Raw genomic sequence first — 72089 nt, 5'->3', positions numbered from 1 at the left:
TCTTTGCACCTCCTCAGTGAATGCTGCAAGCTCTGGAGTGGCAGGGTAGAAAGATCCTTGGTTAGACCTGGTCTAGCAGTGCAAAGACAATCAGGTCTTTCTCTTAGTCAGCCTTGTTAATGACTGAGTGAAGGCAAGAGCAAGTAGCCTTCAGGCCTTCCTGCATTCTTAACCTCCAAATCCATATCCATGCAATACACATTGTGTCTCCAGTTCTATAAGGAGTCAACACGCACATAACCTGTAACACTATTTCTTTTACTCATGTTATATATACTATATGTGTTTGAGTTTCTGCTTTTGTTTGGGTTTTTAGTGGAGGAGGTTTAAGATTTCAAGTTAAAAATATTTTGGTCACAACAAGCACGTGCATCATTACAGGCTGAAGAAAGGATGGCTGGAAAGCAGTCCAGCAGAAAAGGACCTGGAGGTCCTCGTTGACACCTGGCTGAACATGACCCAGCAGTGTGCCCAGGTGGACAAGAAGGCAAATGGCATCCTGGCCTATATCAGGAATAGTGTGACCAGCAGGACCAGGGGAGTGGTTGTCCTTCTGCACTCAGCATTGGTGAGGCCACACCTCGAGTGCTGTGTCTAGTTCTGAGTCTCCCACTGAAAGAAAGACATTGAGGTCCTGGAGCACATCCAGAAAAGGGCAATGAAGATGGTGAAGAGTCTGGAGAGCGTCATATGAGGAGTGACTGAGCCTAATGAGTTGTTTAGCCTGAAAAAAGGAGGCTCGGGAGAGACCTTATTGCTCTCTACAACTCCCTGAAAGGAGGTTGCAGCCAGGTGGGGGTTGGCCTTTTCTCACAGGTAACAAGCAACAGGACAAGAGAAAATGGTCTCAAGGGGAAGTTCAGGTTGGACAGTAGGAGGAATTTCCTCATGGAAAGGGCAGTAAAGCATTGGAATGGGCTGCCCAGGGAGTGGAGTCATCACCCCTGGAGGTGTTCAAGAAACAACTGGACGCTGTACTTGCCATGGTGCCATGGTTTAGTTGACATGGTGGTGGTTGGTCAAAAGTTGAACTCAATTATCTTTGAGGTCTTTTCCAACCTTAATGATTCTATGATTCTATAAGCCAGCCTGAAAGCACTTTCACTTGGCCACTTTTTGTGTAACACACAGAACACCACAACCTGCATAGTGTTCCAAGTGGGTTGGTGGAAGAGTTATTTTCCTATTCAATTCTGTAAAACATTCGCTAAAATTAACGTTAGCATAAGACTTATTTGATTACTGCAAATGTTCAGTTGAAGTTCCAGAAAAAAAAAAGAAAAGAAAACTGGTCATTGTGAGATATTTGCACTTACAGAATATATATTCAAAACCAGTGACAGTCCCTATCTACTGTTCTCATGAGAGGCAGAAAGAAAAGCACAAGTGGTAGCTTTAGTATCTCTCACCTGTAGTCCCTCTTCCCTGGCTATGCAATTCAGAGAACTATTAAACTTCCACAGAAACCACCAAGACAAATGTTTGGATACTTAGTCATATAGGCATCTGTTTCCTGTGTGATGCAAAACTTCATTTCATTTTGATCCTATGCCAGCTAAAAAAGGGTAGATGAAATTAACCTTACAAAATTCAGAAAGTATTCTGCCCATCTGTAACAGCAACCTAAAATTTGAAACTAATCAAACAGCACTCTGAAGTAAGCCTCTGCATAAACACTGAACTACAGGATGCGAGGAAAAGAAATACAAAACCAAAGAAAAACCAACACAAAACCAATAACCTGTTGGATTCAGTAACTATTACACAGGTTTCCTAGTAAAGGACTGACCACGGACTTCTGTGGAGTAGCTATAAACCAGTGTGCCATGTTCACAAACAATTGGTTAATCAGGAGTCTGTATGCCTATTAACTCACAGAGAACTGTACTGCATTTGCTGGTTTTTATTATGGAGTTCTTGGGCAAAAAATTTTGCCTTTCTTCCCACCCAAAAACAAAGACTACTTGGTGCAAGTTGGAGCAATTATGTTTATTTCAGAAGTAATGCATCAATTTATATAAAGCATTAATCTCTTTCACAATTCTATTTTTACACTAACAGGAAGATACTGAAAAGATTAAAGATCAAGGACTATCCATTTAGTACAAAAGGATTTCCCCTTCAAAATCATTTTTACAAGGATTAGAAAAATATAAAAGCATTCCACACACTATTCCTGTTAAACTGAGTGACTCCTACAGCTCCTTAAGAAAGCAGAAAAGAAAGGCATACCTTTCATTGCAGGAAAAAATAATATATGAAGACCAAGCTCCAGCTTGACCTTTATCTTCATAAGTGATAACTCTCAAAAGTGACCAAAAGGTTAACTAAACTCTAAAAAGGTCATCTGTCTTTAATCTGGCTATATGGATCCTTTTCTGATGTTAAATAATACACTGCTACTGTTCATTAAATATCACCCGTCCATTCTGTGTTTTCACCTTCTGTTTTCAACAGCAGCTAGATTTTTGTTCTGTCATATTAAATAACTTGCAACTTCTTTCAGTCCAGCACGTTTTCTGGGATAGGAGGTGTTTTATGGTTACATAAAAAAATTCCCAACTGTTCTCCTTCTATAATACTTCTGCAATGCCAAATAGATACATATTTGTTCCAAGCACACTAGTGCCTTCTTTGCCCCACTGTGAGTCTTTCATACTTTTGAGGTATAGTAATCATCTCTTTTGTTCCTCACAAGTGATGCAGCTCAAATCATATTCAGCTAAAGCTTATTTCAAAACAATTATATAATTCAAACTTGTACCAGAAATGAAACACTGAACTTCAAATTTAATATACAAAGTAATAGTATGCAGGATCAGCTTCTTCAGATGTCTAGAGAGTTAAGAATAAACTGTGAATGAATATAAGACAACTTTTTTCTTAAAAAGCTGTACTGTTATCTGTGCAAATACACTCTGAAATCCACATTATCTTACTGAATGACACAGGATACTCCTGTCACTCTCTTCTCTTTCTGTTTTGCTATTTTGCTAGCACTGCTAGTTACAGTTTAGATTCAATATTGCAGGGAAGGAAGCTTACCACTTTTTTCCTCCTTTCAAGGAAAACACTATTCTTAAAGTTTAGTCCCTTCCATGTTAATCAAAATCCAGCTGACCAAATATAAAAAAAAGTGTTATCTTCTCATTTTTCATCCGGTATGTAATGAAACCCATGAAAAAGACTTTAATATTTATCTGGTTAGCTTTCATGTTTTCTGCAATTCTCCCTAAAGTCAGTCTGGAATAGTCACTGTGAAGAACTTCACTTTCAATATTTTATAAATTTTATCTTTGTAAACTGAGAGTTTTAAAAGATTATATATCATAGAAAAGCCTTTTAAAAACAAACTCTCCAAACTACCACCATTAACTTTTACAGAAACTATGCATCTAGTCACCCAAAGTCTTGCTGGTACTGATGGGCTTCTCAGGTCCTCCTTGCTCATGGAATTAAACAATGTAAGTGATCCACAGGCAGATGCTACTTGTTCACCTCACTAGTAGCAACAGAGGAAGAAACAGAATGTACTTCCCCATCTAGACTAACAATTTTCTTCCATCTGTCTCCTAGCTGTACAATAATTGCTAATCATATTTATTGCAAAACTCAGAAGTAATTCTTCACTGTCATGCCCAAATTTGCGCATGAAAAGTCAATTTGGTCATCAATTGAAACCCAGCTCACCCCAAGAAGCGCCGAAGAGCAATCACCACCCAGCCATGCACGAGTGTGAAATGCTGAGGGAAGACAGGCTTTCAAAGGAGTGACAGATCTTGAAGGCAATGCCATCCCAGACAGACATGTGAGAGATTCAAAAAGAGAGCAGGGGATGATTTAACCCCCAGCAGTCACAGAGTAGCAGGCAGGGCTGCCTATTTTAGGGACTGATGAAACAGACTCCTCTAAGCCCATAATTCTTGGATGAAAAGCATGTGGTTCCAAGAGAATCAAGGTTCAATGTGATGAGGAATGCTCCTAACAGCACCTGGAAGTCTGTCCTGTGCTGTTCTTAATGCTGTACAATTCATAGCACGTAACCTAATTTATTAAGTAGCATTTCAGTCCAATTTCTTCAGGGAACAGTTATGAGTGAAATATCCTAAATCACGTAACTCACGCGCAAACACATGTACGCTCTTTCAAATGCTTGTAGCCCAGGATCTCAATCACTAAGTACCACGGTTTACCGTGGTATCCTGAGATACCAAAATCAACAAAACTAGTGGATCCCAACCTACAAAAGGATGAAGTTAAGTAAGTCATAAGCATTTCACAACCTTGAATGCTTCTGGGTAAGTCTGCAGAGGGTACCTTGTTAACCTACACAGCTGTGTTTCAAAGGAATGTTGGTTTGTGGATCAGTGGAGGCATGAACCTGCCTCTTGCCTCTCACTAGAGAAACAGTTTTCATGTCAAAGATAATCTAGTCTTATGACTCAAAGTGGAAGGAAGGATGGTTTCTCAAAAGCAAATGAAGATAGGAGAGAGATGAGAGGAATTTAAGCAGAGGGAGTCAAGACCTCAGATTTAGATATGTTTATTGTTGCTAAAAAACAGTAAGAAAGGATCAGAATATAAGCTTGAGAGCTTACATATCTATTTCTTATGCCTAAAAAAAAAAAATCAGTCTAATATAAAATTACCATGGTGTCACTTCAGTCACCAAAATCCAACATTTGCTCATTTATTCTACTGCATCCATAAGAAACAGGAAGAGGTTCAAGGGATGAACAGCATCCCATGTGCTACAGGTCAGCATCTCAAGTCTCAGGTGCATTACGAAATTATTTGCCTGCAGGCCTTGGGACTGAGCCCATTGGAGACATCACTCCGCGAGGGGCACTTACCAGCCCACCTGCTAGTATTTTCTTGTAAGAAGGCAAGCAATGAAGAGCTTCAGTCTTGGCATTTGCCTTCATTTATACACAGACAGCTCTCAAGCACTGATTTTCAAAGAAATAAACCACTGAAGAGTGAGATGCAATACACCAGCCCACACAGTCATCAGTGTAGCATCCCCAAAATATAAATATAATCTTAACCATCAAAAGGGTGGATAAGGGCTGCAATCATTAAATAGCTTCTTGAACCGTCCAATGGCATGTTTGTTTACGCACATTTGCCTCACAAAAGTAGTGGGGAAGATACATATTAAGCAAGAAGAGAGCACTAGGGAAAATAATTTTCTCCCCAGCGTGATTAAAGGCATTTTCACAGAAAAAGACTTTTAAGCAGCAGTTTTATTGTATGCAACCACGATAACCAGGTGTTTTAAAAACAGCAGTATGAAATGCAATTTCTTTCAAATTAAGTGAGGTTATTTTGATCAGACAAGTTCAGAAACCTTACCCTCTATGAATGGAAAAGAAACCTGTAGGCAATTTAAAAGTAGCCTTTTTCTTAAATAAAGAAAAACAAGACTTTTATGCACCAGAAGACATAAGCTCCCTACATAACAAGAATTAAATGTCCAAGTATCTCTAACTTGAATTTCAAAGTATGCATCTTTGCTATTGAAAGAAATTATCTCACATCCCTCCATTCAAATTTCTTCTCCACTTTAAAGGAAAGAGACTAGGTTGAAACAAAATCCAGAACCATACTCAGACTTGAGCTCAACAAAACTTGGAGAGGGGGCTGCCTAAGCCTTTCATGCTTCTTCAAAGAGAACAGGCTCAGAGACTCAAACAGTATTGTATCAGAATGCACCAAGATAACATTTTACAAGAGAGCACAAAAGCAGGAAAAAAATTAAATCCAGTGAGTTATCAGATTAACAAAGTGCTGAGGTGCCAGGAACATTTCTCTCCCTCTACTCACATCCCTGAAATAAGGGAAGGGGTTCCTCACAGTCCTGATTACTAGCCCAATAGCTTTCAGCCCTTTCTCAAGTTGAGCAGACATCAGACAAACCTCTCTTAGGTCTTTAAAATCTGTCCCTGCTCCTTAAGTTGGGCATGGCCAGCAGCTCCCTCCTGAAAGCAGGATTTCCTCTTGCTGCCTATCTCACTAGCTGACCCCTTCACTCTGTTTACCAGAGCCTTCCCCAGTCTGAGCACATTAGGATAGGAGACATTTCTCCCTCTCTCTCTTGCCAGGGAAAGTAAAATATGTCCTAGAGTGCAGCAGCTTCCAGGACACCATACACAGTTTCCCTTCCCTGTGCAGCCACAACTTAATATTACATACACTTAATGTTGCATTCAGCTTGCCTCATCAGCACAACATTTGTCATACACCCTGACTGCCCTACTCCAAACACCAAGACTTAATCTCTTTTCTGAAATTTTACCTCTTACAATTTACACCATCTGAACTCAATGTCAGTTTGCATAATTGCCTAAATGAGAACCTTGTTTTCCAGATTTCCTATGTAATGAATAAATAAAAAATTGACACTGGCATTCTCTTTTCGGTCAGCATTCACTGTCAGTTAACTGCAGATGTCTGATGTTCATTCCATTCTGGAATCCAGTTTTTAACATGCTCTACATACTCCATAAAGACTCTGCAATGATTATTTAACTAAGCAGAACCTGTCAGGAGCCATACTGTGTGCAGACACCCATTTGTACATCTCAGTTGAAAATCTCAAACAGGTCAGCCCAGGGTACTGCCCTGCAAAGACACCAGCTCAGGTCCCAGAAATAAAACAGCATCTACGGCACAGGTTTACATCTATCCCGGGCGACGAGGAGGAAAGCTCATTTCTGAGGGCAGAATCTCACGCTGGAGACACCTGAGCTAGACTCAAGAAATCCCTGCACTGCATTAGAGTGGACAGGGGCTATTGCCCCTTTTGATTTTAGCCCGTTAAAGTACACACTGAACACAACAGCTGTTCTTCATGAGGTTATAGGACCAATGTGCTACTGAACATGGAAATATTCCTTCTTAATTACTCATCTTAAAGCATATCAGCTAAACTTCTCCTAAAGTTAGTTTCTTAGTGATTTGTCTGCAGCAGGTATTGTGCTTCATGGTAAATCTATTCTTTGCTACATTATTGTCTGCACAACAATGGCTAGAGTTGCTACACTTGCATATTAGGAGAAATTTCTTCACAGAGAGGGTTGTCAAGCACTGGAATGGGCTGCCCAGGGAGGTGGTGCTGTCACCATCTCTGGAAGTGTTTCAGAAAAGACTGGATGTGGCACTTAGTGCCATGGGATAGTCAATGTGGTGGTGCTCAGTCAAAGGTTGGACTCTATCTCAGAGGCCTTTTGCACCCTAATGGATTCTGTGATTCTGTGAACTTTCATTTGACCAGGTGAGCGAAGCTATGCATCTGCTGGGAGCAAGGATTCACTTTCAGAATGAAAACATACGATCCACTGCCTTCTCATTTCCATGAGGATTTTCATGCAATTTTCTGAAGTGGTAGGCCAACTTTTTTTATTTAATATAATTTCCTTGACTAAAAGCAAAAGACAAACCAAATAATTCTAAGATATGAGATCTTACCAGAAAAATCATATTTCTCACTAAGTTCTCTCTCTTTTTCTACTGCCAGAAATTTGTTGGTTACAGGGAAGAAAATGTATTGTTCACACTGGTGTTCTTGTCACTTTTTTTCATTGCAGAAGTACAGCTAGTAGCAGAGAAAAAAACTAGCACCTAAAAATGAAAGTGGAACATATGCCCAAACTTCAGTACTCAAACTTGTGTCCAGTGCCCCAGAAATTAACAGGTCTTGATCTCAAGACCCCTTCAAAAAACTTAAAATATCCAAGTTTTCAGCTATGACTGCAATCTAAGAACTTCATTAAAACTTTCCTTGCCTTCACAAAACTTGAACTCTAGAAGCAGTTGCAAGATAACAATCATAGCAAAGAGAATCAGTAAAGGGTATAACTAAGTTCATTAAGTATTTCCAAGCCAAATAATTCAGTTCTCACTGCCAGTGAATTTGAATTAAGATATTTGACCTCATGAAGCTGATAATCTAGTGAAGAATTTGAATACAGAGAAAGAGGGGAAGGAAATAGGATTGTTCCTTTTTTACCTTATCTTTTTTCATTTCTATTTGTGTGTGTTTTATAATGTCCATAATGTATTAGCTCAGTAGTGCACATGCATAATTTATAAATACATACTTATATGTTGGGTTTGCTTTTTTCTTTCACTGTTACAGACACAAAAGCAAAAAAGTTTGTGGACAGCTCTAAACAGTTTATCCATCCAAGAGTAACATTAATAATGTCTGTAAAGTATTTAAACCCATGTCAAACATCCAGAACTACCACAATTTTCTGTTCCATCTCCAAGCTATACCAAAGAACAAACAATCCAATAACAGTACCAGTTAAACACATCTAGCTATAGCACAACCAAATCCTAGTGTGTGTTCAGTCTTCTCTTTGTTCCTTTGTAGCCTCTGAAATGAGAGGTTCAAGTTCATTTTCAAGTACTGGAGGAAACTTGCCTATATATTAAGGTCTTCAAACTGGCTAGATCAAGGCAGAGGTTTTTCATGGAGGTTGAATGAAAAAGAAGGAGTGGATACTTCTAAAACTTGTATACAATCACCACCACTCTAACATGACAGAGCAAGTTTCTTAAGTTCTTAGATTTCAGCCTGTATTAGCCAAAGCAAACCTCCTACTGTTTCACCCTTTAAAAAAATAAAAAAGCTTTCATCAATATACACAGAGAATTTCAAGATTCTGAAAATATTACCTCCACAGTAGTTATTTTCTGCTCAGCTCTGTTTCATTATTCATTACGCCTCTATTTTTAGAGCCATACCAATAAGCAGAGCACAGAAGTTGGCTTCTGTCTATCAACCAAAAAAACACCCCAGTGCTGAGGTTCAATGCTTGATACTGCTTTGGAGGAAAACCCACCTGCAGTAACACTCCAGAATACCTCCCTGCAGTGCTCCAAGCCTACGACAGTCCCCTGATTATGGCATCCTGGTGTAGTTTTGGTGTCTTCTGGGGGTTTGGTTGGGTTTTTGAAGCCTCAGGTAAGGGCAAGGCACCTTTGCGGTGCACGGGCACATAGCGCCGGCCGCGCCCCGCTGCTGACCCAGCCTCCTCGGCAGGGAAGCTCTAGCCCAGATGCCACCCAGGAGCCCAGATTTCCTCTTGCCACTCTCTAAACTGTTTTTATTGCCTTTGAACACTGACACATCACAAAAGAGCTCAAGCTTTCAGCCACAGCGACTCGGCTATGCTGCCCAGCCCTGCAGCATCCGACAAGGCTCTGTTCTAGGGACCCACCATGTGCCTTGCCCCGACCCCAACACCATCTCGCCCTGCCCACCACCAACTCTGCTCAGCTCTGCCAGACCCACCTGACTGTGGCTTCAACTCCCCATCAGGCCTTTCCTTCTCCCCCATCTTTCCATCTCCCCTCACCAGCCCCTCCAGGGTGGCTCATCCCACACCTCCCCATTAAAGAGAGGGGTGGGCCTGAAGACTTTCCAGCAGTAATAGAAATAGAGTCACCTAGAGTGAAGTTTTTAAAAAGCCCCAAACAGAAAAATTCACTAGATCAAGTTGCTCTCAGACCCATCCAAGCTGGCCTTGAACACTTCCAGGCATGGGGCATCCGCAGCCTCTCTAGGCAACTTGTGCCAGTGCACACCAAATTCACTGCGAAGATTTTCTTCCTAATCTGATTTCCCTAAATTGTTACAGGGAAATCTTCCTAATCTAAGCCTGCCCTCTTTCAGTTCAAAGCCACTCCCCCTTTTCCTATCACTACATGCCCTTATAAAAAGTCTCTCTCCAGAACCCTTGTAGCCACTTTAGGTACTGGAAGGTGCTATAAGGTCTCCCCAGAGCCTTCTCTGCTCCAGGCTTAACAAACCCAACTCTCTCAGCCTATCATGAATAGGGGAAAAAAACCTCACCTAAACAATTCCATAGAGAATACATTTTAAACAAAAATGGAATGTATATGCTCATAATCTAGCATGCTGCATTAAAACATGCACATGAGGAAACAATTTACTTATGAAGGGACCTGGGGTATTTCCATTCATGGGAAGAATTTTCATGGCTATTCAATAATGGGGCAGGGAACTACTTTCACAACGTAATGCATTTATGCTGCTAAAATAGCAGGAATAGGGCATATAGGAGAAGAGGAAATGGCCTTAAGTTGCTCTAGGAGAGGTTTAGTTTGGGTATTAGGAAAAATTTCTTCACTGAAATGGTGATCAGGCATTGGAACAGGCTGCCCAGGGAAGTTGTGGAATCACTATCCCTGGAGGTGTTCAAAAAACATGTAGATGTGGCATTTGGGGACATGGTTTAGTGTTGGAAAATGTAAGTTGATAAGCTGCCTCCAGGCACTGTTCCTGTGTCACCCAAGACAGTCTCTATGGCTGAAAAGATCCTCCAATAACTTGTCAAGAGCTGGTGTTGCTGCACAAAGAGCTGTTCATCCTTATATCTCATTTTAGATGGACATACATGCTACTTTCATATCCTCCAGCTCAGCCTAACATTTGCCCTTTCATGTTCTCATTTAAGCCACTGGGAATTCAAAGCTATTTCAAAGCATAATTATAGCAATCTGCATATAAACGGCTGTATGTCCTGCAGAGGGTTCAGCTGCATTAAAAAAAAAGCAAACTCCTTCACAGAAGAAAATTAGGAGTAAATCCCACAACTAAGATTCGGTAAAGTTAATATGTTTTTCACCCGATGTGAACACTCTGTGGATTCGCAAAGCCACCAGAAAATTGTCTAAGCCACTGCTCTGAGTCAGTCTGTGTACATGAAATAATTGTAGCTGCTACAAGGGACCCATGGCTCTAAAGCTTGCTGCAGGCTGGGGTGCACAGCCAGGGTCCCTTGTAAAGCCCAATAAACATTTCTTATGCTGAACATGAAGAGTTAACCTCAGGAAACTTATAAAAATGCTAAAAATCATCGGAGTGTTTTTGATTTGCCTTACTCGGTTTATGGACTTGGCTTAAAATCTCTCTGACAGTTAAAAATATATATTATTTTAAATTTAAAGTTGAGTTACAAAGAGTCACAGAACTTGAGGAACATTACAGTAAATTAAAATTGGAATATTTGCAATATAACCACATAGTACTGATTTTCTGGGATTGTTTTCCAGAGGTGTTTTACCTACTACATGGCTTCTCCTTCTCCAAAACTCTAATTTTCCTGGGATTATGTTTTCTGGAAATTATGCTTCTGGAGTTTATGTTTCTGGGATTATGTTTCAGAGGTCATTTCCCTACCACATAGCTTTTCCTTCTCTCTAGTTTTCCAGTCTCCTTCCCCACGTCCCCCCTCCCAACTTCTCATCACACTCTCCTTTGTGCCGGTCACTTTTCAGTTCTCCTTAAGGTCAGCCTCCTTCATCAACATTTTTCTTCATAAATTTGGACAGTCTGTAGAGATTGTTTTCAAAGGAGCATAAAGGCACTGGGAAAGCCATTCCAGCAGAGTTACCTTTTGCTTCTCCCACTACCTTCTGCAAAAGCAGCCAGCCATTCCCATTCCACCCTCCCTCGGTGACATGCTGCAGACAAACCCATGCCTTTCTCTTTTTCTAGGAAGAGCCTTGTAATCATTGTTTGGCTGAGAAAAGCCTCTGAAAAAGTTAAAACTAATACTAATAGTGACAACAAAGATTCAAGAACTTACACCCTGGATATCTAGAAATGCAGAGATACATGACTTTTTTGTGAAGCTATGTTGTGAAGAGACTGGAACACAAGATTTCATTTTAATAATGGCAAGGGTACTGTAACAACTTAGGGAAATCAGTTAAAAAAACCCAGGAAATGTACAACTAACATTTCTGTATTTATAGTCCCTTAGTAATAAAAGGTATGATTGTTAACGTTTACTAACTTTGTTTTTTCTTTTCTTTGGGAAAGATATTGCATTAATTTCTGAACTGTAAGAAAGATTTTTCAATACAGGTTCAGCTCTGATAAATTTTTCTAGGCCAAACGACAGTATTAAAATTAATAACAATGCTACTTTAAAACATCCCTTTGACTATAGGCAATTGCAGTATGAGCATGTATAGGTGAACATGTATTACAAAAAATAAAAAGCTGGCAAAATGATTACAAGTAGAAAGAGGAGACTTCTCAGAAGTTTATGACAGGCAGCATTCAGTCCTGATCAAAAGTGTTTTCTTGCTTGTTATTTGCAAATGCCAGAATTTCCCTATATTTTAAAATCTCATATCTTTTAGAAAATGGATAACTTCAGGCTTTTAGCAAAGAGACATTGAAGCATATGGTAATCCCAGTCCCAAACACTAAAATGTGCCTGTCTGTGCCAGCTCTTAATTACCAGCTCATTAACACTCAGGTGTCAATTGCTGGTGGCAAAGGCAATACTCAGTTGGCCTGGTTTCTGTCATGCACAATGTAATTAAATTGACCTCCGCAAAAGGAGCCCTGTAGTTGCCTGATACCACTTGGACACCCATTGCCGCACTAATCACAATCGTGTAATTTACTGAATCACACAGTGTAATGAGGGAAAGACTCTGGAGAGTACCAAATTGTACTTGCATATGTAATAATGACTTTAAGGACAATTAGGGAAATAGTCGCTGCTCTGTTTTCTTCCAAGCTAATAATAAACTGCAGTAACTGCTTGAGTTTCTGTTGTTTTAAAACTTTGGCTGCTATTTTCTATTTTAAAATAATGGTCAGAAGCAATTGAGATGTTTAAAAAAATTAAATTTTCTGCTGGTTTTGGTTGGGGTAGAGCTAATTTTCTTCACAGTAGCTTGTATGGGGCTGTGTTTTTGGATTTGTGCTGTGAACGGTGTTGATAATTCGGGGATGTTTCCATTATAAGCAGCGCTTACACAGAGATGGATATGCCACACAGAGATATAGAGTTATGTCCTGGTTCCAGTCAGGAGAAGGTTAATTTTTGCAGTAGCCACGAGGGCATGGCCAGAACCCTGAGGTTATTCTATACCACCTCACATCATGTGCAGGGAGTGAGGAGGGATGGAAGGGGTCCCTTTCAGTCAGGCTGGTGGTGAAGCGAGAGGTCAGGGTAGCGCTGGGTTCCATGTGGGGAGCAATTGCCTGTGAATCATTCGCCTCTCTTGTGCACTCTGTTATTAATATTGCTGCTGTTACTGTTTGTTCTGCTTATTTCATTTGCCTTTTCCAGGAAAACTGTTCTTATCTCAACCCATTAACGCTACCTTTTGTACCTCCAACTCTCCTTTCTGTCCTACTGCATGGGGAAGGGAAGTGGGATTCCGGACTGAGTGAGCGGCGCATGGTTTGGAGTGTTTCAGTGGGAACACTGAATTAGGGAATACCATTGCTAAACCACTAGAAGCTATTAAAAAGCGTCCAAAGGGCTACGGAGATGGTGAAGGCTCTAGAAGGGAAGCCATATGGGGAACAGATGAGGTCACTTGGCTTATTCAGCCTGGAAAAGAGGAGACTGAGGAGACTGGAGAAGAAGTGACCTCAGAGCTGTTGACAGCTTTCTCACAAGAGGAAGTAGAGGGACAGGAACTGATCTCTTCTCTCTGGTGACCAGTGGCAGGACTGTTGTGACCCACCTCTAAGGCAGGGCAACCAGGTTGATTGCTAAAGGATCCCTTGTGGTGGATTAAAGCGAAATTATGTAAAATAACTGATATAACAACACATTTTATTAGAACAACTGCTTTGAAACCAAGAAAAAATGTAACAGATTGGAAAGGGGGTGTATAGACATCCTGCCATGTATGATCACCCTAAGAGAGGAAAATTGTAAAGGGAAAAACAGAGAAAGAGAGAGAGAAGAAGAAATAGAGAAATATTACCACCCATGGCTCCAGCAGTGTGTGGATGATTGTTCTCCATGGTTGCGATACACAGTCCTGGTCCATTGGGGATGGGGGCCAATGTATGTACCAAAAATTGGGTTTTTTATAACCCTGTTGCTTCAAGTAAACAGCCCAATACCTCCTCTGGAAGAGTTCTGGGCATACACAGTCTTCTTGGAAGGTTTTGGAAGTCTGGCAGCACTGGGGGGGTGAGAGGGAGGGAGGGTATGTGTGTCTGTGTGTCCGGGTGTGCCTGGACAAAGTTTCTGAACAAAGTTCCTGAGTAAACTTGTGAGTTTTGTGGCTGCCAGTGGTGGCTCATGGTTCAGGAAGGAGACTGGCATCAGGTCTGCTCCCTGCCTCTGCAGGGTCTAGTTCTTAATGGGGGTTTCTTGTTTAGTTCAAAAAGAGCTTGTTTAAGGCCACAAGGTCACGTTCAGCCACAAGGTCCAAGTGGACCCAAGGAAATGGTATGAAGCCATGTCAGAGAGGTTTAAGTTGTGTATTAGGAAAAGGTTCTTCACCCTAGAGTGCTTTGGCACTGGAGCAGGTGCCCCAGGAAAGTGGTCACAGCCCCAAGCCCAACAGAGTTCAAGAAGTGTTTTAGGCAATGCTCTCAGGCACATGGTGTGACTCCTGGGGTTGTCCTGTGGAAGGCCAGGATTTGGACTTTGATGGTCCTTTTAGGTCCCTTCCAACTCAGGATATTCTATGATTCTATGATCTGATCTATGTGTATGAACACACTACTCAGTTTCGCCAAGATTTAAAAAGTGCAGCTTTCTCTCACCAATGTACAGCCTCTGAACTCTTCAGAGAACTCTCTACCTTGGAACTTCAGAAGATGGGGCTCCCAAGATTGAGTTTATTGTATTGAAGTTTTGGTCCCTAAATTAAGTATCAACATTTGGAGTCTACATTATCTTGAGCTGCCTCTTGGCCAGGTAAGGAGCACCAGAAGTCATTTCAGTGCTGCCTCAATTTCAACTTTCCCTGATACAATTCTCTCGTTCCCTGTATTATTTATCAACTTACTGCCATATCTTAATGAGGTCACCTAATGTCGATGTCTAAACTTGGATGGGATCAGTCTAGGCTATGACATGCAACCACAATTCAAACCTGTGAAGTTCCAAAAGGTCGGACACACCTGAACTTGAACATTTTGTCTTCATTAGTTCTGAAGTCTGCGAGTCCCTGGACCGATCTCGGTTCTTACACAAGTACTGAAATTCCAGACTTAATACTTCTGTGGAGAAAAGCTCTAATCTTAAATTTTTTTCATCCCTGCTTACCGTCTGCCACCAAGCCATCTTTTCTACCCATCTTTTATGAAGTAACACTGAACTTCAGTACCGCACAGATGAGGCTCCCACTTGTCATTGTTGGGTATTTTCCCCTGTGGTCCTCTGGTTGTCTCAATCCTGCTATTGACTTTAATAATTAAACTGTAACAAGTGGGTGCCCTGTGTGCTAATTTTTTACTAATACTGATAAATAAAATCTGATGTCTGCACGCAAGCATGAGAAAGAAAGAATATTTTGTTTTTGTACTGATTCATTAAATTAATTCCATTAATCAGCAAATCACATACAATATGAAGCAGAATTTTTATGATACATGTAACTTTTTTATATATACTACAGAATGCCAAGTGTATTTTTATGGGGACATTGGATGGCAATATTTTGTAACTCACACTGAAATGTAAAAATTCAAGACTCTGCTGGAAGTATTTTGCATATAATAAAAATCTGGATCTTAGATTTTTCCTCTGCACTGATACCAGTGAGATATCTGAGCCCTGGGCTTGTGCATGATCAATTCAGTTGTCACGGTGAATGGTTAAAAAACCACCACCAAAGAGTGCAAGCCATCTGATGAATAGTTACTGAGCTGAGAGAAGAACAAAGGTGGGGTTTTTTTTAGAAAGTAAAAACTTTAGTTCTCTGAGAGCGAGGTAAACAGATTTGCTGACAGCTTTATGCAAAACATGTAGAAGGAGTAAAATAATTTCTAGAGATGTTAAAAACTCTAAAGAATAGATGAAAGCATTTTGTCGATGATGTGTTTATTAAAGATTGTGAATTCTGGAGAAGTGATCCATCTAACAAAGAGAAAGCAATGCTGTGCAAAGATTAGGAACAAAAGGGAAGGATCCTTCTTGCAGAGTGACAGGCCATCAAGGAAAGACACTTCCCAGTGAAGTGCTAACAGATGTATCAGATGAGACTCCATCAGTTGAAAGGTACCCAATCTACAAACAAGAGGAATTCAACGCTGTTTCATGCATAAGTTCCTACCTGCAAAACAGTGCTCAGCATGGATTGCATAAATATGCAGCTAAGGGAGGAAGAAAAATTCACTGTACCTTCCCAGCAGACATCTGTAAATGCGTCTTGTGTTTGTTGAACAAAGAAAGCTTAATGTTGAAGGAAAGATGATGGAAAAGCTGCATCTATAATTGTGGGAGAAAAGAATTGGGCTCTTATATAATGTAGTAACTTGCTTTGGAAAAACACTGAGTATCCCTGACACCCTCTGACCCCTGGTTGCTCATAAATTTTTAAAATCATTCTCCGGAGATATCGTCCTGGTTCTGGCCAGGACAGGGCTAATTTTGCAGTATCCAGAAGGGGGCATGGCCAGGACCTGGAGGTTATTCTGTACCACTTAAGTGTCATTTTCACAGGGGAAGGGCTCCCTTCCAGGTCAGGGGAGCGTGGCACAGTCGGGTACTGTCAGGCTCAGGTGGTATAGTGGTGAGCATTTGCAGGTGAATTGCTCACCTCTCTTCTACAGTTTTGTCATTAGTATTCTTGCCGTTGCTGTTCATTCTCTTAGCTCATTGGTGTTTCCAGTAAGTTGTTCTTATCTCAACCTGTGATCTTTACCTTTCGTGTCTCCAATTCTCCTCTCCAGCCTGCCACAGGGGGAAGGGGAGGGGGAGAGGGGAGCGAGATAGGGGCACATGGTTTGGAGTGGTTTCAGTGGTAACACTAAATTGGATAATACCATTCCTAAACAATGACAGCCAGGAAGTATTTTTAGATAAAAATTACATTCAACAGTTAATTTCTTTTTGGTTTCCTAGTTGTGAAGGAGCCATTCTTCAGCCTGAGTATGGACCAAAGGACAGTTCCACAGGAATGGTCTCTCCCCAGTTCATCCAAAGAAAGGTGACCAAACACTGGCTCCATGCTGAAGTCTCAGGGAAGTGAGCTCGCTGTGCTAAGAAGCAGATGGTGTTATCCCCCAAATAGGAGAGTTAACCTTCTGAAACTCCAAACTTCTGCTCATTGTTCATTGTAGTAGCTATTGTATGACATAAGCACACAAACCCAAACCTCATAAAAATGCCTAACATTTAAAAGCACTTTCTATTCAATTTTTGAGAAGCAATACACAACGCAAATGCAGACAGAAGCACCGAGATATGTACAGGATCTGTATAAAGCACTTGCTCCATATTCCTTGTACAATATTGTTAGTTATTCATTCACCACCTGTACTGTCCATACCGTTCCATTTCTATTTTGTTTTGCCTTCTTCCCTTAAGGAACCAGGCTCTCATTTTCGTCTACGTATGTTTATCCCCTCCAACACAGACTACCACTCTTTCTGATCATGGCAGCTGCTGGTGATTTAACATACAAATGGCAGCCAGAAATCAGCAGGCTACAGGGTGTAATTTTTTATGCCATTTTGTCTTTGATTCTGCCCACTCTAAGGGCAATAAAGAGAAAGATGGTACTGATATAATTCATGGTGATAAGCAGATTCTTCTAACTCGAATGGGCTTCTTGTGATCTTCCATATTATTTAAGGGTTCAAAGCCTACCGAGGTTTTGATCTTTTAAGAAAGCCATGTTCTCCCAATTTAGCCTCTATGTTGAATAAATGCAGGGGAAATACAACAGGGTGTTAAAATACAAGATCAGTCCACAGAGGTATTCTCACAAGCAGCAAGATAGAACAGTCTCTGTTCTTTATTCTTTGAAAGCCCTAAGGGAAAACAAATCAGACATCTGGGAGCAGAGAGAGATCTTCATGTCTAGCAGTATAGACTGGAAGCAGTGTAGTCTCGATCACTGCTGACAAACTGACAAACTTCTGGTACAATCAGCTTATCACAAGAATGCAGAGTGATTAATTCAGATACACTTTTATATAAGCTCATTTCTTCTCTAAATTGTGAGCTCTGTGCTATGACTTTGAGAGGGACAAACCCATACATCAGTTTTTAATTCAGTTTGCATTCATTGACTATTTATGTATATTCACTTGACTATAAAATTGTAGTTCTAGATAGATGTTTGGTATTTTGATTAATGGGTCAGTTTACCCTCTTTACAATGGCCCTGGCAGGACAAGATGTTCACCTGTAGTAGCCTAACTACATACCTTTATGCTCCTTGGTTTATTTAGACTAAACTGGAATTGAAGTTGGATTTTACCTGCACACCCACGAATGCTTAAAATTCTTCAAATTAATTTCTTTTCATACATGTCTCATTATCTTACTTGTTAAAGGTACTGTCAGGCCAATTTAAGTGTCTTGGAGGAAGATGAAATAGGAGAAAGAGGGAGAGACAGAACTGTTATAGGTGCAAGGTTTTTCTTTGTAAGAGCAAGCCAAGACCAAGGAGATAAAACAAGGACCTTGAGCAACATTAGTGACAACATACGCACAGGAAATGTTCTTGTTTGATTTATTTGAAACAGCTATTATTTTGCAATCTAAATACTCTAATATTTCACAATAACATAACATCAAAGAAATGAAATTATCAAAACAAAACTACATCTCAAAATGAAATATTCTTTTTCCATCCCCTTTGGAATCTCTCTTTTACAATGAAGGCATGTTGTGCCTGCATTAGTACAGTCTGTTAGGCAAACATGCATTGGTAATGGCATTCAAAGTGCTGATTCTGCAGCAAGGCAGGAGAATTGGGAACAATGACCTCCCTGACTGGTGTGAGGGGACGGGGGCTTCCCATGGGCATGAGGAGAGGGCCCATCCCACTGTCCCCAGCAGAGAGTAGATGGAGACAGCCCCAGCCCTGGGCATTGAGCACCTCCCTGGGGACAGGGCCAGGACAAAAGAGGGCTGGAACTTTGGCCCATGGGTAGAGATCAGCATCAGGCCTGGTGAGGGGAACCAAGAGAGATGCAGTCCCAGGATGTTTGAGGCCATGGGAATCTGTAGGGTGGACAAATCCTCTTTTTCTACCAGCAGTTCCATATGCCACATTCTTACTTTGTGTCTTCTCTTTGTCTTTGCAGTGTATAACTCTAGTGTGCAAGTACTTGCTCCAGGGAATGGTGAGGAAGTATTGTTTCCTGACTCAACTGGTATGGTAATTTTGTCATCAATAGGATGACTCAGGGAAGACTTGCCTTCCAGAAATTTATCCAATTGTCCAGAATCTCTGAACTTTTCAACATCTTTTGGGTAAATATCAGGTAAGTCCTTCCCAGCTGCATTCTGTTAGTGTATGATTTTCAGACTGCCCTTACCACCATTATATCCAAATATTTTCTGATAAGACAGTCATCTATGTGACCAACATGTCAGGGGTTTTTGCTCTCCTCATCTCTCCCTTTGGCAAGAGGGAGAACTCTCTAATGATTTTGTTCTATGCCTAGTGCCACTCTCTCTGTCTTATACAAATACCTCCTGAGGAAAATTTTTTATGCAATACTAAACATTCACTGGAGAGCTAGAAAATGAGTCTGTATTTAATCAGCGATAAGACAGGTAAGGTGTCATGTGGGCCCAGCTCCTGCACTAAGAGATGTTTAAATGCTTTTGTAGACTGGAAGAGCAGAAAAGGAGATAATCCTCCAACTTGCAACTGCAAGAAACTCTTCTAAGGTGGATGTGGATGCAGAAATCATCTGAGATGGAAAGAACTGAATACAGATTTCTCACATCCTGAAAAAATATTCTAAAAGTCATATCATCTGCTCAGGAAACCTTAGGTGTCTAGTCTTTGACATCTTAACAAACATCTTAACAAAACAAGATGGTATTTTTAGGTGTTTGCAGAAAACATGTATTAAACAGAAAACTGCCAAACAATGCAATGCTGATAGAGGCCCTTTTTTTTTTGTGCCATACTGATCATTGTATTTGCTAATAATGTTGGCCACTGAGGACAAATGCTTCTTTAATACGATGGGATCTAAACCCAATTTCCTTTTCCCAACCCTCTCTAATCATCAAATCCAAAAGGATTTAGGCTCTGAGTGGGAAGATGAAGAGCTCTTCATTTTTCTCTTTGAAGATGTCCCATTTTGCAAAGAATAATTATGTATTCTTTTGACAGAGAGACCAAGGGCACCAAATTGCATATTGCTCTCTAGACTACTAGTTAGCTCATTAACCTGCATGTGGGGAGAGCTCAGCAGTGTAGCACCCATGTGATTTTACATTATTTTATTTTATAATCACTATTGTGGTGCTTTTTCTCTTATTATTTTGATTTAGGAACTGTGTTCTGTTCCCACCTCTGCAATAAACTGCATTATGAAATTTCTCAGTTATGCTTCAGGAAAATAAGGATAGTGATACAGGCATCTGTCATAACACTGAAGTGTATTTTGCCTACTAATAAAGGATATAAAAGTGCACAGAACAGCAGTCAATAGAAATCTATCTTTAAAATAAATGTTTTTTCAATTTCCATAGATTTTCCAGTGCTCAAGGTTGTATTTTGCATTAGAACATAGGATTTTTTTTTTCCCCCTGAAACTATAGATCTAGAAATATTAGCAATGTGTTCAGTAAAGTGGTAGATTTCACTCTGTGAATTAAACACCTAAAGAGTTGGCATGCAAATGGTGGTTCCAGTTTATACCAGATAGAATGGAAACAGGAAAGCAATCTCCTCAGTCCAGTAAAACATCATGCAGACTTCAAGTATTTTCTGTTACTGCATTTCATGTCCTTATTCCTGAGCAGTGGGAGGTCTGGAAATTATTTATATAAAAAAGAAAAAAGGTAAACTACCTGATTTTGCCTGGATTTTTTTTTTCCCGAATAAGTGGTAGTTTTTGGATTAGATTTACTAAACAGCACACAATTTTATTTCATTAATAATAAAATTAAAATAATTCCTGTAACACGGGAAGTGACAACTGGAATTAAAGTAGCAAAACTAAACCCAGGAGCCTTCATATTGGTTTCTGTATGATAAGGGCTAATTGAACTCCACCTTTAATTATAAAGGTACAATTGGTGAGTCTGTTACTAAACTATTCATAATGCCAGGAACCACTCAAAAATAGCTGACATAAATGGTGAAAAGCACAATGAAGTATCACCATTAAAAAGCAGTATTTGGAGCAGATTACAATAATATATCTGGGAAGGAACTTTGTAAATTGTGAAGGACAAGGAATGTTCCAGGATGTTTGATTCTGGGGGCTCAGGGCTGGCTCAGGACCAGTGCAGCCAAGGGTGGCCCTGTCCTACTGGGGCCATGGTTGGAGGCTCCCTGGCATGGAGCTGTGAGATGGCCATGGCCAGGCCTGACCCTGGTTCCCGTCACTGCCCCTGATCCGGACCCCTACCCTGAGGCCAAGAGCCCAGCTCAGCCTCACACCATCCATCCCTGTGCCCAGGGAGATGCTGGATGCCAGGGCTTCCCCCCCTTCCCACCTCCTGTGAATAGGTCTAAAAAAGAATACGATACCTCAATTGCCATCATTTTTCAATTTAGCTGTGGTTGATGTAATATAAATGAGTACTTGGAGTGCCAAGGAGCAGATTTAGTTTTTGGTTTGGGTTTTTGTTTGCTTGTTTGTTTAATTTTTAAGAGATCGTTTCCAGCAGCTCAGTGAGGTTTAATGATACTATTACAAGGTATATTGCATTTCCTCCCTAGATTATATTAATTACCTATCTTTTACTTCCAGCACTCTGTCTCTCTTCTCTTTGTTTGTTGACAGCCAGAATATAAATCAAACCAACCCTCTCTCAAAAACTGAATGGCTGTGAGCTCCAAGGGCATCATTTAGTTGCATCTTCAGGGGGTTGAGCAGGAGAATGTTTGTTTGCATTCATCCTTTTTTTTTTTTGCAGACAGCATAAGCAACAACAAATATATTGCTCTCACAGTGAAATCTTTCTCTTTTGTGATATCTATGTTCCTGAACAAAGCACTGTTCAAGCACCAATTAATGTCATCTATGAGACTAAGAAAAGCAGGGAACTCTCTTCTCTCTTCCTCTCTTTTTCTTCTTCGCACAGGAACAGTGCCACACCACTGCTTTTCCATCAGCAACCCATAAAGTTCAGTCCTAAATTATTCTGATACCTGTCCAGAAAAGCTGTAGTGAAGGAATTACTAAGGTAATGGAGATGGAATTACTAGGTAATTCTGACATCAGGTTTCATGTTGGTCTTTTTTCCATGTTATTCTCAACAAATGAGAATACTCTCCCTCCACTGAAGTGAACATGCAAACCCTTCAGAGGACTGCTTTTAAACTCCAAGTAAAAGTCTAGACAAGAAAAGATGACAGGAAACATCTTTTAATCTAGGTCTGAAAGGAGCTAATGTGCTTAGGACCTGTTTGTTACCTTCCAGAGCAAAACTTTCCAAACATTCATTGTTGAGGTTGGTATTTTCTTTGCTTGTTTTGCTCACATTTTCAACCAGCAGCTATGGCACTGTAAGAAGACTCTGCTCCAATGAATTTTTACTTTTCTGAACTTCTGCATAGCAAAGACATGAATCTATCTTTTCAGGACTGCATTTCTGTTTTTGCTTAATTAGAAAACATGAACAGTGACATCATTTAACTTGTGTTATTTTGCTTTGAGATAAAATTTTCAGAAATGTCTGTTTTAAACTGACACACAGACATGTCCAAACTTCCAAACTTGATTGAGCAGCTTTTTAAAAGCAGAGCTAGTAAAGCTTCCCTTTTTCTGATGTCAAATAATTTTATCGTAGGCTGCACTTGCTTAAAAATGCATAAAGAAACGAAAGCTTCCTTTGGCTCTCCTTCAGATCACTGCAGCTTGGGCCATTGCCTTTAATAGAATTAGGCTCTGATGCATATAAAATCCAGCTCAGTTTTGCAACCTGAACGTTTGGATCCAAGACTTCTAAAACTTAAGGGTGGTTTGGTTACATTCCCTTTATCATGTTGCCATAAGGCTTTGTTATACAATACATTGCTCTTCGCTGTTAGTACAACTCAGAGATGGTTATTCAAAATATGCTTCTAAGTTGAGCATCAAATAAACTTTAAAGTGCATGTGTTTGAAAGCATATGGTTTTCTTAATTGTTTGGCTTCAATGGTTTTTCCATATTCTATAATATACATCAATATCATAGTATATATTAACTTATTGTCTTAGTCGCTCTTCAGTAGGAATGGTAAATGTTATCTGAATCCTGTTTGCCATTTTTGGTATCTTCTGCTTGCCTAAAGTGGTTAACATCCAGAGGACACTTTAATCAGTGCTGACACAGAGAACTAGAGAGCTTTAGTACAGTGTGTTTCATCTTGACTCAGCAAAATTTTCAGCACTCACATTTATACAGTTTTTTGACAGGATGCTTCTTAAGTGAAGCATCTGCCTTCTGGAGAACTACACCCACAGAGATTTCATTTTTCTTGATGTCTGTTAATATCATGAACTTTATTAACAAATTCAAATTCAAAAACAATTCAAGAAAGCTGTCCAAGTTAGTTCTTGCTCATTTCTTACATATGAGGTTATCTACAAAAGCACAGATGCTCAACAATGGCTGTGTGTATTTGTTTATATATATGTATACATTTCTTAAAGACAAAATGAAATAAAGGAGCTCTTTAAGAAGAATTTGATCTCTGATTGTAGGGATCAGTGCAAAGGATTTAACTCACAGTTTAAGAATTTCTCATGGCACAGTATTATAATAAAATCCTACTGGCTGCCTTTTACATTACTGCAAATAGAATAAACAACTTTCTATTCTTTATAGACATCTGATGCTGTTTTGCAATCAAATTGCAATAACTAAATGTATATAAAAGATGCTTATTTTGGCCCCTATACCTACGTAGAGATTTTAATTCACAAGTCCAAATGCCATAAAACTCAAGACTTGAACATGGAACAATGGCAGGATAAGATCAACTTTCTCCATGTAAGACATACAAATATTTAACAGCCTTGCAAAATTGCAATGGCAATTTATCAGCCTAGGAAGACTATCTATCCACCCTTTACCCTGAGGAATGATACTACTTTAAAAAATAACAAAAAAACCCCTTCTATGAGCAGGTAACATTTTGGAAGTCAAAAACTGAGTTGTGTGCTTGGTTATGGGTCTAATGCATGAAAAAGGGGCCAAATGTAATTCTTGAATGCAAAAATCCATTATTACTGAGGAACAAGTCTAGTTTTGTAGTACCATACATGTGTTTCTGCCCTTCTATTTGCATTTACTGAAAGGAGCATATTTATGTAAGAAAAAAAATCCTGTGGCAACTTACCAGAATTTGAATTATAATTATATGCACACACACATATCTCCCCTCACAACTATATAGTGGCTATGTGGGAATCTTTACAAATTGTATTTGTCTCTGTATTTTCATTTCACTTAATTTTGCAACAATACCAACAAAACATTACTACACCTTGTTCAAATAATTTGAGAATCTGTTCACGGAAATACTTCTTTTCTTTCCCTCAATAAGCAGATTAGTAAAAACTTGTATTAAATGATTGGAATTTTATTTCAGGTAGTGAAATGTTTTAATATTTCTAAGTTTTGGAAGAATCCATCTGGAAGAAACAAAAGTCTGGTTTTGAAGAATTTGAATAGGCAAGCTGCTTAGAAATCCATTGCTACATATCTAAATCAGGAACTGAAAAAAAGATTTACAGACCTGATTCTATTTCATTATCCTTTATAAGACCCTGTCTTCTGTGCTTGAACTCTAATTTACTTCAGTAAAGAAAGACAGTTCTTCACACAGACAGCTTATTCTATTATGCTCAAAAATTGTACATTTAAACATTAAATATTGCTTCAAATAGCTAATTGAAGGATAGAACATTCTTACTCCTACAGCTGTGCACAGATCACATCCTCCAAAGCTTAGCATGCCCTACTCTAGGAACATTACAGAACAAGACTGAGAGCCTAGTCCGTGCTTTTTCTCTGAGGCAAGTTTAAATACCCTTATATCATCCCTGATAGGTATTTTTGAACTGTTTTTGAAAACCTTCCTTATCCCAGTTTTATGGGTATTGATATTTCCCCTTAATATCCAATCTAAACGTTTCCTGGTTACTTCAGTTCACTGTTGTGTCCAATATACAAATCAGAATCCTTCAACATTTGCATCACATATGCTTAAAGGAAGAGGAAAATACAAAAGCTGATGTTTAAAGGCATTTACATACCTATCTCTGCAGATAGGCACTAGTAGCGTGATGGAATACATGGGAGATGCTGAGCAAGACAATTTCAGTGGGAGGTGGCTGGATGCAACAGGTCTCTTCCCCACTAAAACAAAGAAATGGGAGAAATTGAGCCTCTGTACTGCCCAATTTGGTTTTAATGTGTCCTAAGGCCTGTATCATTAAATGTTGCTGTACCAAAATTCACAGTGAGCTAGGGAAATCAGCAAAAGCTACATCTTTATCTCGAGAGCTCAGGCTGTAGCACCTAAAATCTTCTTTTTCCTTGACAGTTCTGCATCCTAGGATGATTCCCCCTGGGACTCTCTCAGAGAACTCAGAAGGATTTCTGTGTATACATGGACCAGTGTCTATGGTATTTAACATGAAATAAAAATAAAAAAGATAAATAAATGTGTGTGTACATCACACTGTTGATGGTAAGAGTTCACTTTTGGAAATTAATGACAGGGTATGATACAGTTGATTTTCCAGAAAAAATGGCATACAAAATGTGAAGGTAGTTTCATTAAATAAAAATACTTTGATTGTTCATGAAACAGAAAGAAAAACCATTTCCTTTTTCTCCCAAAGACCATAATTTACAGTAAATATCCATATTCAAAAGTTACTTAGAAACAAAAAACAGTTTTAAGAAGGGCAAGGACTTTCTTGCTTTAAAAGCAGAGACAAGAATATAAAACCTCTTTAAATGAAATACTTGTCACAGATTTCATTGCTTTTCTTCATAAAATTAACAATGCCTGTAGGTGACTACAAGTTCTACTACCTACAGCTTGAGGAACAATTCACTGTTGTGTTTGCTCAATCGACAGCTATTGTTGCTGTTTGTTTGTTTGGGTTTTGTATAATATTTACATTTTTAAAAGGATCCCATACAACAATTTGTAGTTATACAAATGTGCTAGATGTATACATTAAAAATGTTCAACAAGCATATTTTTTTTGTTTGGAGTATTAAATTAACCTTCAGGGTTTGGTCCACTGGCTGTACAAAGAACTCTTGTAATTTGATAAGGAATTTGTTTGGACCCATAGCAGGGCAGTTTCCATACAGGTGATTTATATTCTCCTACCTAACAGAAACTGTCATTATAAATCACAAGAAAAACCAAAACCAACAAACAAAAGGAAGAAACCCAAACTCCATCACAACGTGGCAGTGGCTGCCTACACATTCATCCTGTGGCAGCATTGGTGGGAACAGCAGAATTCCTATATAATGGCATGATCCAAATTCCACTGCAAACAATAGGACATTTTCTCTCGTCTTACTTAATATTGAATCATCACTAGGAATTAGTTCCAATTTGGCTAAACATTGGTTGAAAACATAGTGTGCTCTCATTTGTTTTCAATATTTGACATACGAAGATACAGTGGGGGGAAAAAAACCACAATACAAAAAAAAAAAAAGAAAAAAACATTTTACTAGTTTTTTACATTTAGTAAATGGTACTTAAACTCCATGGACATGAAAGTAATTTTAAACTTTACCTTTGAAATTTTACTTTTTTTCAATATTTCATAGAAAAGAAACGCTCTAAGATACTGTTTCAGACCACATAATTATTACAGAACATAAAGATTATATGCAAGGGCTTAATTCTTTTCCCAACAAAGATAGTGGCCAACACCATTTTTACTCCAATGGGAGAGGGGTCAGCTGAGAATGTGCCATGTTCCTAATTGGAAATCTCCTTTGTGATAAAAGAGTCAATAGTTTGGCAAATACTTTGCCTTTGTAATTTCAATTCTATCAACAACTATTCCTAGCCACAAGAGAAATATTTTTAGGCAATATATTTGTATAGTTTCACAAAACTATGTCAAAGAGAGATGTGTGGGTGTTTGTGTGTGTGTATGTATGCATGTATGTATGAGTATTTATGAGCTTGGGATGATATTCTTAAAATACTTAACTTCACTTACATTATATCTTACATTGCAAAATGTACAGACACCCAGTGTTCTTTTTAACAACATATACAGGTGAATTTATAGAGCCTTGAAAAAGATTTTGTGATTCTAAATTAAAAACCATAGAAACATAATCGAAATAATGGAGAGTGATTTATACCTCTGATAGTACATAGCGCTCATTCGGGTAATATTGACAGCTGCATCTTTGGCATTGAAAATCCATTACAATTTTTAGACAAAATGTTGTTGCTTACAGCTTTTTCTTTTTTTTTAACAAGAAAAACAGGATTGACCAAAATACGAATATTGGGGAAGTACTATTAAAGGTTTATTTTATTTTTGTTTTTAGCAAGGATAGCTTAGGAACCCTGAATTATCTTCTCACTTTAGTGTATGGTGTAGACTGTATGAATCCATTTAAAAATCAACTAAGTTGTACCACGTTTTTCGGAAAATTATATATAATATAATATATATATTTTATATTTATTTAGAAGCTTTGAAATAGTACAGTAAACACTTTGCAACACGGTGTATAAACTACAGAATGTCTTTGATAATTTTGTGGGTCTTCAGATTAACAACATTTTTATGACCCACACGTGAAAAGAACATGATCACAATCTCTCTTGTAAAGTTGGAATAGTTTGGGGAACACTCGATCACACAAAAATAATATAAAACAGTCAAGTTTAAAACAGTGATATTGCATTTATAATGCACATCTCTTTTATCTGTACGATTGGCTTCTTGTGGTGAATATAAACATCTAAAGGGCTCAGTGACATTTTGGAGAGAGAAAGATATATAGTGCTGTAAACAGGCACACACTGATCAGAGAGGCAAGATCAGTTGCCTCTTAAGTTTCTACAGTTCTACACATTTCAACTCATTTCTCAGGCCTGCTGAGAGCAATTAGGTCCTATTGTTGGCCATGATGTCTCCAACAGCACACAAATCCTTCAGTTACACAGAACTGGATGGCCAAGATAATGAAGTTGAAAGTTGATGCTTTTTGTTGGTCGACTTTTGTGCAAATCATGCTGCTTCAGGTAAGTCCTGTAGAAGTGACTAGCATATCCTTTTCCGTGCTGCGGGAAAGAAAGAGAGACACTTCTGAGAGAAAAAAAAAATAAAAAAATCAGTCTCCAGCAGTTCTTAGGTTTATTATGTCTTAGAGGGTATGGAAACAATCAAAACTTGTCACAGACTGCCGCTTCAAATTCCCATTATAGCAAACAGTTTAATGTAGATTCACTTTTCAGAGAAAAGTCTTTTTGAGGCTTGATAGCCAGAATACCAAATTTCATAGGCTGTTTTATTATTCTGTCTAACATGTCATGGCAAGTATTCCAATGTGCCTGTACGGAATTGATAGAAAGACAAGGCAAATAGTCAGTTACAGGTTCAATACTACTGGAATTTCACAGCCTAATTTTTCCCTAGTTCAGCTTGTTATTTGAAGCAAGAGCTAGACTTCCCCCAAAGATTCAGAAGCTGGTTTTCCTTCTCTTTCAAAGTGAACCATTATCCTCATCACCAAATGACCTTTTAGTCTGGTTTGACAGACGAAAATATGGTGCATTAGTGCTACAATTCAAATTTCAGCATTTACTGTCAGGCTGGAAATTAACTCATGTTACACGGATGAAGAAGGTCAATGCATTAGCAAAGCCATATCCTAATCCACCAGCTGTGGTAGATATATTACCTCAAGACACTGGCTATTCTAATTGTAATTGGGAGCAAAGGTAAGAAATGATTTGTACTAGCATTCAGGAAGATCCTGGGTTAAATTCTGATCTCAGTCACACACAAAAACAAGGAATTAATTCACTTGCTGAAGTATTATTATTAGCATCATCATAATCATTATTTAGTAAAGCTTGTAATGATAAAATCAGGTTTTACCTTAGCTCCAAATCAATTAAATCCCTACCTCAAATTACATATATTTCTGTGCATGAAGTGTTACAACTAAAACAAAAAGGAATCTTATCTTCCAAATGAAACTTTGAATCAAGCCATCCGTATATGCAGGTTGATGTCTGCGTGTTGACACATAAACACATCCAGTCTCCATTCCATTTAACATAGAAATATACATTAGCTGCAGTTATTCCCTATATATTTATTCACTAGTAAAGGTATGAAATCTATCTACTGCATCACAGGGAAGTCAAGGCTACTTACAGGTGAATGTTACCATGGGTGTTGTATGTTCATCTAATCTAGCCTGCCTATACCATAGGATGCACACAGGAAAATGTTGAAATCACTTCTGTATAAACTCTTTTCAACATACAGACAATTGCCAGATGTGTTATTAGCATTAAAATTAAAACATCTAATATACAATGGTTTGGATGTTTCAATTCTGAGGCAAATTAATTGGAGACTTAGAAAGAATTTTTAAAACCTTCCAGTAGCTATTTTTTAAACATTGTAGTAAAGATTAATGAGATCAGAACCTTCGTGATATTTTGATGCAGTATGTAATCAGATTAATCAAGTTTCTAGATACCTTTTAAAATATCTTTTTAAATATTACAAGAAACAACCATTCCACTAACAGTAATAAAACCAGCAAAACTTATATTGGATCTTTTAAACTTTTTCCTGAAGTTCAGTAGTAATTTCAGTTCTCTTCTAAATATTTAAGCATAGTCTAGATTGGTGTCTGCCACTGAGGAACTCGTGCTGCACTACAGACACAGGACTTCCATGGGAGAAAGATATACAGAGATACAGCTGGGGCAATTGCTGCTTTCATGTTGCACTACTGTCCCACTCCCATCTGACACAGTGCCTTGGTGGGGTTGATGTGGTACCACCTTGCAGATAATAGAGAGATTGAGTTACTGGCTGTGTCTGGCCTTTTGCCATGTAAATTGATGGATTTTAAAATTTTTAATTTTCAGTTAATATGCTTATATTACAAAACAATCAGGCCCTTTTATAGCAATAACTAAATGTTGTACATTAGGCTGCAGAACACCGGCAACTCTCCCCACCTAAAAAAATCCTTTTCCCAAATCCTAAAATATCCTCTGCCAACACATAAAATGCACCGGATTTCAAAGGCAACTTTTGTACTCCATGGTTGTTTGTTTGTTTTTTTTCTGGTTTTGCACAGAAATTTATGTGCAAGCAAATCTCTCCATGTCTATACCAGTTTCCGTCTTTTTACAGATGGGGAATATAAATCAGAGAGGTTAAATGGAAAGGAGGACGGACTTAGCTTAAAACAGAGGACAATGAAAATTCTGACATCTGTTTCTAGCTCTGTGTGTGTGCATGCATATGTTGTCATAAATAAACTTTTAATAAGAAACACTAAGCCTCTCTGTATCACAGCTTCTCCATCTGTAAAATGGGAATAATATTGCTTACCTATCTCCTAGAGGTGCAGGAAGGTTTAAATCACTATTCTTTATAATCCACTTTGAGATCCAGAGATGGCAAGTGCTATAGAAATGGAAGTATCAGAGTCAGTGTAAGAGCTGGAAAAAGAACACCATAATTTCTGGTGCCTAATATCTCCTCTGAGATCACAGCTCTCTCTTTCATCCCTATTTTATCTCCTGTTCTGAACTCTCAAACTAGTACACAGGGAACTTCAGGTCTGTGTGAGTACATGTACTAGTCAGAAAGAGGGCTTTAATAATAATCAGTTTCATAATTCTGCTAATGTAATTATACTATTTGTACATATATTCTAACAGTATTTGATGTGAACAAGATGATTAAAGAATCACAAGTATTACAATTAAAGTTCTTAGGCTACGGGATTTGTGCTGTGCTGACTATTGATCCTTCCCCAAACACCTGCACAAGAATTTTGCGTGTTACACTAAGAGCACTTAATGCATAAAATTTATATGGAATAAAATAAAATAAAACCCAGCAAAAAATATTAAGATTCATTTGTTGCTCAGTACACACTAGTAAGCCTCCCATCCACAGTGAGCTAGTTCTGTGTAGACTGATAGGAGAAGACATGTAAAGACATCGGTGGTAGATGAACAGAAAAAGAAATGAAAAACATTAACATAAGAAGCAGGAGAGAAAATAAAATATGCAGTGATTATTCCTAGCTCAAGGATCAGAAATGAACAGAAAATACTGTAAAGTCCTAGTCTCTTTAGTAAATCTTCCCTTCACCCTGTTGTGAATCATCCTATTGCATCCAAACTTGATGTCGGATTACTACTTTATAGCCGTGAGTGCAGGCAGGTACATTTCCTCTTTTGGCAAAGCCTAGAAGGGATTGCCTGTACTTGGAACACCTTCAAACTCTGCAAATCAAATTTTTTTCCTGCTTAGCAGTGGTTGCTAATCTATCGAGGACAGAGAAAGGGTCCACTGCTTCCCTCCACAGCTGGCAACACAAGCAGCGAAAGAAAACACATCCTATATCTTTTATAACTATTGTCACTTTCCTTCTGGACTATTTTTTAGAGTTCTATAAACTCCCACAGCATTGTATCTTAGCAATTGGGAGTCTCCCCAAGTGCCAACAGCCTGTAGATCCAGATGAACCCCTAGATAATAAAATCTCCAAAGAATATCAAATGCCAGGCAGGTTGCTGCTGTTACAGAAATTGTCCTGATCCCCCTTCACTTAGGAGAAAGATGACCTAAACCCCTCTCTTTTAAATAAAAAAAAAAGCAATGCAACAGGAGAATGGTGGAAAAGCCAATATGTAAACTGTCATCTTGATGTTTCAGATTCAAATTCTTTAAGTTCACACAATATCCAAGTAATATTTTTCTTCATATAGGTTTTCACAAATGGGCTTCTACACAAGCACAACTCATTTTCTTGTGTGTCCCCTGTAAAAACTGTGTGCTCCACCACACCACCCACACAGATGTTCCCCACACAACACAGCAACTGACACAAGGAACACAGGGAGCTGTAACCTCCTGTGTTTCACTCAGAAACAGCTCAGCTAGTCTGGCTTCATTTGTAGTGAGCAATAATTTAAAAAGGATTTAATTGCCTCCTAAGCATTATGGCAACGTTGGTTTTAAATGTGCATTATTAATTTTAACTATCTTTTCATTTTGATGGTTCGCTTTACAATCTATATGTTAACTGTAGTAGATGAAATATGGCTCTTCACTAAGTTCCATTAGCTTCAACAGAGGCATAAATGGACAATTCTAGTGTCAACCAACAGACTACAAATTCAGCATTCCAGCTCTAACTCAGCCCAACTGACCAGAGACCAGGACCTAAGCACTGGTAGAAGGTATTCTCTATGAAATAACCTGGCTGTTCCAGTTAACTTGGAGCTCAAGTTCAGATATCAGCAGCTATATTTTTTGGAAAGAGGTCAACAAGTGAACGGGAATGCAGAGCAAACTGCCATAGCTCCCTCACCCTTCGTAGCGGTGCATCCAGGTAAAGGGTGAGACACACGGCTGGGGCTGGGGCTGGGGGATGTAGGATGGGGATTACTCTGCTGCCACCCATGTTCTGTGGATAAAAAAGTATTCCAGTCATTGCAGGCTCAATTCAGTATCTTTTGCAATCCATTAAGCCTTTTTTTTTCTTTTTAAAATGAGCTGTTACTCAAAGAAGTTTGTTAAAGCATTGCAAATAATATTTTATGAAAATAGCATTATAAATAGAGATTGTCTTATCCAGCCGAATACACTTCAGTACACAAATATGAAAATAGCATTTTTCTCATATATCTTTTCCTCATGAATTAGTTTAAAGGGAACTTTTTTTTCTTTTCTTTCATGGCTTTAGTGAAGAGATTTTGTGTTTCAAATCTTTGTATTCTGTAGAGCACATTTGGATAAAATAGCTCACATCCCAGATGTCCATGTTACATTTTATACAATTAATATGGGTTTTTTAAAAAGGAAGATGGAACATACTTGCTTTTTTACTTGAAAATATGTATAAATAGTTAAATAAGATAAACTCTTCCCTAATGCCAGTGAGTCCATTGGCTCTGGTGACCACTGTTTGTGTGCTTTATGCATGTCTGAAGAGTCCTGAAGGTGTAAGGTAAGAATGAGACCACACTCTGTCTGTCCAATTCAGGCATGTGACAAGACAGGGAAGGCAGGAGAATCTCCCACACGTGAAACTGCCAGTTGCCCCAGGGCAGAATTTGTCCCTAATAATGATATGCCACTCAGTATGGCTGAAATGCTCCTTCTGGGATCTACAAAACCCAAGATATAAATATTGTTTCTAAAATAAACCAAGAGCATTTGGACTGATGGGTACAATTATCCAGATTTCATGTGAAACAAAAAACCCAATTGTGAGCATCAGGTCTTCAGGCTGTGAATAAATTAGAGTAGGACAAAATGGAAAAGTTTTTAATTGTTGCACTGAAACTTTTCTGGAAACAGGCTTGCTTTCAGCTGAATAAATAACCCCCACAGACCATTAAAATCTTTCCTTCCTTTGAGAGTACATCTCTACTTCTAGAACAGATATGATTATGCAACCCCCCCTTTTTTGTATAAAAAAACCTACATAACCACATATATTGTCCTTTTCTTTTGTCTTGCACTAAGCACATTTCCATGTTTATATTCACTTAAACCAGTTCAAGAAACAAGGATTTCCAACCATGCCAAAAGTTGACAGTGCTGGATGCTCCACTGGCCATAACCTAAAGAACATGACAAACAATGTTACATACTCCAGGAAAAGTGGGCAAAATTGCGCTTTGCACTTAAATACAAAACTGCCACTTTTCAAATTTGAACACCTTGTTCTAGATCAACAACTTAAACAGATTATCACTCTTTTTCGAAAAAAATTTATTGACCAAATTGCTGATTTACACCTACTGCCTTATTAGCTTAATTTCAAGATTGGAAAATACATTATTAAAGGATATTTTGATGTTTGGAACATGTTTTGGTAACTATTTTCATATGGCAAGTGGGATGCCTGATGCAAATGCTGACATAACATGACAGTCACTGAAATAATGTTTCTCTGGTACTATTGAGTGCTCTGAGATTTATATGCTACGTGGACTTAGCTGATTCTCTGAAAAAAAAAACAAAACAAACAACTTTTCAGTTCTTTAGAATAACTATCCAAGTCTCAGTTTGTGTAAGCACTAGATAAAATTTCTCTCTATTTAGGACTAGCCTTGAGCATAGGCTTAAGTTTAAGCACTGACCTTAATCAACATGTGCTTTACATTAAGCACATGACTAAGAACGATTGTCTTTTGAATCAAGTCCTGCATTTTGTCATCAATGTTCTGTGGCACACAAGATACTGTTATGTGCATTTGATTTTCTGCTCTAAATGCTGACAATTTTCTTTTCCACCGTCAGCAACAGCCCGGTGGCACAGCAGATGCCAGATTTGATTTATCTCTGGTTGCCATTATTTACTACCGAAACAATGCTTTTTAGTTACTACAATTCAGCACAGAAAGTGCTAAGCTATATTCTGTAATGTACCATAAAAATACAAAGACAGTTTTCCCACAAGATACAGTGGGAATAAAGCATCTTTGTCTTTCTGTACTATTATAACCATATTATCTACCTGAAAATACTCAAGATAGTACATGACATCAACATTATAGTCAGAGAATCATGGAATATTTAATTTTGTAAGAGTTCTTATAATTAGGTACTGTGTTAAGACCAATTAAATAACTCCTAAATTACTCCTGATGTATGTCAAACTTACAGCACAGAACATATTCCCTAAGAGTATTTCCAAATTCTCCATCAACAACTTATTCTAATTGTATACATGTTCTAATAGCAAATTCACATTCTTCCCAATTTACCTATTATAAGCTGATAATTTCGGTACGATCCTTAGTAATACCAATATTTGATTCCTTTTTTTTTAATAAAATTTGCTTATATGCTTGCATGCAACAATAATTTCTTCTCTCTGATCTTCTTTTCTTCTTCCTCTATGTGTTTTTGGGGTAGTTTTTTTCAAAATTCACCATTTTTTATTGCACTCTCCCGAAATCTACAGTATATATCTCTTTAAGCTGACAAGCCCAAAAACTAACATGTCAGTTTGAGGATTAACCAATGCAGAATACACTACAGGCTGGCTACAGCGTGACTTAAAATTTTCAGTGCCCTGGGGAGAAGAGGAGGGATATGAACACTTCTCTTAAATTGCTCTTAAGTGCCTAAGTTCCCTATAGATTCAAGGGAGAAGTAGACATGTAGATCACCATTTGGTGGCCTTCGGAGGTACCTAAATTATTCACGCTGGATTTGGCCTGAAATAATTAAATTTACTTGTTCTTACATGAGATAACATGCAGTACAGCATTACATCAGCACCACACTGGGTATTCCTACACAATTTATGTGTGCCATGATGTCTATTCCAACACTCCTCTCTCCTATCAGGGATCAAGTGTCATTAGGACCTGACAGGTATGTTCTGACTCTTTTTATGAATATTTTATTTTCTGTTTCTAAAGCACACTGCTTTTCATGAGCAGCATACACTCCGATTTCAGAGTCCTTCCCAGTTTACCAAGATAACACACTTAAGTGCATCACATAACCTTCTCACAAGCCTTTCAAAACTTGCCTTTTTCAAAAACACATATTGGCTTGGTTTCTATCCATAAATGCAGTTTGCCCGTCACCCTTCTTTGTCACTTAAGACTACCAGAATGGAATGATTTATATTCACATTATTAAAATTTCTCAACCATATCAAGCAATATATTGGGGCCATAGAGTGTGATCATATCCAATCTGCTTTCAGGAATGGTCCCTGGCATCATGTCCCAGACTTGTTAGGGAAAAAAGTGAGTTGACAGAGGCCAGAGAGTGTAAGAGTACAAACCATAACATTCCAGTGGTGGGAAGGATCCTATTTAATTCAATAGAGCAGCCATAAAGAATATTGGAAGTACAAAGCACACTGTCCTTTATCTCGTGTAGAGCAGGAAAAAGTTATTACTGCATCTCATTTGTAAGGTAGAACCCTTTTAGATCTCAGTTCCTATCAATGCCCACAGCTGTGTGCAGCTCTATTCAATTGTCATCTAAATTTCAATCGAGAACAGATGGATGTCAAATTAAAGCCCAAAAAGGCAACTAAAAAAGTCACAAAGTGGCAGAATTTTACTCTCACTAAAGATGAATCCACAATATCAGCATCTATAAAATTCCTTATGAATAAAGAAAGGTTGCGTTCCAGCAGTTTCATAATGAATCCTTTTCCAGGGCTGAATGCAGCCGTGATGCTGGAGGTGAAAAGATAAAGTCAGAAGACTCGGCTCACTTGCAAAAACAGGAGTCTGTCACCCCTGTAACTTCTTGGGTGAATCTACTCTGCATCCTCTATTTTTCCTTTCTAATCTACATTACTTCTGATAACCTGTGAAAGTGTCATGTAAAATAGCATCATTTACATATATGAAATAGATTCATGTGTATGCAAGAAATGCAGATTTACTCTTGAAATTCATACATGCATGTAACTTTCAGGCAGAATTTGGCAAGCAAGTTCTGAAAATTTGTCTCCCCTTTCTTCAACCAATAAAGAAATTGAAGAAAGAAATCAAATCACCTCAGAAGAGTTTGGATTTTCAGTGGATCCATATCATATTTAGTTCTTCCAACATTTCACTAGGTATTGAAGTTAAAAATAATATTCTAATTGTATCTCCTACTTCCTCTACAAGACGGTACCAATACATAATTTTTCACTCTTCTGCCCTCACCACACTATGTTTCTAAAACAAATACATTCACAGTTACTTCCCAGCAGCAATCATTCCACTGCTAGCACGGAACTGTAGATTCTCAGTGGCTGGTGCACAAATAGAGCTGTTTACAGGCTTGCCAGATAAACAGCAATGCTGATCCCCACAGTGTGCTTGTCCTAACACCATAAACAGATGCAGCTCCCTCTCTTACTGGCTATTTGTTGCATTCTTTAAATGGTTTTTCCTATTTTTTCTACTTTGGTCAAGGGGAAAAAAAATAAGAAAAAGAAAAGGAAGTCCTCAAAACTTATAGCAGCGGAAATGACTGTGGAAAATTAATTATTGTGTACAGCAAAAGAGCCAAAACAAGTATAATTTCCTCTGCTCTGTAAGCCAAGAAGTTCCTTGGATAGAGGCAAGCAGAGAGGAAAAGACTTTGCTGTGCACAGACCCAAGATTAAGCACATATTCAGCTCTCTAGCTCCTGACTGTCACAATAAGGAGGTTTGTATATTGAAGAGCAGCATTTATTTATAATTAATAGAATTTGCCTATCAAAAATAAATAACTTTCGTGCCTTTGAAAATTTTAGCTGCAAACATCTCATTGCTTTCCAAAGAATCTTGTGTCCCTAAGTGGCTAAATTACTTTTGTCACAGGATTTAGATTTATAGGACAAGAGGCATTTTTGAATTTTAAATCAGTGTTACACAGTAATCTTAAAAATTACTTTAAAGTTTCAAGCAATCTTTTTGCTTCTTCATATTCCACTGGTAGGAATCCAGAAAATGGTAGTTCATCATTTAAAAAAAAACACCTCCACAGATGGTATGTTCACAGCAGACATAAGCACTCTCAAAATTGACATAAATGAATAAATATAGCACTAGTCTGAGATAGTTAAGATATACAAGACTTCTATGCGTTCCAGTCAGAACTGGTAAAAACAGACTTTTACAGCTATTAGAAGAAAAGAAATAATTCAAACTGTATATTTTTAAGAGAAACTAAAAATATAATTTTCTTTCATATAAAAGTTACTCTTTTTTTTAAACTTTTTCAATTATTTTCCTGCACTGTAGTTGCAAAGAGCTCTAAAGACATCAAAGATAAAAGATGTTATGTAAATCTGAAAGTGGGTACCATTTTTAGTCAGTATTTTGTACAGTATTGGGTACTGTTAATTCTGTCCAAGGCCACAGTTATACAGAAACTGAAGCAAATAGTATTTAAATATAAGACCTGACACCTGTGCTTTAAAATTAAAAGAAGAATGCTTATTTCTTTTCCTTATATTATTTCCATAAAAATTGAATAAAATAATGCAATTTATAGGTTTTATTGGGCTACAGCCAAGTTATCTTTGCATATTTATATATTCTTCTCTAATTTGGCTTTCTGAACTATCCAGTTCAGCAGTTCAGTACTGCAACTATACGCTGCAGTAATGCTCTGTGTGTGTTCTCCCCTTGAGCAAGAGCTGCAAGAGGAATACATTTGGATGAACAATGCAAACCAGTCGTGAATGTGAGATAAAAATACCTTTCAGAGGTTATGCAATAAACACTGAACAGTGAATCACAGAAGTGGTTTATTAAAAATCATAGAGTACCTACAATCACGAGGAAAAATACATCACAGTCTTGCTCTCCCCCTATTGTATTTTAATTAGTGCAACTGTTTTATTTCAGGTTTGGGTTTGGTTTTTTGGTAAGCTTTATTTACCTAATATTTACCTAACACAGACGATGTATCTGAAGTAGAAAAACTGAGGTATGAGTGAATAAATCTCAGCGTTTCAAATAAAGCAAAAATGGGAATGCTCTATCAGACTTCTTAAAAAAGTTTTCAATTAGGTTTCTTAGCATTATTAGAAGGTGGCTTTTCAACTCAGCCTCCACTTCTGCTGAGCCATTTTGTACGTGCAAAGTCATTCTCATCTGTGCAGAAATGAGGGCTGTATCCTGTACCAGAGATAAATTCCTGAATATAGGTGAGGAGTTTCACTCTCTGTGGCAGGATATCCACACGATTTTAACATTCTTTCTGACTACAAAACTATTCACAAAAGAACAACTCTTTGACTGTGCACATACCATTTGTTCATTCATGTCAATAAAAATTCTGTTTCACTACAACTTCTTTTTTTCTTTAATCCAGCATTGCAATGTTTTTTTCTTCTTAGCCCGAGAACTGTAATATGTACATGCAATTTATTGGTGCTAATTTCTTTGCCTTTATTTCTGTGCCTTTTTACTTCAAGTCTGTGTGAAAACCACAAATTGAATTAAGAAATGATTAATGAAGGGATCAGACAATTCACAAATCTATACCTGATTTGTATTAGAAATCAAGTAGGCTAATTTTAAAAGCAAAAATGGAGACAGGCCTCATTTTTAAAAATTAATCAAGTGTCCCATTCAAAATAACTGTTATTGATGTTTATGCAAATGGAATACTATAATGTCCCTTACAGCTGTGATAGAACACAACACAAAAGACCACCCAAACAATTTCCAGAAATGACATATAACTAAACAAAAAAAACAAAGAAAATTCTTCTTCCATCATACTGAATGCACAAAATTGTTTTTTCCTTCTCTTTCTTGTTTTTAAGTTGTTTCAAGACAGTAAAGACTTCTTGCTTAAAATATTTTTTCATATATTCATGTCAAATATCAGCAGAAAATGTTCTATTACATATCCTGACAGGCAGAAATAGGCCTTTATGATCCTATCCAGATCAAAATACACAATAAATATTTACATGCATTTTTTTATTCCTTTGATAAATAATCAAAGGATTGTGAGACACTTCTTGTCCTGGCATAAAGACATGAACATTTTTCTTCTCTAGGTCATTTGTTCTAATCTAATTCAGGGAGATGTATAATGATCTAAGTTAAAATGTGCTCTGTGTTACCCCTGTGGCAGATTATCTGAAATAAAAAGATTGTCCGATTCCTAAACATTCAACCATGCAAAGACTTCCAAAAGCTTTTTCATTTTATTTGTAAACCAACTTGACTTGGTTAGGTCAAGTTGAGCAGGTGATAAGTATTTTGTAGAACAAAAGCATCAGATTACATCTGTCCTTTCACAGAAACACGGGGACTTGTGCTCAGACCCAGCTGCGTTCAGACCTTCATGGTACCTCCACTGCAGAGTCAGTGGCAATCCAGGATAAGAAGCAGAGGCATGGAATGAGACCAAGCTCACCTTTGATTTCTTTGGATGATACTAACTAGTCTCATCCAAATCATTTGACTCTGCACCTATCCAAGGGAGTGCTGATGCTTAGTAACCAGGCCACACAAATCCAAATGTCCAAACAAAGGGATTTTTTTGCCCCCTTCCAATTCACTTTGCTCATGCACCAGCTCTTTGGGGAAGAGAGCAGCTTTTTTATTCTCTGTGTCCTACCTAACATGATAAAATCCTGGTTCATATATAAAGTATGTTGATGGTCTTGGTAATAATTACCATGATAATAATACAGTTCCATCAGTGAGAGTGAAGACTCTTGGGTGTATGTAGAAAGTGTTGCAGAGCTAATTAGGGGGCTACTTTATAACACAATTATTATTCCAGAATGTCTCTTTGTATAAACACTGTTATTCCTTGCAGTAAATTGTGCCATTATGTAGTTTATTTTAACCTGCTTTCAAAGTACATTAAGTATTGCCAAAGTAATTTTATTTTAGAGCAAAGTAAGCATTTCTACATGGGAAGTTAACATATTATGGCAATTTTTGGCTAGTTTTAGTATATTTAAAAAAACCCCAACTTTTTAAGAGGAAGAAAAATTATTCTATCACTAGTGTCAGTAGGTAACTTTAGGAAAGCTCTAAAGTTTTACAAAAGAACTCTCCATCTAGAATAAACCACAATTACATTAAAAAAAAGAAAAGCTATTTCTTAGCAATTATAGATCAAAATACTCCTGAGGTGGATGTAATGTTGCTGTTTCCACTGTTACTGTCTCAGGACGTGGTTCAAAGTATTAGAAATAGAGCAGAATCAGACTGATCACGTATTCATTGTGAAGACAGTCTCTGTTAGATATCCTACAGAATGTGGTACAACAGAGTTTGAATCTTGGATTCAGGGTTTTGATGACTATAGTAATATTAATTATAAAAATAATGGATAATATAACTGCCACCGAATGAAAAATTATATAGAAATTGTTAGAATCTATTTTAAATATATTACACAAATATATAGGAATTGTTTAAAAGCTACATTTTATTTTCCTCACCAGTGTTATTCCACTTATTTTATTTCTCCAATCAAATTCCGAATCCCTTTCATGTTTTATGAACATTCAAGTCATTATGAAAATTTCTTAACTGTCTGCAGAAAGGCAGTGTTCAAACCATGTGGATGAACAAGAAGTAGTAAGTGTTAGTTACACAGTAAGAAGAACATGCAAGTTAGAAGAATCCTGGAGTCACTCTATGAGAAAACTGTTTTCAAAACCCCTAAAGTTTACTGATCCCATCACAATTTTATAACTTGTGCTCATTATAATAAAACATATATAAAAATATATATTCTTCAAAATATACTATTTGAGTACAAGGAGATCTACTTTCAGTATACTCTGCTCAGTATAATATGCAGAATTTGTATTTTCATGAGTGAATCCAATGGCTTAGACCAGCATGGTGAAAATTTGATAATGGAACACAAAGAAACCCTTTCAGGTATGAGGGTTTATATATTTTTCTACATTATAATTTGTAATATAGCTGCTGCTGTTTTCACTTAACCAAGCAATGACCAAAACCTCAGGCAACAAAGAACCAAATACCCAAATGCTCACCATTAAGCCTTTAGTTTCAATCATGCCACAAAGTTTGAGAGGTTGCTGTATTATTTGTGTCAAAAGGGTATCACTGTATCAAATGTGTATGATCTGATCAGATCACGACCTGGTTGTCCTTCAGCTGTTTTGCTGCCTTGCTGCTCTCTCGTTATTGAGAACAGCACACGAAAGCGCCCAGCTCACCTTCTCTGTTTTCATGCAGCTTCCTTTACCTCATGTCCCTATCACAGCTTGTCTAAATCTGTTAGTACTAAGCTTTTAATATGACTTTGCACAAAATATCTTCAGTATTGTTGCCGTTATGCCATGTGTTTCTATGGAATGAACAGACTGTCTAGAGCAACATAGTGACATGTTCTGTGTAAGGGTTTTGTAATATTTTTTTTAGTGTATTTTCAATTCAACTCCTTTTTACAACCTGGCATCTTATTTCCTTCCTGCTGGCTTTGTACATTGGGGGACACTTCTCAGGGAATTATTCTATGGTCTTTTTCCTCAAGATGAGTTCAAATTTCTCATGATTATATAAATCACATTTCTTTATCTAAGTTTCTGTACTGAATATAATCATTTGAACACAGTGCAGGAATCACCAAGCAGACACAGTGTTATGGCACCATGAAAGCTCCACGTAGATCTACCAGTTAATATTTGCAGCTATTCACTAACAGCACAGCTCCAGTGAGTGAGTTGGCTCAGCTATTTCACTGTGCTGATATGGCTCTGCAGCTTCCCATTCCAAAGCAAGCTAGCTTGGAAGCAGATGGGGTTTTCTGGACCACACCTCACTGCACAACATGGGTATATGTAGTCTATTAGAGACTCAATGGACCTAAACCACTTCATGTCATCTGGAAACACCACCCCTTTTTCTCATTGCTCTTTCTAGATAATTAATTTTTTTAAACTCCATAGATCTCTGCATAAACACTTGGGAAACTCGGCTTCTGCTGAAATGTTCCATTTATCCTTATGATTTTTTCCTCTTAGGCACAGAGAGTCTGGTAATGCTTTGCCCTGTGACAACATGATTACTTTAGGAGCTTCTACTACACAGAAGCTGTGCAAAGGCTTTTTTTTGACAGTTCAAATACACTTTTTTGATTAATTCTCACTCTTATCAAAATTCTAATAGATTGAGAATCTTTCTTGTATGACTTTCCTGGACAGATGCCAGTTACTTTGTTCCTAAAACCCCTAAGTTACAAATTTATGTACTATGCTGAGGCTTCTCACTGGTCTCTAATTTACAAGATAAACACAACTTCTGACATTCTTCGGTTACTAGCTTTTGTTAGAAACTCAAAATTAAAGAAACACATAATCCACTGACTTCTTCCTATTTGTTTTAGCCAATTTTTCAACATCGTCTTCATGACTCAGTCTGGCACATTTATTTGAAATGGTTACCTGGGATGGGTGCCTTCCTAAATACACCTGTCTGTCTTTCTCTGTCCCTCCTCAATAAATATAAATGAGAAGAAACAGTTTAGAATCTCTGCCACATCCTTGTCCTCACTAACTGCAGCTCAAGAGACCTACCAATTCTCTCCTTGCTTCCTACACCTGACATCTTAGAAGCTGTCTGTATTTCTTTGCATGCCTTTGGCTATTTGCTCTAAGAAGTCCCTCTTATGCTCACTAATTACTACCCTAAAATTTACTTGCTGGAATTTATGCTCTTTTCTGATGATTTTGTTTTAGAATCTTTCTTTTTTTGAGACCTTTTTAGTTCAAATAGGTTTTTTGCATTCTGCAATATATTTTTCTTCTTTGCTACTCATTTTTCATGTGGCCATTTTCATACATGTTATAACTTTTTATACAGTATTTTTGCTGAATATGAGGGTTCTGTTTCATACATTTTAATCATATCTTTTAAAAAATCATTCTACTGACAAAATGACTTTGATACGGTCTTCTGTGTTAAGAAGCTGAAATTATTTTTATTTTTAATTGCAATTACCCAGTGGTTCAACTAAAGTTCCTTCCTGGATCAACTTCCTCTTATGCATTTCTCTTGCTTTATTCACTGAATAAATTATTAATTATAAATTATTTACTCATTGCTACAAGTGCTGCAGTCACTTTTTGTTGCCCCTGTTCTTTGCTATACAAATATAATCTAAATTAAATACTAAATAAGGGAAAATAACCCAGAGAAGCATTACTCTTGTTTTGTAAAAGTTTCAACTTTGAGGATCGGCGGAAAAAAGCAAAACTAAATCTGGATTCTCAAGTGTGGAATATGTAATAACAGTCGTTTATATATGGTTACTCCTGGCATTTTACTTCCATTTTTTTATGCCCTTGTACCAGAAAAGTGTAAAATGTAAACTGTCTATATGTAAAGACATTGTTCAACAAAACTACTCATGTTAGTGTAACAAAATTTAAAATCCCCAAACTATCAACAAAAGAAATATGTCATTGTTATTTGAAATAAAACTCCAAAGCCTACAACAAACCAGAACAGAACTACTATTGTGGCATCACCAGATAACAATAATCATGTCAATGTCCATACTGCACTAGAACTTGGTTGTTATAGGACCATTTAAGGATGTACCAACTTGTTAAATTAAAGTAACAGTGATGGAATCAGTACTGCTAAATTACGGCTCAGTGTCAAAGAATGTTTTGTAGAAGTAAATGATGGAAGACCAGTTTGAGAAAGACAGACTCATGAGTTGTTAGGTCATACCGAAATCTCACATTGGACTTCAGAATATGACCAGATGACTGACACCTGATATTTTACCTACACAAAATAAGCTGATCGTCTCAGGACAGGTTTTGCAGGAACGGCTTTCACATATCAGAACTGGTAGTTGAATTTAGAAGTTTTCAGTAAAGCAAATCTAAAGACTGAAGACGTAAAAAGACCTCTCCTGAAGAACTGAAATACCAGGACAGCTAATTAAGAAGGGAGAACTGAGCTGTCTATGCTGAGAATGATCTGTAGCAAAGATCTTCACACGTCAGGACTGCCAGCACAGCACCCCTCTGAACAGCTGAATGCTCTACAAAAATAAATAAATTATTAGCATTCAGAGAGATTCTTTTTTTTTATTCCAAATCTGCTGTCCTAGAAGACCTTTGCTGCTTTAAAAAGGGTTGGTAATGCAATGTTAATGTCTTTGGCTTATTTGGATGAGATAAACATCATAAACTCTTGAAGTAAAGGAGATTACGGTCTCTAATAAAATAGAGAAGGCAGCTAAACAGAATGAAAAGACATATTAGATCAAAGTGTTACTCAAGGGCTCTACAACTGGCTCAGACTCCAAAAGGAATTATGAAGGTCTTTTTGAGATCTATCACACTCTTTCATATCACCTAACTATAGTTGAAAGGCGACTAAAGAAAGAGGCAAGATTTTGGAAGGAGACAGAAGGCACAGAGGAGCACTGACAAGAGTCAATACTATGTAGGCAGAAAGATGATCAGACTTAGGGCAAAAGTTTTTATCTTCTTGTTTCTAAGCCCTTAAACTATGTAAATAGCTACTTCAAAATAATACACGTACTGTTTATTCACCAGATACTTCTCAATCGTAAAAAAATGCTCCCAGGAAAGTTATCTCAATTTAATTCTAGTCTTATGAAAACGTTAGCCTGGCAATGCCAATTTTTAAACCATCTATCCAAGAAAACTTTGAAAATAATCCAGCATTAGAAAACAAAATTGAGCAACTCCCCTACTAATATCAGCTCATACTTTTGCTGTTCAAAGTCGTGTCATACTAAAAACAATCAAGGTTTTATCTTTTTTAAAAAGGCATTGAACAATGCCTTCTTCAGTGGTGCCTGAATCCAAGAGAAGCCATTTTTCCCCGCTGCTCCTAAAATTGTGTCTGTTTTATTCCTACCATGAATAGCAGAAAGAGCTAGTCTTTATTCCCGCAAAGGGAACACTTTCATACAGCTTTTTGAACGGTACTTACTCAAATATGGTGGTTTGTAAGGCGCTCGTGTATTAGACAGCAGTCCATCCAACTCCTTCCTCTCCAGACTGTTGTGAAGGGCCTTCTCTTTGCCAAAGGTGGAGAAGGACCTTTCTGCCCCCGGCTGGGCTTCTGGTGTTTCAAACACTTCAGTGTCTGGAACGGAGTCCATGCCAGGTACGTGCAGATTGCTGCGGTAATCTGCAGCTTGGCGTCCATCAGATGGGACAAAGGAAGGCATCCAGCACCGATCTGAGTGGCCCAGTGCTTTACATTCCTCCGTGCAATTGGAGAAGAGATCCATGCCTGCAAGCATGAAAGAAAAAGAAACTACAGATATAAGCTTCAGCATCACGAACAGCTGCTGACAGATTACGCCAAGGAAAGAGAAGTGGAAAGGGAAAAGGTGTAAGAACTTCATCCACTAGTTTCATCTCCTCAACGTCAACTACAAAAAAATCTGACTGTCTGGTCTTCAGAAGTCAAAGGCATCCTTTAACAAGTGTAACTAAATGCCAGAATGTCACACACATAAAAAAATACCACAACAAGAACAGCATTGGTGGTTCTATCTCACAAAATCCCTTGCAGATCTTGCTGTTTAGAACCCATTCATACAAGGTTCGATTCCGCTTGTAGGTGGATGTCTGTGGTTCACCGGTTGAAAATACTTGTTTAAGAACATGAAGGAATTGTTTCTCTAACAATATCTCTGCAAATCTATCTCTGACCAAAGAAATTAAGTGTCCAGATTGAGGAATCTCAGATTTCATTTATGAAAATGAACCATTAATGAGTCCTATAAAGGAACTATCTGTGCTATACTGGCATACAGATAGAGCCCACTGATATTAAAACCAGATGTTACAAAGCAAGAATCCAGCTTTCAAGGGATCGGCATAGCTTCTTTAATCAATTGTTACAGCACTCTTTCAGAGATAGTTTTCATTGCTACTGCAGCAGTCCTTACTATCACCAAGTCATCCAAGAAATGGGACAGGATCCTATAATAAAATACTGCAATTAGCAGTACAAAGGTATCTGCAGTCCTATGTGAGGTGGCTGAGGAAACTATCGAAAAGATTGTTAGTACGTCTCCTCTATAAACAAACACTTGTCTGTGCCAACATGGAACCGTTTGCTTACAAATCCTTTAATGATACTAAGATTTCAAATGACAAGCTATGCTGCTGCTGTCTCCTTTCAGATTGGCCTTCCAGAGGAACAATTCCTGGCTAAGAGTTATTAAGTTGTTAGATTATACTTGTTTTGAGAGGACTGGTGTATGAAATCATAGGCATAGAGTAAAATAAATAAATCTCAAGTTGGTTTGTCCTGCTTTTGTCTGGGATAGAGTTCATTTTCTTCCCAGTAGCTGTTACAGTGTTGTGTTTTGGATTTAATATGAGAATAATGCTGATAACACATTGATGTTTCAGTTGTTGCTCAGCAGCACTTAGCCTAACTCAGGGACATTGCCCATGCTCTGCCGCTGAGGAAACGCACAGGAAGCTGTGAGGGAGGATGCCAGGACAACTGACCCAAGCTGGCCAAAGAGCTGTCCCATACCACAGAGCATCACGCTCAGTACATAAACTGGGGAGCTGTCAGAGAGGCACCGATCGCTGCTCAGGGCTGAGCATCGGTCAGCGGGCGGTGAGTGACTGTAGTGTGCATCACATCACTTCTTTGTCTTCGGTGTCATTCCTCTCTCTCTCTCTCTTTTTTGTTACTGTTATTATTACATTCACTTTATTTAAATTATTACACTATTCTTATCTCAGCCTGCAAGGTTTATTTTTTTCTGATTCTCCTTCCCACCCCACTGGGGTGAGAGGACTGAGCAAGAAGTTCTAGGGTGCTTAGTTGCTGTTTGGGTTACATCAACACAATGTTCAACATCTTACAGAAAAGCAGAACAGTAAAGAAACATCCTTTTCTTGTATTTATAAGGAGAACTGAGTGTCTTAGGTGCATGTCAGAACTGAACTAAATCTGTTATAAACACTGCATTTACAAGCATTGCATTAGAATTACAAAAAATGACACTACTTGTAACAGAAATAGGAAAAAACTTTGAACAGTTGTAATAAGATTCATGTAATGTAGTTCATTCACCAGCCAACATTGTAAAGAACTGGATTAGCTTGATCTCCAATGTAAGGATTAGTATTAAGAATTCTACCACTGTTTTGAGCTATAATTTGACTTATATTAGTAATATTTATGTAATACCTCACACTACAAAAAACAATCTTTTCAGCAAGGAAGAATCATTATGAGCAACCAACAAGTGCTTGAGTACTAGAGGCAATCATTTAGACAGAAAAAAAAAACATGAGGAAATGAAAAGAAAGGTTTTTATCTCAGATTAATCTCATTTTATAATGACTTTTTAATTTGAAATTAAGCAATATACAATGCCAAGTCCAGTTTAGATTAGAACCTTGCATTGATAATTGGCATGCAGAAGTCTGAAAACAAATTACTGATCAGTGAACTGTTGAAGAATGCAAATGTGAACTGCAGATATGATTAAGGAATCAGATGAAGATCATCACGCGAGGAGAAAAATAGTCTAAATATAAATTCTGTAGTGGTATTAGCTATCAAAAACTGAAAAGAAATATTTAGATGCAGCTTCCCAGAAAGAAATTAGTATCTAACAATGTCTATAAAACCGTGTGTGTATATCTTATATATTGAAATGTCTCAAGAAAAATATTTCTTATGCAAGAAAAGACACATTTTATGAATCTAACTTTTTGCCATTCCAAAGATTTAAGGGACAATAAACACAAAATGGTTATTTCAATTTACAGATTTCCTAGGAAAGTTACATGTAAGCAACAAATAGCCCTACATTTAATAGGAAATGATTACAGTTACATTTTGCTAACAGTGTATCAGTGACCATATTCATTCAACCTTTTCTGAAAGACAGCAGGAGAAAGAAAAACTTAAGGATAAATATTAAATTATATACTTTATTCAATGAGGAGGGAGAGATTACAATAATATTGTTTTAAATACATATATTCAAATATAGACTCTTTTCTTCCCTTCATGGATCTTTATTTCCCCTGGAAAATTACCCTCCATTTTACTATTTTCTTCTCACATCAACTGCTATACTGCAAAATGTCTCAACCCAAATATTATTTTTTTTGTTCCCTTTTGAATACTGCTTGTCTACTGCAGTGTACTGAACAGCATTATATAACAGCTTATTACAAAAGAGATGTTATAGCCACCATAAATCAGGATTTTAAATAAACAAAGTAATGAATGTAGGAGATATAAAATGTAAGCCTGTACAGCAAACTTTTTCCCCCTTGAAGATGAGAACTTGTAAAAAGAAAAAAAGATTATATACATCTGAATTTTAATATACACTCCTGGAACACACAGCTGGAATGTAAATGCTTGTTTAGGATGGGAACAAAATGTACAGAGAGGTAAGGGTTAGGAATTGCTCCAGCTTCAATCAGTCACAACATTCCCTAAGAGTTTAGTTGAACGGGTAGAGAACCAAGCCCTTGGGTTTAGTATTTTGACAGAAAAGAAATTCAAATTAGAAGCCTAGTTTCAAAATCCCTGGGCACCCATGTCTATTTACACTGCCTGTGGTATGAATGCTGCCTATTCCTCCTCTACCCTCTTCCTGTGGGTCATAGTATAGAATTCTCTGGTTCTAATTGAAAAACATTTAACACAGGGCTGGGGGCAGGTAAAGGCAGTTTGCTATTTTCCAAGAAGGAAGGACATATCATGGTAAATGAAGCAAGACACTCAGCACAGAAATCCTTCATACACCAAGAATCATGTTTTTGATTTATAACAAAAAGAAATGTTCAGCAGTATAACACTTCCATCTCAACTCCCTCATAAAGGTAGTTAAATATATGTGATCCTTCTGAACTAAACTATTCATCATAATTGAAAATCCACAATAAAGAAAAATGCTTTTTATTTTTCACTTAGTGATCCTAAGTTGGACCTTGCAGATTAACTGAGATTTTAAAGGTGACTCTGAAATATGAATTTCAAATGCCCTTTGTGGATACAAACAGATAGAATGGAGCACTGAAGTTCTGAAAATGATAAGCATTGCACTATTCCAAATACAGCATACATATAGAAACTGATGGCAAAGGTCACTAGTTCATTCCTATTGTTCAAGTCTTATTACCAGATGGGTCAATGGCCAATATGAGCTTTCACACAACCTTAACTTTGCAGATTCTGAAGTAAAACAAACCCACGGCCCTCACTCAAAAGCTGCCAAAAACTAGGGAAGGAGTTATGTATTGTTTGATGTCTGCATCTGAATTACCTGAACTCAGGTGCTTTGAATCACATACTTGGTAGCACCGCATTTTGGAAGCAAACTCCCAAATTGCTTCCTTTTCATATTTCAAAAGGAGAAAATCAAAATTTCTATGTGCATGAGTTTTAATTGGTTTGAAAGACCATTTCAGTCAAAGCAAAAATTAGGCCTAAACACAATTAGAAATAATGTTTCCTTCTTAGTTTAATTAAAGGAGAAGAACCATACACCAAGCCTTTAGAGCAAGAAGTGAACATGTTCTTATGTATTACTGAGTAAATGATGTAATAAAACAGAAAAATACAAATTGAATGTTAACGAAGTATTTTTGCAATACCATTATTGAAAGGGATTTTTTTTTCCCCAACATGTGTAATTTTTTCAGAACTTTGCCTTTTACTTGGAATTAAATGGCATTTCCCATTTCTTCTGTGCTAGCTATATGCAAGATAGGTGTGATGCAGGGAACCAGGCCTCCTTTTCAGAGCTCCATTACCAGGACAACTGGTTAGATTATCACTGAGAAAGTTACTCGTTTCCCTATGATTCATGTTTTGTGTTGGTAAATACGGATAATGACATTAACCTCCTTAGAGGAAGACTATCTACTGAAGAACTGGACTTCATGAAACAGTTATTATCAGTCCTTCTTGCTAAATAATTGGTGCACTGCTTTGAATAAAACTGACTTAATCTGCATGAGAACATGAATAAAGACTCAAATATCTTCAATATTCAGCTCTTCCAAATCTCAGCTTCAAAGCCCTATCTGGACCACTGAGATGTGAACATTATTAAGCATGCAGAGCAAGGAAGAAGAGAAAAAAAAGAAATAGAAACAGCCCTCAGCTTGAGTCAAAGCACTTTTCTAAGCCATTTTCATGTTCACTCTCACTTTATCTGAGATAGACTCTTTGCCCAAATGATCTTCAAAACAGGATTTAGCTGTCACTCTGCATAGACTTAGAAGGAATATTGGTTTTCTCTTTGCCTTTATCACTAAAGTTCTTCCTCTCACTTCTCAGATTCTTCTCTTTATGGACCCTGAAATATCATAGCTCTTCTGCAATAATGTATACAAACCCTCTTGGCATTTACCTAATCTGTACTGAAAAGGTGTGAGGCAATGTTTCACCTTGTGCCTTTGTATCAGATCCCTACCAATTTCCTGATCTTAGGTCTCAGCTGGTCACCAATGCAAACTGTACAGCACTGCACAGAGGAGATGATCAAAAAAAGCTGATGCATTTTATAGTACATACATGTTCAGTACATCTACTTGGCGTCACATCTTGGATATTCCTTCCTGAAGTGCATCTGAGACATTGTGCCAATTCAGTGAAAAAAAGGATAATACTGTGAAGAGCTCTGCTTGAGAAAGCTGAGTAGCTAGTGAGCAACCATATGAAATAATATGATGGCATGAGTCCAGATCTTGCAGGACAGGTGTCTAATCATACAATTTAAGCGTACACACATGCAGAGTATTAATTGGCACCCAAGCCGGCAATTTCACGAGGGAGGCCAAGAATTCAATCAACCATGGGAAATAAACTAACCTCATGCTTAGAAATTACTCCTACAGAACACGACTGAAATACAGTGTGTTAATAATAGGTAGTAGCGTTGTGTTAGTTGTGTTTGTTCTATAACAAGTAGCAGGTTTTGTCTCAGCAGTTTTCAAAGAGCACAAATCATTAGAACATGCACTTGGAGTTTGAGACACTCCCCCGCTTTGTTAGCCACAAACTTCCTGCACTTCTTCACCTTTGGAAAGTTACTTTCCAAAAAGCTCAGATTCTTATCTCAGTCTTTGAAATAACTACTCAATCCACAAAAATTAGGCTCTTGAGCCTCCCACTACTTGCCACTGCCTGCCAAAAGCAGATGGCAGTACTTTAGTACTTTGACAATGTTAAGGTAGGTAAGAAGATAATTATGAGGCATTCATGGAATACTTTAATGAGAACAATATGAATCCCTTTCATACTTTCCAGCACGCTTAAACACATGATTAAATCAGTATTAAGAAAACATATTTTGTGAAAAGGTGAACTAGAATCTTATTTCAAAATACAATAAAATATTTTATGATACGTAGAACAGCTTAGTTCATAATTTTCACTACATAATTGTGCAAGATAAAGCTATGACAGGGTGATAGGTTTTCATCCTGCATGTTTTCCTTCCCAATTAGTAACTGACCACAACTTTTGACAGCCAGCTCGGACAGCAATGGACAACTACAGAATAGCTACTTTTGTGCCACAGGACTGTTCATGGCTGATACAAGTCATGTACAGAACTGTAAAAAGATGTTTTCCCAGCAGAACGTGCTGTTGACTGAAACTTGTAGGATATGAGTTTATATTTAGCACGCAATGTGAATTGCGTACTAAATATTTTTAGATGTTTTTGACAATAAATATAATGCTGCACAATATCTGGTAATATCTTGAAAAAAACAGCCCAAACTCCTGTCATGTTTTCAGTCAGTGTGTTTTCCTTCAGTAATTTACACAGAATTGATTACAGAGCATCAGAACGACCGAAAAACTGAGAAGGCATTTGCTCTGGTATTTCCTCTACCCATTTAAGGTCAAACAAGATTTATGCCCTTTTTTTCCCCATAAAATTCATTACCAAAAGCTAATAGCAAGAGTAAACTTTTTATATCAAAATATTGTCATCTCTGAGGTCAAGGGGCGCATTCTTTGCATGAAGACAGCACAAATCAGCCCAAAACTTACAGGAGAAGTAAAAAATATGTATGTAGAAGATTAAAGCAGTTTCTAAAGAGATTTATATTAAAATATTTATTTGGAAGTAGCATTAAAAAAATGGTGCATGCAAATTATTCTCAAATCACAGCACCAACATACGAAATTGGAAGTTCTATGTATTCTGAGGTTTCAGTTCAAACTGTTGATTGTGAGTAGACCAAACCTAATCTGCAGCTTTCGTTATTTCCCTTGTCATCGCCATTGGAGACACAGAAGTTCATAAATCACATCGGATTCTTAAATTATTTAACATTATTTAAAAGTATAGAATAGATTTTTCCCCTATTTGATAAAATAGAAATGAAGAAGAATTTACCCTGCTAAGGACCAATGCCAAGTTTGACAAGTGTTCATCTCTGAGATAGACTACTTTTAAAATGGAGAGAAAGAATAAAGAGCAGAAGCACAACAATAACAGCACTGAATGCATCTAAAAGAAAATAGCTTTCAGTTGATGTGCAACTCTATGATTATATTCCCACCATCAGTCAAATCCAGCCCCTTCCGCAGATGTTTATTCTTTTCTCTCCTGTTTGGTTATTATGGTTCATTATGTTGAGGGACTAAGCTGATTGAAATGTTCATGGAGATGACTGCTGCAGTAAAATGCGTAAAAGAGAAAAAAAAACAGGAATGCAGGGAGGGCAGGAGGAGAGAGAGCTTTTTATAACTCGATAGCACTGATTGCTGCATCAGAAACAGTGCAAAAGAAAGAGTGGGGGGAGGCTAAATACATGGCTTTTTAAAACAACAATAAATCATACGCCATATATAGGCCAAAAATGAAAGAGGCTCTGTGTTCAGATGTAAACTTCTGGCAAGACCTGGTTTGTTGTCAGGTTCCCAGACATAAAATAGACACTCTGTTCACTTAGCATGAAGCCCTGCAAGAAGCAGGGAGCTCCGGAGACTCTTGGCTCTTCTCAAGTCTCATTAGGTCTGCATATTAATGACTTGCAGCAATAGAAAGGGGCCCTGTGGCAGCCTCCTCTTCCCCTGGTGCCTGGGTTTCCCATCGTTAAGGGCACAGTGACTACAGCAGCAAGGAAATAGGGGATGTTAACAGAGCCCGGTGAGGCAGCACTGCTGTGACAATACTGGGTCCCCTGCCCTGGTATCTTGTAAGATGGAGGGGTCAGGAAAAACAAAAAAAAAAGGACAACTAGCAGTATTTTGTATGACACATTTGCAGCAAATCCTTATACATGACAGAGCACAGAGGAAACAAGGGGAAAGAAATCACTGTATTGAACTAAGATGTACCAGACCTGTGGAGGTTGTGGTAGGGAAGAAAGCACAGCATTTGTGGCTAAAATGCAGTGTGAGGGTGAGCGTGAATTCTAATGCACAGGCTCTGAACAAATGTTCCTTTCAGAAGCAAACTGACAGTATGAGAGCAAAGACAGCAAGCCCTGCACATGGGAATAACACTGCAACGTATATATTTTCTAGATGATTCACATCATAAGTCTTTTAAAGCCTTTCTTTCCTGTCAGGAGGGAAGAAATGTATTTAGTAATACCTTAGCCTTATTAACATGGAGATCACTTGCACTATATGGTGCCTCAATTTGAATTAAAAAACAATCCTCCAAAAATGCTAAGGTATTACATATTCAGAGCACCCAATGTGTCTCCACTGATCCCCAGCAAAAAAACCTCACTGTCTGGCTGTCATTCAATCACTAGGTTCTTTCTTTCCCTTGGGAACTCCCCCTTCACTTCTCACTGCCATGCCAGCTGAAGTGCCTACTAAACAAAATTGCTTAATGCTTTGAAATTCTGCAAATCTGCCATCGAAAAAAATGTACTATGAAATGTACCAACAACTGTGTTTTAACGTGCAGGAAGTTTTGCTACAGCAAATGATGCAGTATAACATACCAACCCTCCCCTACAATCAAATGAATAGAATAAACTCTGCCCCGTGAACAAAAGAGGTCCAAAACTGCCTCCTTGTCCAGGTAACTGCAGCAGCAAGCTGACAAACCCAGCCTCCCACACAATATGCTCACCTTATTTATGTCTCTCTGGTATTATATTCCTATAAGTAACTGTTCCTTCTAGTCTCTCTCTACTTAAAGATCTACTATTTCCATTCTCTTATCAGACTTACCAGAGGATTGACCTCGATTAGTGGCATCATGATCACTGTCTCCTTGCTCACTGTCTCCATGACCACTGTCCTTAGAGCTTACTATGTCTGCTTCCTGGAATGCAGAACTAGACACAGAAACATCTTTACATTAGAATAAACATAAAAGAGGAACTCATAAAACATTCTTCCGCCATCACATGGCCAAACACGGTGCTGCATCCCCCCACCCTGCCTGCTGCACGGCTTCCGCAGAGGTGCTCTGCCCACCATAAACCAAACCAGGAATTTTCAGATCTTAGGAGTCTGGTTGGACGGGACAGCAAGGCTTATTACTGCACCTGGGTTTCATGTAGTCGGTGTAAGTAATTTGGTAGCATTTACTTAAGCTGGATAGCTGAATTTTAACTCAGTGAGACAATATCTTCTGGAAGACCCTACAGAAGCATGTTTATGAGTATTTGAAGCACATTTTAGACTAATACAAACTGAGATTTTGTTCTCTTTTCAGTCGGTTTTGAATCCAGTTCAGAAAAGCTGTAATTCAAACTCATTTAGCCGACTGTGTCTTATTTAATACGTCTACAGACATTGGACTTCCCACTGCTTTACTACTCTGTCACATCTGCAGTAAACACATTTCTGCACCCCATTCAGACTTGCTAAACCATGTGTGAGGAAACCAAGGCTAAGGAGCTCCTACCTGTTTACTCGTCGGGGTCTGTCAACTAGATAACTGAGCTCAGCACGCTGATGTTTCGTCTAGGAAAAAAGAAAATATTGGGAAAGATTTTTAACTCTTGAATAGTTCTGTAACCAACCAAGGAAGCTGCTCAGCATATTCACTATACATGGTAATGCTTAGCTGCAAGTAGGCCTACACAATCTGTTTCTAGGATGCAAGGGGAAAAAACCCAGCTCTTAGTCATACAGATGGGAAGGCACGAGGGATTTTTCTGGGGTTTTTTGGGATGACATTTTGACGTTTTCTCACAGTGTACACTGTTGAGCATCACAAGGACTCCCACAAAAAATTAACATAACTATTTCTAGACTTGTGGACTACTTAGTCTGAGAAAAAAAACTTATTGTAATCTAGTTCTCAGCCTGTTTTTAATTTCAGTGTATAAAAATAGGGAGAGATGGTACTGTTATTGTACCCTAAGGAAAAAAATACATTGAGATACCCTTAAGTCATTAAAAAGACAGCAAAAGACAGAATTTTATAGACATTTCTAGGCAAGGTCAATCTTACAATCCAATATTAGAAATTTTACTGCAAAACATAACTCTTTAGAACATACACTCAAACCACCTTTTCCAGACTGGACAGCATTCAAGTTTCAGTTAAGAGAGAATGTAATGTTTTTACTAGTGCATAAGCAGAGAGGTACTGAGAAAAAGTATAAGCTAACCCAGTAGAAAATGATTAATGGGAGAGGAACATGGGGGAATATATACTTTGATAGAAATTCTCTACACACCAGGTAACACAATATAAGCAACGTGTTTGACAGGAAGGGACATTAGGTCTCAGCATATAATTTTATTGAAACTCTTGCTGCTTTCCTTTGCAAGTTCAGCTTTGTTGTCATAAAGAGCTGTGTAGATAGAGTAAAGAAAAGTCAGTTAATAAACCCTAATTCATAAATTAATTAAAGCTCCTGCTAACTGTAGAGATTGTCACAGTCCCAGAGGGGGTTTCCCCCAAAGCCTTACTTGCACATGCGAAGATTTCAGGAAGGAAAAAAGACATGGATTTAACGCGTTTCTTCAGAACATGCTGTGATTACACCCCACCTCACTCCAGTCCTGTCAGCTGCAGAGACTCTGCGAAGAGCCGTAATCCCCACCCCCTCAACCCACAGGCGATCTGCTCGCAGCTAACGCTGGCTCAGGGGGATCTCCGCGCCCCGGCCGGGGCCAGATTCCTTCAGAGGCAGCGGGATGGGGGCGGGGCGGGGGGGGAAGGCAGCAGGGGGGACACGCTTGGCTGCAACAACTGCTGAGCCCAGGTGGGAGGGAGCCGGCGGGGCGGGGGGGGTCTACCACGCACTGCCCTCTGAGACCGAAGGGCTAAAGCCTCCCGAATAGGAGAGGGCAAAGAGGGGAGTGAAGACAGACGGATGGATTAAAGCGGAAAGGAAAAGGATGGGGAATGCAAAACGTCTTTCCCGCCAGGGGAGGAGGAGCGGGAGCTTCAGGAAAGCGGCCCGGGGCTTGGGGAAGGACGTCTGGGGATGGCTAGAGGATGAAGCCTAGCGGGAGGCGGTAGGTGTGTGGGGTGGCGAGGGGTGCCGTCCTTACCTCGCTAGACAAGATGCTGCCGTTGGAGATGATGTCGGGCTGCTGGTCGGCGTAGCCTGTGACGATGGCCCCGCAGGGGTTGTGCTCGGCGTCGGTGCTGCGAGAGGGGCTGCAGGGCTTGAGGAACATCAAGTCGGTCTTGGCGGACTCAGGGGTGAGGCAGACCTGGTAGCAGTAGTTCTGGTTGTGGTGGTGGGAGCCGAAGCTGCCCGACTCCTCCACCGGCACCTGCGCCGGGTTACTGGGCACGTTGGAGCTCTGAACCAGCATGATGTCCGACTTGCTGAGCTTCTTCTTGCGGGCCCGCGCCTGCCGGCTGCAGCAAGGGCAGCAGCAGCAGCAGCCCAAGCAGCAGTCGCTGGCCAGGCAAGTGTAGATATTGAGCTTCTTCTCCTTCTGGCAGCGCACGGCCAGGACGATCATGGCCAGCAGGAAGATAAAGGAGACGGAGCCCAGGGCGATGATGAGGATAAGGGTGAGGTCAAGCGAGGTATCCCCCCCGGAGCGGCTGGGGCGATGCTCTCCAGAGCCGCCGCCGCCACCGCCCCCCGCGCCCGTCCCCGCGCCCGGGCCGCCGCCGCCGGGCCGCTCGCCCGCCCCGTCCACCAGCACAATCTGGACGGCGGCGGTGGAGGAGAGCGGCGGCTGCCCGTGGTCGCGCACCTCGATGACCAGCTCGTAGGGGCGCTGCGGGTCGCGCTTGGCCGGAACCCTGCGGGCTGTCCGCAGCTCCCCGGAGCGCCAGTCCATGCGGAACAGCCCGGCCTCGTTGCCCCGCGCGATGCTGTAGGTGAGGCGGGCGTTCTCCCCGTCGTCCGCGTCCACCGCCGCCACTCGGCTCACCAAATATCCCGGCTCGGCGCCGCGGGGCAGCGCCTCCCGCGCCGGGGTGCCATTGCGGCCGGGCAGGGGGCTGACGATGGCGGGGGCGTTGTCGTTCTGGTCCACCACGATGATGTGGACGGTGGCGTTGCCGGCCAGCGGCTGCGGCTCCTCGCCGGCGTCCCGGGCCTCCACTTGGAAGCTGAACTCCTTGAGCTGCTCGTAGTCGAAGGAGCGGAGGGCGTAGAGGAAGCCGTTCTCGGAGTTGATGGAGACGTAGGTGAAGACGGACATGCCCTGGATCTGGCTCTCCAGGATGGAGTAGGCGAGCCTGGCGTTGGCGCCCTGGTCGCGGTCGGTGGCGCTGACGGCGTAGATGTAGGCACCGGGCACGTTGTTCTCGCTCACGTACACCTGGTACACGGGCTGGCTGAAGCGCGGCGCGTTGTCGTTCACGTCGCTCACCCGCACCTGGATGGATTTGCTGGTGCTGAGCGGCGGCTCGCCGCGGTCCCGGGCCACCACCGTGAGGGTGTAGGCGTCGCCGCCCGGCTGCTCGCGGTCCAGCGGCCCCTCGGTGACGATGGTGTAGTAGTTCTTGAAGGAGCTCTTAAGGCGGAAGGGCGCATCGCCCTGCAGCAGCTCGCACTGCACCTGCCCGTTCTCCTCCGAGTCGCGGTCCGAGACGCTGAAAAGGGCCACCACGGTGCCCGGCGCCGCCGCCTCGCTCACCGCCTCCTTGACGGTGGAGAAGCTGATCTCGGGCGCGTTATCGTTGGCGTCCAGCACCCGCACCAGCACCTTGCAGTGGGCCGGAACGGCGTTGGGCCCCAGGTCCTTGGCTTGCACGTACACCTGGTACACGCTGCTCTCCTCGTAGTCCAGCTCACCGCTCACCTCCAGCCGCCCGGTGCGCGGCGCGATGCCGAAGAGCTCCCGGGCGCGGGCCGAGATGTGGCTGCTGAAGGAGTAGATGACTTCGCCGTTCTGGCCCTCGTCGGGGTCCGTGGCGTTAAGTTGCAGCACCAGGGTGCCCGGCGGGGAGTTCTCCGGCAGCGACACAGTGTAGACGGGCTGCTCGAAGGCGGGGACGTTGTCGTTGGAGTCCAGCACCCTGACGGTGAGCAGGGCGGTGCCGGTGCGCTGCTGGGGCTGCCCGCCGTCCACCGCCGTCAGCACGTAGCGGTGCACCGCCTGCTGCTCCCGGTCCAGCGGCTGGTCCAGCACCAGCTCGGCGAAGCGGTTGCCGTCCCCTTGCGTCTGCACGTCGAGGGAGAAGTAGCTGTTGGGAGTGATCTCGTAGGTGCGCAGGGAGTTGGTGCCCACGTCGGGGTCGAAGGCGCTCTCAAGCGGGAAGCGGGTGCCCGGTGTGGCGCTCTCCGAGATCTCCACGGTGAGGTCGGGCTCCGGGAAGGAGGGCGGGTTGTCATTGATGTCCAGCACCTCGATCTCCACCCGGAACAGCTCGAGGGGGTTCTCCAGGAAGACCTCCAGGTGCAGCAGGCAGGAGGGGCTCTGCTTACAGATCTGCTCCCGGTCGATCTTCTCGTTCACGTAGAGCACCCCGGTTTCCAGGTTGAGCTCCAGGTAAGGGCTGCGGGAGTTGGGCGCCGTCTGGAAGCGCCGAGCCGAAAGTTTTGTAATGTCCAAGCCCAGGTCCTCGGCGATATTCCCCACGAACGTGCCATGCTCCTGCTCTTCCTGCACCGTGTAATGGAGTTGGCAAAGGGCCCCCTCCACCATCCAGAGCAAGGCAAAGAGGAATAGCACAATCATCTCCAAACGGGGAAAGAGATCCCCCCTCCCCGACACCACCTCTTCCTCCTCTTCCAAAAGCCACCACCACCTCCTCCTCCTCCGAAAATACACACTACAGTGTGTGTGTGCGCGTCTGTGTGTGTCTGTGTGCGCGTCTCTGTGTGTGTGCCCGCGCCTGCAAGCGTGTGGAAAGAGCGGGATCAGGGGAGGGGGGAAGAAAAGGGAGGGGGGAGGTTGATTTGGGGGGAGGGAGTGTGCTAGATACTATTTCTTCTGATTCATGTTAGGATTTTTCTCTCCCCCATCTCCCTCCTTTTTGTTATGGGTATTATTATTTCACACGCTGACTAAATGAAGAAGACAGGCGTCCCCACTTCATCTGTGATCTTCGAAATAAATGACCAACTAATAATAGATATTAGCTGGCTGTAGCTAGAGATACACAGTAGCCCGCTTTTATTTATTCCGAGAGTCTTGGCACTGCACCGCGGCAGCAGCAGTGGCGGTGGAGGCAGCAGCAGCAGCAAATCCCAAGGAGGAAATTTTTATATTTCAAGATTGTCCTCGGTTTGTCTTCCTGGTGGGAGCTGGAGGGGTAGATGCTGCTGGAACAGCCGGTGGACATGCCCTCTTTAGATGGAAGAAAAAGGCAGGAAACCGCGAAATTGAAAAAAAAAAATTACCTGCAAAAAGATTTCATATCAAAAAAAAAAAAAAAAAAAAAAGGCAGAGAACAGCTTTGCTACCCAAAAGTTTCATTCCCTGATTCTAGGATTTCCTCTTTTTCCTTTTTCCTTTTTTTTTTTTTTTAATGTGAGGATTTCAGATTTTTCTCTTCTATTAAAGGTCTTTCATTTTCTTCTTTTATTGGTATTAGTATGTTCATCATCATCACTCTGCTTTTATGGATGTGTCGATCAGGGTGTTGTGGTTTTTTTTCGTGTCTTGCTGCTTTCGCGTCTAGTGCCTGTCTCTGTATCTGTGTCTGTCTCTGCTGCTGCCGCTCGCCTCGCGTCCCGGCTCCGCTGCTGCTCCCGTTCCCGCTCCCGGCTCCTCTGATCTGTGCCGGCGGTTTCTGAGCCGGCACCGCTCGGCTCCGCTGCTTTTGCGCAGCGCGAGGCCCCTGCCAACCAATCGGCTGCCAGCACCGCCCCCGGGGGCGGTGTCCCATTGGCTGCGGCGCGCGTCAGGCAGGTTGCGTCACGGCCGGGCGGGCGCGCGGGCACAGCTCGGGCGGCGCGTCCCGGGGATGCCGCGCTCCCTCATCCTGCGCTCCCTCTTCCTGCGCTCCCCCATCCTTCACTCCCTCAGTCCCTGCCCGCTGCCCTCCGTCGGTGGCTGGCTGTTTCCCTCCTCTCCCCCCCGCCCCTTCGCAGCCGCTGGACCGGGAGATCGCCGCTCGCCACCGGTGCGCACACACACACGGGTAAACGTAAACAACCCTGCTCCTCGGAGAGGGAGTTTCCACTCGCCGCCTCCAACTTTCCTTTCCAGTAGCGTTTTTAGAAAAGACATAAACAAGGGGGGAAACTTGGGACTACTGTTGTTCCTTTCCCCTCCCTTTGGCTAACTGGTTCGTTTGGTAATGGAGAGAGCGCAACTTTCCGTCGTTCGTGCGCACGGTGTTTCCAGCTCCGGCCAATTTATAGTATCACAAGCCTGAGTCGATATTTTCCGATTTCCATCGGGTACGTGGAGACCGTCGGGTACGTGGGAAGAGGGAAACTGGGAATACTGTGTGTCACTGGGTAGTCCGGGTGGCGTGTGGAGGGGCATTCCTGGGGTGGGGGCTGGCAGGGAGAACCGGAGGAATCCAAGGGAAACGCTCCAGTACGGGCTGTCGGTGCTGGCTGAGAGATCCGCGTCAGACTACGGAATGAATAAAGTAGGAGTGAAAATAATTGAGTGTTGTAATTCTTGTGAGGGTCTTTTTTCACCAAAAAATGTTATTGTTTTTGAAGAACAACACGAAGCAGGGACGAGCAGCTCCTGCTCTGACCCCATCGTTAACCCATCAGTCAGCAGCGGCTTCCTCCACACATCTCAATGAACTACACGCTCAGGCGCGCTTTTCCCGCAGAAACGCAGGAATCCACACTAAGGCGGCGAGGCGCCGGCACAGGTTTCCCAGAGAAGCTGTGGATGCCCCATCCCTGGAAGTGTCCAAGGCCAGGCTGGACGGGGCTCTGAGCAACCTGTTCTAGTGGGAGGTGTCCCTGCCCGTGGCAGGGGGGTGGGAAGCAGATGGTCGTCGCGGTTCCTCCCAACCCAGCGCATTCCATGATTCCCAAGCCCGGATCCCTCCGTGGGGTCCCACCCCCACCCCGGGCCGTGGCCGCGGCCGCACTCGCGGGCGGTTGGCGCCCCCCAGCGGCCGCAGCGCCGCACTGCGCCCGGGCGGCGCCGCCCCCGCCCCGCGGGGGGACAGCGGGGCCCGGCCCCGCCGTGGGGCCCCCGCGGCCGCCGCCCGGCACCGGCCCCTGGCGCTGCCTGCCCGAGCCCCCCGTATCGCTGCCGGCACCGGCGCTGCGGCGGCGCTGCGGCTCGGCGTGGCGGCAGGCGGTGCTGCCTGGCCGCTGGAGGGGGGAGCGGGGAAGCGGCAGCCGGCGCGGCGGGCAGGGAGATGCACCCCCCCCCTTCTGGCCCCCCCAAATTACATCCTGTGGTCCCCGGCCCCCAGCACACCCTTCGGCGCTGTGGCGGCGCGGGGTATAGCCGGCGGGGCGACTGCGGTGGGTGTTTTCCAGGGAAATGGGTTTCGTCAGAACTCCCCGTCTGCTCCCGCTGCCCGCTGGATGCGGACGGGGATCTCGCTGCGCTCCCCTTCCATGCAGAAGCGCCGCCGCCGCTGACCTGCCCGTGCGCTGCCGCCAGCCCCGGGCACGGACAGCGGGGATCATCCCCCTGCTTCCCGGGGGGCCGGGGGGGCCCATCAGGCACTGACCGCCACTCGGGGCAGCCCGACTCCAGCCCGCCCTCCCCTCCCCGCCGCCGGAGCTCCGGAAGCGGCACCTCGCCTGCCTTCGAGGAACGCAGGCGAAACTGGGGGACGGAGCCCGCCCGTGCCCGTGCCCGCGTCCGTGCCCGCCTCCGGGGTCGGAGGGAGCTCCGGAGGAAAGGGGAGCACATCCCTGGCCTCCCCACGCGCGCTCCAGGCGCGACACCCACACGCGGCTCCTGCAGCGCCGGCGTGATCCGGGGGGCACAACCACGCGAGGACACACAGATTTATACTGATACACGTCTGTAATCCCGGGGGGGAGCCACCTCCCCCCTCTCCCTCCTCCCTTCCCTCCCCGCGGAGTTGGCAGCCCCGGGGGCCCGCAGCCAGGGAATGCGATCTGCCCCCACGATTCCAAGCGCAACCAGGTCTCCATTTTGGGTCTCCGAGCCGCGCCTGGGAAGCGGCGGGGATCCGCGGCCGTCCTCCCGCTAATGCCGAGTGACAAATCGCACTTAGGCGATACATGAACGAGAAAATGATTTATGGATTTTCACGACGGTCTGAGGCGATGAAGCCGACATGAATTATCCATCCTAATGTGCAATATATCATTTTCTAATAACACTGGGTTAGCCCTAACGCTGTGTGCTGCTCCCTTCGATAGCAGGTATCGATTTCATACACGGTCCGAGCTCTGGCTTTCCACCGGACACGCACCTCCTGCAGCACCAGCTGAGCTCTGTGTATTTACCTCTTCCTAAAGCCCAGGGCTATGGACGGACCTCTGACACTGTGGCCTTTAGTTTTTCCATCTGTCATCATTTAATTTGGCAATTTCTTCGCCGAATGAAGACTAATCTTTCGCATCGCTGCATTTCACTCTGTGCTGTGATTTGGAGATGGAAATAGATGATGCCAGGTCTGTAAATCCCTCGTGCTGATGGGGATGGCACCTGGGTAAGTCAAACCTTTTCCCCCTGCCAAAATCCTCCTTGGCACCCCAAGTACAACGGGGCATTTTCTAGCAAGGAAGACAGATGCTAAATCACACTCCTGCTCACCCAGAACTTTCCTGGCACCTCGATTTACCAAATCTCACAGATTATCTTAAAGATGAAAAACTTTGCATTTAATTCATACATGCTGGCAGAGTGAATCGTTGACATAAAAAAACCTGAGTGCATGTGCATAAGAGGCGGAAGAGCTGCCAGATCTGGAGGGGGCTCAGCCCTAGATGCAGTCTGTGTTAGTGCCCCAAGGCCAGGGCATCCCCTCTCCCCCACCCAAGTTCTTTTGCCCTTCATCACAGAGTAGCGATGAAGTCATAGTGACATCAGCTATGAATATTCCCAATTATTTCAACGGTTCCAAGTCTGAAATATCACTTTGACATTAAGAAGGACGAACAAGTCCTGGCCTTACATGAAACAGTATGAAACAGATATAGGAAAGATGAAGGTAAATGATTAATGCATTAATTTGGGGGGGTTAAATAAGTGATTACTGAGGATGAGGTGAGGAAATGCTTAATTTCTCAGTAGCCAAGTGTACTATTTCCATTGTTCAGACACAAAAGAAGCCACACAAGTAAGGAAACACACAAATGCTGTGTTCTGGAATAAACAATCACTATCCTAACCTGGAAAATCATATTTTAGGGTGTAGAAAGCTAATCCCCATTGTTTAATTAAGTCACCAAAATAATCTAGTTCCATTTTAGGTATCAGTCTTAGTTTTAGGCTGAAGAACATTGTGGCTCTTTTAACTGTCTGGATGTTAAAAACACACTGAGAAATGGACCCCCCGCCCCAGCCTCCTAGATTGTCATTACTTGGTTTAATATTAATTATCTAGGTTTAAAAAAACGGTATAAAAACCCAGCCCGGTTCTCCCTCAAGAAAATAACAGTTCACGGTGTGGGAAAGATTACTGGAATCAATGATGGGAGTAGGATTGTAAATAAGAAGTAAAAGATAACACAGTTAGAAAAAGCCTGCATGGCTAACAGAAAGATGTATATGTCCTACCCATGGGGCCATAGGATGAAATCCTACTTCAAAGAGAAGTCGATATGGAACAATTTCACAAATCAACTCAGAGGCCCGATTAAGGTTATTTGTATCAGAGGGAAAGGTTCACTGCCACCACTCCCTCCATGGATTTCTCTCTTAATTGCCAATGAGGAGACAAAACAGGAAGCCTAGACAATTTGGTTAATCAATAAAAAAAGCCTGCCTTCATGTTTGCCTGAGGAGCACTCTGTGGGTCAGATCGATGTAGAAGCCACCAAAGTTCTTGCAGAGGTCACCAGTGATTAAGACATTTTCTGATGGCTTTTAAACAGCACTGGAGCCAAGCATCTGCCACGGGGTTGCAGATGTAAGCAGAACTGGAGATACCATGTTAATCATCATCCTCACGCTTACGGGAGTTCTCCTGGTGATAAAAACAACTCATCGTATTTATGACCTTAGACAGCTGTTTTAATAAGCCACAATAAAGTATGACTTTATTACATGCTCTGTACTCCTTTAGTGATCAGATATGATGGAGCCTCTCCAGAAGGTGCCGGGAGTCTTTCTGAGTAAGAGTTGCAGTGGATGCACTACAGTCCAGAACAGAATTACAGTAGATGCATGCTATAGGAATTTCTTAAGGACAGTCTTCTGCCTCCTTTTCCTTGCCCCCAAGCATTCTGTAGAGATTTCAGGGTGACTACTCAAGCAGCAAGAGGCTGTTCAGTGTGAAACAGTAGATTGGTACAGTCTACTGCTATTATTCCACCTTGTCTAGCTTCAGAGTTTATCATAATGTTTATCACAAAAAAAAAAAAAAAAAGAAATAAAAATCCCAGCCTGTTTCATTGACTTGTGGTTTTAGCTGATTCAAGTCTGCATTGAAATAAATACAAGAAAACTATTTTTCCATGGTTAAGCTCTGAACATTTTCTCGTAGTCAGGCCTTTTACTATGTCCAGATCAGAGCAGCCAAGGTCCTGGTCACTTCAAAACACTTGTTTCTGTATGCATGGCTTTACAATAACCAACATTGGGCCTGATTCCTGTAAGCTTGTCTCATGTTCCATTATTATTCATGTATTAATTAGTGAAAAATCTGACAATCTTTAACTTCATGGTTATTGTCATGCTGTAGATACATTATGAACCAATGAAAATTACTTTATACAATGTGATCAGTCAAAAATACATATTCCTTTTATCTGTTTACTTGCAGACAAGAGGTGGCATCTGTATCCAACTTACATCAGAGAAAATATTTCTTAACAAAAGACTTTTCAATAAGGCAAATTACTTATCATCCAGGTAGAATTTTCAGAAAGGTAGTTTGCTTCATTGATAGAAACCTGGTATTGAATCAGATGAAAAGCAAAATACGATCACATTGATCTGGACAAGCATCATCAAGCCACTATATTCTCTCTCTCTCTTTTTTTTTTTTTTTTTTTTTATGATATGGCTCAATCAGCTGCACCCGTTTCTTTGAACTTCATCAAAATACAGTTGACCTGTATCTGAATGCAACAAATGCTGCTAAGCTTGAATGATTACAAGAGCAAATGAGGACAAAACTACAGTGGAAAACTCCAGTTGCTTGAGACTGTTATTATACACTCAAAGCCATAGGTAGATGTAGATGCTCATGATAAAGAAAATTGCACTGTTGATTTTCTTTTCAACAGCAAGTTCAAGCCTTGAACTAAAGCTCAGTTTGTTTTGAGATTCAGCTTGAAAGCAGTAGTTCAAACATAAAACTTCTATTCTTTGACTTACATTACTGTATGTCTAGTGCTTGGCAGAATAAATACACCCACCCACCCCCACCCCCCAAACTAGTTTGTTTACTCAGAAGAATTTGCATTCTTGGGCCTCAGTGTTCCATGTATATATAATTTCCATCATAATTCTATCATCTGAGTCATCATGCCAACTACACAACAGATAACAATTAGGAAGGAAAAGGAGAAAGATGGCAAAAATGATGTTTTAATTATTATAGTCACTTAGGAAGAGTACACACAGCTGTGATTTTATACCTGTTCTAGGTAGAGCTACTTTCACTACCAATAGTTAAGACTGTATTTTTCTTTTTGAGTCTTCCCGTGGTAAGACTATATTCAGGTTTTTTCTCCTAAAATTGCATCTGGCTAGGGAAAACTTTTCCATAGTCTTTACCCACCTCAATTTTAGTATTGAGGAAGTTCCAGTTGGAAAGCAGTTTAGTCACTTATGAGGCAATGATCAAGGAAAACATATTCTTTTTTTATCTATACTTAAAATATTGCAATATTCAATTCAGAAATTCTTCCACCTCCACATTTTGGAAGAGTGACTTTAGCAGATGGAGGTCTCAGGAGTGCTTGTTGCCATTCTCAGGAAGATACACCAAAGAGATAAGTCCTTGAAACTTCTTCCACAAAAGCTGTTTCTTGAAACACTTCCACACTCTCAGAAACTTATAAGTTGGTCCTTGAAAAATCTATACTCACAACTCTCACAACTGCTTAGTGGCTGGACTGCATGACAGAAACTGTGCAAGTTCATATGTTCCACACAATTGCTGTGGAGCTTGAACACAATTTTTCTCAGAATAATTATTTCCAGGGTTCTGCAAGTCCTCTGTAGAGCTGGATATAGATTTAAAGCATTATCCACACTTATCCACATTTGCTACTCCCACTGGTGGTAAGGAAGCAAGAGAAAGTAGGAAAAGAAAAGCATATGTATAGAAAAACATAGAATAGCAGAAAAAGGAGGTCACAAGTACTAAAGAGTAGAGAAATGGCTATAAAGTATAAGTGCAGCAAAACAAATGGTAAGAGAGAAAAATTAAAAAGTATTTAGACTTAAAAGCAAAAGCAATCAGGCTGTAAGCACAAAGCTAAATACCCTACCAGAGTTTTCAGCAGCTTCCTAAGTTCCTGCAGCCTAACAACAACAAAGCTGTTAAGAGTTCCCTTTCCCCTTTTATCAGCAGGCTTTACATATGCATATGGAAAAGCTCCTAACTGCGAGTTGTTACTTAATTAGGTGAAGTAGGAGCAGTCTGTGCTATAGATTTCAATGGTCCACACTCCATTCATTATGCACGTTGGGGCCTGGTGCTGCTACAATTACAGTTTTTCAATTAAGAAATCAAACCATAAGACTGTCTCCCTCACCAGAAGCCGGTGCAGCAGTGGGATCTTCGGGGGCTGTGTCGGCCCCGCCGCTGCCGCCTCACGCAGCTCCAAGGTTGCTCTGATCAGCAGGATCTCGCAGCTACGGGGGACAGGGACAATACGCCTCGTTCAGCAAAACTTTGGGAAAATGATTGGCAAAATATGCAAGCTGCATAATCAGAATTAAGAAATATTTGATTTCAAAGTTCCCGACGTTGTTGCTTCCAGTGAGCCTGTACGTCGTGGTGATCTGTTACGAAAAGATCCCACATCTGCTGCCTGCCAGTCCTGCGATTTGTGCATTGGAACGAGGGACTCAAAGGGTACCAGATTTTTATTCTGGGACAAGATCTTTTCCAAGAAAGCTTTTGTTGCTTAATCAGTGCACACCATGAGCAGTGCCACTGATGCTGAATCGGAGCTGGTTAATACCTGCAGCACTTTGGCTTCTGTTACAGTGCACAATGCATAAGGAAGGAAAGGAAAGACCCTGTAGTTAAGGATGCCGAATACACCGTGCTATTGCGTGTTAATGTACGTAAAATATGCCCACATTCTTTCGTTTTAAGAAGGGCTAAAACAGTGTTGCCGAAGGTATTTTGTCATGAATGGATACAGCACTTGGGTATGATGAGAAAAGCTCCGGAGGTGATGATGATTTTATAGGAAGTGCAGGGTTGGCACAATATGCACTGAAGAAGTCTACAGCCACATGTGACGGTCTCCTAACATGCCCACAACAAGCTGCTGAATCACACCTGCTTCCTTTAATACTGGTGTTTTCTCATTTTGCAGGCTTTACTATGCAAATCTTTTTGAAGTAATGCATGCATATACAATCATATGTATATGCTTATATATAATTACATGAACCTTGATGTTGAGCTTGGAAAGAAATGACAGTACTGCAAGATGTGCGAGTGGGGGGAGAGCGGAATGCAGCTGCAACCAAGTTCAGCAGGAGCAGCGGCCAGTACAAACCCGATCCTGCCTCTAGCGAGAGTCCTTTAATTCAGTGCGCTTCTAAGCTCTCGGGAGAGGCTGATCAACTCCGCCAGTCGAGACAGCAAAATGTTACCCCCGTGACCGGCAGGGTCACCCTGCCGCGGTGGAGCTCAGCACGGAGCTGGATGGCCTCGGCGGCTGCTCCTCCCGGCTGCCAAGGACCAGTGCAGGGCACTGCTGCCGCAGGGAGCGAGAGCATCTTTCCCCCAGCAGCAGCATTCCACGCTCCCAGAGAGCTGCGAGCTGCAGCAGCTGCTGCTGCTTGGAAGGGATGGTCCGGCAAATCCTGCAGCTGTGGGAGGCAGCAGCTGGACTGCAAGCAAGCCATGTAATGACCACACAAAAAGAGGAGCTATGCTCATTACAAATAAAAGCAGCAGTGCTGTTGGGTAGTAGTGTGGACTGCTGTGAGATCATGAGGGGAGTGTCTGTCTCCAGCAGGCAGAGAGCTGACTTAAAGAACTAATCAGTTTAGCAGAGAAAAATATCACACGGGCGCTGTGATAACACTATGTGAGCTAAGCACAAAAGTAAAGAGATTTTGCAGGAAAAGGCGGGAAAAGGAAGTGAAGACAGGAAGGACTCAAGTTGTGGGAAGTGTTAAATGGAAGAATGAGCCATGTAAATGTGACTTACACTAGAGTGGGAAGATGTCAGAAACGTGGTAGGAAGGCTTGGATTTTCTTAGCTCTGAAAAGCATTTGCAAGTTTGCTGGTTTTCAGTAATCCTCATAGATTTCTCTGTAACTGGGCCACACTTGGTCAAAGGGGACCATAGCTTCCTGTAAAAGGCAGTGTCAAGAGCAGAGTGGGAATATTTTGGAACAACTTACTGTTATTACTGGTTATGCTGTACTAGTGGCTTTAATTGGAAAAGCTTCTTCTGGAAGAACGTGTCAGGAAGTTGTCTGCAGTTCTCCCTTGCTGCTGGAATGCTGGGCAGTAGGGATGTGGGGAGCAATTGTGTCTCCCAGTTTTAACTACTCTGTAGTTTCTAAGGATCTGGAGATGACCAGGAAACTAGCATTCAATTTGCTGGAAAGAAAGGATATATTCTTTTGACCAGTTGCCATATTTTGCTCAGTACAGAAATGAACAAAACACAATTAGGAAGGAAGAAATAGCCTTTATGGCATGATGAAAGTGCTGATAAATAGCTTCAGAAATGCGGTTCTTACTGCAAGCAAAGATAGAAAAGCCAAATAATAGTTGTATACATTGATTTTGCAATGTAACTATAGGCTTACAGGGCAGTATTGAAGAATATTAACTGAAAATCCTTGACCAGAATTCAGAAAATTATAGCGTCATCAGAAGTTCTTTATCTACAGAACTGTAATATAGGAAACTGTAATTTTTAATACCTTTTTTTAATTTTCAGCAGGTAATAAATAACGACCTTGTGTTGTGGTCTCCATGGGAAGAGGGAGGATAATATCTGATTGGTACCGTAATCTGAGAAATCAAAAACAAATGGGTCTAGGGGACAAGAAAAGTATATAACTGGGGTTTTTTTGTCCTGCCGAAATGAGCTTTCTGAATAATAATGTAATTCTGAAAATTTCTAGATGTGATTGCTGTAATAAAACAGTTTCCAGAGCTTATGTGCTTTTAGGGAATGGCAGAAATTGCCATTTGATGTAGTACCAAAGTTAGAAGACAGGATTGTGCTCTTGCTTTGCCTGTAGTGGCGATTTGGAAAAACCGCTTTACTTTTCCATGCCTCAGTCTTTGTATGTGTATAATGTGCATAATATTTCCCCCGTATGACAAAAGTGAATTAAGTCCATGAGAAAGAAGGTTCTATACAGGAACTGGATTTCAGTACTGCACGAGTCTAATCCGAGAAGGTTTCTCTGTGAGCCTGCCTACTGAAATGAAACAGAAGTAGAAATGTGTGCTTTGGGCATCCTAACAGCAGAAGTTTGGGAACTTTTTGTAGGAACTTGGTGTGGTTTGGCAGTATGAAAAATGCAGTGTTAGAGCTTCCAATGCTGCATAAAAAATGCTGTGGCCATGCCAAAATGCAGCCTGGTATAAATACATTTGGCTTATTCAAATGTCTTCAGAATATAGAGAGAAGTTAATTTTGTAGTGGCAAGTGTACTGCTTGTCCCCTGTATGCTGGATCGTAGGTAACATCTGTCTTGAGGTGGAGGAAGTTGCTCGATGTTCTATATTGCTTGATTTGTCTAATCCTCTAGGACTGGGATTGTCTGATTAGCTTGAACCTGATCCAGTTTATCCAGCTTGGTATTGCTGTGTGATGAGATAGCATGTATATGGTCTATCTACACGTGTATAGAAGATGCTAATCATATCTTAGTGATCTAAAAAGCCTAGCATAAATTTATTAAAATACCTGTGAAATTAGAATAGAGGTTTTCTTGGTACCATCTGGTTGCCAAGTGTGGCATTAGGAAGTAATAACTTTCAGTTTGTGAGAGCGGTAGAAAAAAAATCTACAAAGTAGTTTAACTTTTTTGGCTATAAAAGCATCGTGACCTCGGCATCTGTTCTAGGCCTACTTAAATAATTGGAGTTTTTGACACAGTTTCTTTTTATTTTGGGTATGATGGGCGCCTGCTTGTAGCCACAGCTTCATTTGTCCTACAAATTCATGTATGCTTGTCAGCCAGTGAGCAGCCATTCTTTGATCATGTTTTTCGATTTTTGTTTTTCTTTTTTTCCTCTACAGGAACAATAGAGATGTATTTTCACTGGCACTCACTGAAAAACAGTAGAAGCCTTGCCTGAAATTAGGAATGATCAGTATCCAACCAGCATAAGTTTTAGTTAAAATGTTTTAGAATCATGTTCCTTGTTTTCATCATTTGATGCTATATTCATATTTTGGTCTTGGTCTACAATATATATATATATGCACATGCACGCAAACCTCCAAGTGGAAGTAAAACTGTCAGTTAGAGAAGTCTGATCTTGCATTTAATGAACATATGAAATTGTGATGAAAAGCCTGTAGGTAATTGGGACATGGATGAAATACAGAACCAGGACCCTGGAACTAGCAATAGAGAGCATTTTCTGGAAAGAAAAAGTATGTCCCACTATCCCCCCAATTTTTGGCAAATAATTTCTGCTTCAGCATCAAACTGAGGGATAAAGTAGTAGTCATTTTCACTGTGAATAATGATAAATCTCAGAATCAGAAACAACTTCTGTGCCTTGTTGTATCTTCCTTTCACTTCCTCAGACCAAATTAACTTGATTATATTGTGGAGC

The 72089-nt window shown here is 40.5% G+C and overlaps 1 protein-coding gene across 7 annotated transcripts; it reads right to left on the bottom strand.

The window, feature by feature from the left end:
• Positions 1–26633: 26633 nt before the first annotated feature.
• PCDH10 (protocadherin 10) lies at positions 26634–60806 on the bottom strand. 7 transcript variants are annotated; one of them, XM_064651535.1, is made up of 7 exons: positions 57139–60806; positions 55535–55593; positions 54853–54959; positions 45625–45954; positions 32536–32631; positions 30540–30614; positions 26634–28237 (listed from the first exon to the last, which is right to left on the bottom strand). In XM_064651535.1, exons 1-6 carry the CDS (start codon positions 59734–59736, stop codon positions 30580–30582), a joined length of 3225 nt encoding a protein of 1074 aa, XP_064507605.1. In that variant the 5' UTR covers positions 59737–60806; the 3' UTR covers positions 26634–28237; positions 30540–30579. The 7 variants fall into 7 exon arrangements, with proteins under 7 accessions (XP_064507605.1, XP_064507607.1, XP_064507606.1 ...); XM_064651537.1 differs by having other exon boundaries at positions 45625–45930; positions 57139–60805; XM_064651536.1 differs by lacking the exon at positions 30540–30614.
• Positions 60807–72089: the final 11283 nt, after the last annotated feature.

The sequence above is a fragment of the Pseudopipra pipra genome, chromosome 4 (genome assembly GCF_036250125.1).
Source record: "Pseudopipra pipra isolate bDixPip1 chromosome 4, bDixPip1.hap1, whole genome shotgun sequence".
In the NCBI taxonomy this organism is placed as follows: domain Eukaryota; kingdom Metazoa; phylum Chordata; class Aves; order Passeriformes; family Pipridae; genus Pseudopipra; species Pseudopipra pipra.
The sequence above is the reverse complement of the archived record's forward strand: the minus strand, read 5'-3'. Positions and strand labels throughout refer to the sequence as shown.

Coding starts and splice junctions, on each gene's coding strand:
- PCDH10 (XM_064651535.1), bottom strand. CDS start 59,736: ATGATTGTGCTATTCCTCTTTGCCTTGCTCTGGATGGTGGAGGGGGCC. Junction 54,960..55,534: donor AGACCCCGACGAGTAAACAG/GTAGGAGCTCCT, acceptor TTCTGTGTCTAG/TTCTGCATTCCAGGAAGCAG. Junction 32,632..45,624: donor TTACAAACCACCATATTTGA/GTAAGTACCGTT, acceptor TTTTATCCACAG/AACATGGGTGGCAGCAGAGT.